This window comes from Passer montanus, unplaced genomic scaffold, assembly GCF_014805655.1.
Source record: "Passer montanus isolate IOZ18808 unplaced genomic scaffold, ASM1480565v1 scaffold3, whole genome shotgun sequence".
NCBI lineage: Eukaryota > Metazoa > Chordata > Aves > Passeriformes > Passeridae > Passer > Passer montanus.
The window spans coordinates 1,488,432-1,560,520 of record NW_024367707.1 but is presented as its reverse complement, the minus strand read 5'-3'; the positions used below and the strand labels follow the sequence as shown (position 1 = coordinate 1,560,520).

General features: G+C 39.4%; 1 protein-coding gene and 1 long non-coding RNA gene across 7 annotated transcripts; both read left to right on the top strand.

The window, feature by feature from the left end:
- Positions 1–13,387: 13,387 nt before the first annotated feature.
- GK (glycerol kinase) lies at positions 13,388–48,577 on the top strand. Of its 4 annotated transcripts, XM_039714047.1 has the most exons (21): positions 13,388–13,538; positions 21,155–21,228; positions 21,827–21,933; positions 22,477–22,554; positions 23,531–23,610; positions 24,610–24,747; positions 25,162–25,271; positions 25,968–26,034; positions 26,637–26,654; positions 28,517–28,552; positions 29,421–29,488; positions 30,836–30,878; positions 31,561–31,641; positions 33,509–33,587; positions 35,425–35,521; positions 37,040–37,124; positions 40,345–40,465; positions 40,688–40,831; positions 41,437–41,517; positions 42,943–43,029; positions 46,163–48,577. In XM_039714047.1, exons 1-21 carry the CDS (start codon positions 13,473–13,475, stop codon positions 46,168–46,170), a joined length of 1,668 nt encoding a protein of 555 aa, XP_039569981.1. In that variant the 5' UTR covers positions 13,388–13,472; the 3' UTR covers positions 46,171–48,577. The 4 variants fall into 4 exon arrangements, with proteins under 4 accessions (XP_039569981.1, XP_039569982.1, XP_039569985.1 ...); XM_039714048.1 differs by lacking the exon at positions 26,637–26,654; XM_039714051.1 differs by lacking the exon at positions 42,943–43,029.
- A 9,265-nt stretch (positions 48,578–57,842) lies between these two features.
- LOC120504737 lies at positions 57,843–70,881 on the top strand. Of its 3 annotated transcripts, none has more exons than XR_005628099.1 (3): positions 57,843–57,992; positions 65,109–65,179; positions 68,572–70,881. It is a non-coding gene; the product is annotated as an uncharacterized LOC120504737 (long non-coding RNA). The 3 variants fall into 3 exon arrangements; XR_005628100.1 differs by having other exon boundaries at positions 65,804–70,881; XR_005628101.1 differs by having other exon boundaries at positions 65,801–70,881.
- The last annotated feature ends 1,208 nt before the right edge of the window (positions 70,882–72,089 follow it).

The following is a 72,089-nucleotide window of genomic DNA, read 5'->3' as shown; positions in this document are numbered from 1 at the left end:
TAACGTCTGTAATTTCTAGGTAGAGCCATCCCATGATAATTGGGTGATTTTCATGGGGTTTTTTCCCTCAAGTACTGGCTCTTAATTTGACTGTGATTTCTACATTCCTCACTTCCTTACTCTTCCACCTTTCCAGCAGTCAGCTTTTACAGCTATTCTAAATTCCGTGTCAGTAACATTCATTTGAAAATTTTGTCAGAAAGTAGCAACAGAATAAGCAATTGATCTGCTGAGTACTTTTAAGAAAATAATGACAGACAACCCTCCTGCACTATGGTCCATGAAAACCAGAAGCCATCACTGCCCACGGGGGGTTTTTTTGAGTTAGGCAATTCTGGCTAACCATGCCATGAGTGAAGAAAAACAGGAAAAACAGAAAATGTGAGGGTCTGGATCAAGTGTGGACAAATCAATAGTTCCATCTGCTAAGAAATGATGTTCAGCACAGTTTGCTGCTGTTGAGCATTATCCAGGGGCATAAGACCTGCCAAAGGAAGAGAGAGGGAGGAATGTTGTAATGGAAAACTTTCTGAAAAGCAGATTGAAAGCAAAGGGTCACTGAGTTGATTTTTTTGAAAGAGATAGTTACAGGAAAGGGACAGAAAAACATTAAATTGAGCAATTAAACAGGCATGGAGAACCAGGGAAGCTCTTTCAGTTAGAGGCTGCAACCCAGATTTTGCCAGGGACACTGGTAGGGAAATGTTATTTAGTTACATGAATAAGAGGAAAACAATTTCAGAAAAATTGATTCGGTGTGGTTTCTGACGAAAACAAACATATTTACTTTAAGATGGAACTCAGGGAGTTAATCAAAAGTATATTTTGGTGTGGTATTTAGGGGATTTATGGAAGATATATATACATATTCAGAAAGACTGGGATATAAACAATACAAAGATTTAGAAACAAGAGCATTTGAAAATTTAAATTATGAGCCAGCAATGTGTCATTGTAGAAAGAAGGCCAATATTATCTTGTGCTGCATTAGACAGAGCATTGTCTACAGTTTGAGAGAGCTGATCCTTCCACTCTGCTCCAGCCTTGAAGATACTCAAAACCAAACGGACACCGTCCTGAGCAACCTGCTCTCACAGACTCGTGTTTGAGCAGAAATTTGGACCAGGTGATCTTCACAGGTGCCTTCTTGCCTCAGCTGGTCTGTGATCCTAAACAGAAAGGAGGCAGAAAATACAGCATTTGGTACAACAATCAACAAATATTTCTCTGCAAATGTTTGTTGCTACTGCAGCATAAAAGAGCATTGATGTGTGAATACAATACAGTGAAATACACAAATATGTGTGACAGTAAGCACAATGACACAATAGACAAAAGCTGGAATAAAAACTAGAAAAAGAGGTAGCAGAATAACCACAAAGGAAGAAAATGGAAACTAAAGATAAATAACAACACAAATATGTGTGACAGTAAGCACAATGACACAATAGACAAAAGCTGGAATAAAACTAGAAAAAGAGGTAGCAGAATAACCACAAAGGAAGAAAATGGAAAGTAAATGTAAATAGTTTTTTTCCTCAAAGCAACATTTGATATTTGAGAATTGGGGATGTATTGGCAACACTGCCAAAATCCTCTGTTTCTGAATGAGATCTATAAATATTACATGACTAATTTTCTCAACTGGTAAAATCACTTCATAGCAAGCATAGGTTTACATAACACTTCCAGGGAAACAAGACAATCTCTTGGATTTGACTACACAAAACATGAAAAAATTCAAGTGATTTCTGTAACCCCTAAGCAAAACACCAAAGACTGTGGTCACAGGCCAAATAATTACATTTCTGTAGTGAAAGGTATGAATGCTGGCATCAAGAATCCCCAAAGAGCAGAGAAATTTCTGGAAACCAGTAAGAGACAGGAAACTTATAGATCAGGACAATGTGGATTACTCCTAAATCAGTATTAAGGAATGTTTGTATCCTTCTGGACATTACAGAAATGTTGAAAAAAAATGTAAGGCTGTAATGTCAATTAAAATTGGTTATTTCTTTTTTTTTCCATTAAATTGTTTATCTTTTATATTGTCTTAGGTAGTTGGCATCTTTAATGACTTGGTAAAGCTACTGGTAAAGAGAAGAATGAGATAAATCATCAGAAATTAGAGATGTTCAGTATTTGTGCTATTTCTTCTTCTTTTTTTTTAACCTCACTTTACATCAAGCTGCACAAACATCATTATTTACAACACAGAAATTGTAACCTAAAATTATAGTGACCTATCATATATCTGTATCATCATCAAACTCAAGAGCCATTCATGCTAAGTCAGGGCAAAGTAATATAATAGAAGAGGTCTATAAAATAATTATACATACCAGATACCATGATAAGGAGCACTTACAGAGCATAATTCACATTTTGCTGTGGATTTACTATTACCAGTAAATGGGAAATATTTCACAATATCCTTGACTCACCCATGTGTGATACATGATGCAATCAATTTCCATGGAAATTTGTATCTAGCCTTTTACTACAACAGTACTTTGAACCTCATATTATGCTTTGGCAAAATTCAGGATTAGGCTGCTTGTTGTCAAAGCAGGCTGTTTAGCACCCACAGACTGGAGAGAAAGGGCATATAGTGACAACGTTCTCTGGTAGCCCTGAGGAACTCTAATAAAAGACAGCTGCTAATGCCAGTGGTCCTGGTCTCTGATGACACCCTGAAGGGTTGTGTCTTTTTTTTTACTGAAGTGTTTGAATCACTTAAGTCATTGTAAAGAGAAGACTGGACTCTGGATAGCATACCTGCACACCTCCCCAGTTACACCCCACAGCTTCTCTGCAGACACAGTTGTACCTCCAGCGTGAAGCACAAGCTCTCCTAAAGAGCAGAGGCTGCTTGGTCCCTGCCTTGCTGCCTTTCACTTGTGGTTAAGGAGAGGACAGAGAGGAGACAATTTTAGCCATTCAGTTGTTGGCTGTGCTGCCAAGCAGTGTGACCTCTGGGATGAACTGAGCAGGTCTGACCAGCTCTGCACAGCAATGGATGGGCACTTCCCATTAACTCTGCGGGTTCCCAGAGCAGCCCAGGGAAAAGGACAAACCACCGGCACCTTGACTCAAGCCCAGGCAGCTATGGAGGGCAGGGGAGGGGAGGAGAAACAAAGTTATCCCTTTTCCTGTTTTAAATGTTTAATTAAATGATTAGGACATACTTCTTACACAGTGGAATGTTTCTCAATGCAATAAACATCAACCTGACATGAGGAACAGTGGGTATCTTTGTAGAGCAGGAGGGAAGGAGCTTTGTCCTGTCCTCTAAAAAATATCTTCTTATGAAACCACTTGAGAGTTGAGAACTTGTTTTACCTGAAGACTGGAAAGAATCAACCTTTTACTTTTTTTTTCTTTTTTTAAATTCCTCAATTCTCCAGCCCTCAGGCCCAAAACCACAGAATATTATTGGACTGACCTGCTCCAGGTGACATTGTTTATGTTTAAAGGCACAAAGGTCAGAAGGAGCATTTGAGCCTGTTAAGATTTTAATTAATGAGATAAGACTTAATTTATAAGATTTGGTAAGAAATGGACATTCTACCTTCAAACTGCTTTTATTGCAGAACACAGCCCAGTTCCTCATTCTCTGCCTTCTGAGGTAAATGAACTCAGCATTGCTCATGAAAGTGCAGAATGAACTTTCTACAGCTGGTGAAATTCCCTATAATCAAGACAGCCTGGGAACTTGAACCAACAAATGAGGGGCGGAGCAACTGTGGAAAAGGTACAGCATCCATTCACCTGCTGCCCTGTGTGTAGAAGGCCACACACACCACATTCCAGGAAAAGCATCTTCTCACCTTTCTTCCACAACAGCCTCTTCCTTAGTGTGTGATTAGTATCAGATTTCCTTGGGAGGCTGATTGTTTAAAGGTTGCCTGACAAGGGCTTTTCACACAGCAAAAAGATAGTGTGCCATTCTTAAATCCTCCCTCTCCTGCCCACAAAGCTCCCAGGATAAATGTGCTTTGCTAACTGGGACCAGTTGTTTTACATACACTGTCTCAGTTGTCAAAATTAAAAAAAAGTTAAACCTTCTGCTGATGTGTATAAGGAAAACAGCATTTCAGCCACAGAAGAGCTCTGTGTTTATATCACGCTTCTAATTATTACAAAATTTTTAAAAGGAAGAGGCAAAAAGAAAATAGGAATCAGTCTTTTTGGAGAATATATGGAAAAAAAACCCTTTTATTTGGACATTGTGTCATCTGATAACTTAAGGCATAGCATAACTGAATGTCTAGGCAAAAAACAGATGGTGTTTTCAACCTTAGAAGAGGGTGATGGGGGGACATTGTAAGGACTCCCAACCTAAATTATTGTTTGAAAATAATGGCATTGAACTGTTAGAAAGCCACGTACTACTTTATGCTATTTGATGTATATTGTGATGTTATTTTAATGTAATATCTAAATTATAAAAAACTTTATATCTGTTTTTATTACATATATATATATGAGAGGACAATAATATCTATTATATCTATGTGTATATATATCTGTATCTATTTGTATTAATTATAATTATTTAGTGTACATACTATTTATTTGTAAAGTTCACATCATGCATTTATTGTGAATAAATAGAACTGTATTTCCCTATGTTTTGTATGCCTCCAAGATTTCTAATACCTTCAGCTCTCCTTTGTTTTAGCAGACTTATGTGCTCCGTCATCTGAGAAATCTGTAGAAAATACACCATGGATGTAGGTCTTTTCTGTTCACTCACTGTTTTCATGTTGCTTACAAAAGTACAGCAAACAAAACAGTAAGCAAAGATAACAGAATAAACTCATTTTTATGTAAAAATTTTAATCTTGTTTCTTTCTTAAGTAAGCAGTGCTAAAACAAAGCAAACACACATCAAGCCCATTTTAGGGCATCCACAGGAGACAGGCACATCTTGCCTTTTTAAATTCACTGCAAAAGCTTCCTTTGACTGCAGGGGGAGCAAGAATTTTCCTAAAGTATTTTTGAAGCATTTAGCTGTGGTGCATTCACTGTGCAGTGTCTTGCTCGTTAGCTAGATAATTATTTCTCCATAGAACAGAAAGAATGAACTACATACATAGCATATGAAACACTGAGCATATGAAACACTGATGTTGCCTCAGGCTGAGTCTCTGTAGAAACAAATGTATAAAAGAGGCTAAAGTTAGTACTTTAATTTCTTTGTATTATTATACCAAAAATATAATTTCATACAGAATGAACAGCCAGATATAAATTTATCTTGGAATAACAGGAAACTTATGTTATTAGAAAGGTAATTTTTCTACTTCTGCAATAAATACATGAATTTTACCAGTACTATACTGACATTCTTCACCTTATGATTCTATCTATGCCCCTATTATATTTTGTCCTAATATCCTCAATAAGGAGTATATATGGACAAATCATTCTTTTGTATTCATTAGAATCTTATTAAACTGCATAGAAGAATCAATGTAGCTTCTAGAACTTAATGTCCTCACAGGGATGACTCAGAAATAAGGCAGCAGGAACAGTTTCCACCCCAGCTCTAACTCTGCCCCTAAGAAGCTTCTGTTCCTGCAGAAGAGCACTGTAACCTGGAAAGAACCAAATGTTATGAGTAAGCTCTTCTGATAATGGACCAAGAGCATTACTGCAATTAGAAGTTGATAACAAGGAGTTGCAATACGAAGATTGACATACATTCTGTTAACAAACCACTGATAGGCAGATTGAAATGTCAAAGGCCCTGTGCCGCAGTTATCAGGAGCTCACCTCAGGAAACCCGGGCAGGAAACTATGTTTTGAGGTACACTGAAGACAAACAGGAGCCTGCTGTTGGGAAACCATTCAGACAATGTATAAATTCAAAATAATTTGACCATGTATAGAACTCCACAATAACCTATTGAAATAGCCATAAGTGATAGCAGAGGTGGAGCCATCTGCAAATACAAGCCTGTAAGAAATACCTCCTGCTGCACAAGTGTCTGTGCTTTAGAATCCAGAATGCAAACCTGACCACTCAGCTTGCCTGCGATGCTCCCACTGAAGTGTTACCTTATGGCCATCCCAGGGAAAGACACCTTATCTTCACCTCTGCTCCAGCATCCTGCCAAGCAGGTTTGGCTGTAAACCAGCTGGGTCTTACAGAGGCAGGCGTTAACTCCAGCGTTATGCTCCCACTGAAGTGTTACCTTATGGCCATCCCAGGGAAAGACACCTTATCTTCACCTCTGCTCCAGCATCCTGCCCCGCAGGTTTGGCTGTAAACCAGCTGGATCAGACAGAGGCAGCTTTAACCCCAGCGTTACCCTGGGTTTCCAGGACTGAAACAGGCCTGGTGTCTGTGCTGGATGAGGACAGCATGGTCAGAGTTCATCCTCACCTTCCAGGACTGGAGCAAGAAGAGCTGAACTGGTCACTGTTTCAGAAAAGCGTCTTCTTTTTGTGTGTCATGCTCCTCCACCAGTGCACCAGGAAAGTGCATTCTTACATCAGCTTTCCTAAGTATTGCTTAAAATATGTAGTCTCAGCAGATGCTCAGAAAGCAAACAATAAATCATCAAAATGTCAAATTCAGTCATTGAAAGTCAGTCCACATAGCCACTTTCCCTTTGGGTGACAGGGCTTTCTGCCTTAATGATATCTACTAGATATGTCACGGCTTTCTCATTCTTTCCCCAGGATACTTTTGAGTTTACCTCACAAACTCAGTTATCCTCCACTACTAAAGAGCCTTTTTCTCTTGGGCAGTTTCATTGATAGCTTCATTATCTTCCTCTATGTGTTTTGTTGGGAGTTTATTTTAGTAGATTACATCTGAGAGTTTCTTCTTTCTAAAGCAGGGTTGTTACTTTCTTTCTCCATTAGCACAGCTTTGAGGTTCTGCTTTGGCAACCACAGAAAGAAATATATGCAATATCTCCCAGATTAATTTCAAATGCAATTCAATTCTCAATAAAACACAGCAAGGCATCTGTTATGAAGCTCAGCAAGACTGGTGTTCATTTCAGTGTTCTTGGTGAGGTGTATTTTCCAGCTGTCGTGGGTTAGGAATACTATTCCTCAATTTAGTATTCCCACTGTAAAGAAAACCACAAGACACTCCCCTCCCCAACTCCACCAAGAGAGACAAAAGGCAGAGATTACAGGTTAAGATTTATTGGGAACAGTAAAAGAAGAAAGAAAATTAACTGTAAACCAGCATTAATAACAAAAGCATACAAAAACTGGCTGATTTACATACAACAAGATGCTCACTGATATTCCAAGAGATTCATCTCCTCTATACTCTCCAACTAGGTAAAGTTACAGGCAGCAGTGAGATGTCCACTAGGTTTTCTCTTCCCAGGGCCAAGCAAACACTCTCAGCAGCTGTCTGTACATTACTGTGAGTCCCCCAGAACTCCACCTGCAGGTAACTAACACCATTTTGCCTTCTGGTATAAGTGGAGCATAAAGAATCTCCAGAAGACCTCAATGTAGCTGAGTTCTCCTGTCGGTTTTATGAGAAATACACTTGCTTTGTGATGTAAAATTGAAAACATCAATGTATTAAAGTTGTTCTCAAAAGCAGACAGTACAGTCTAGTCTTCATTATAATAATGCAGCCATTATATTGCATTATATTGCATCTGCAATAATGCAGATGGCTAACATTTGATTTGATGATATGGGAGCTGAAGGTTTGTCAGCAGCTGAGGCAATCTAAGAGGTTGCAGCTGCTGAATATTTCATGCTGTCCCCAGTCTCCTCCACATCATCTCCTACTTATTCTTAACCTTTCCCATGCTCCTTGCTGTGGTAAGCTCTGCTTTTCCACCAGCTCTGGCACTCATTACAGCAAGTGAGTCAATTCAGCTTCTTGGCAGAGAACAATCCACTTTTATTTTGTCTGGGTATGTTTTCTGCCATAATAATGAGCTCAGAGGACTCAAGAAAGGATCCAGTAAAAACCAGACCCTTTGCAGAACAAGCAGAAAATGCATGGCCAGGATCAGGATGGTAGTAGTAAAAACATCATCCTTTAGAATCTGTGTGAGGCTAGATCTACTTACCCTGTGGGATCCTGCCTCTGCCAGTTATTACCAGCTTACTCAGTCCTGTCCTCTCTGAGGGTAACAGGAATGCAGTTACTGATTCCTGAGAAAGGCAGTGGCCAAGGAAAACAATGCCTTTGGACCTCAGAGAAAGCTGTGCTTTACCTCTGCTCTGCTAAGCACTTCCTACATTACCATTGGCCTGTAATTTAGCTGCTCTAGGCCCACCTCCATATCTGTGAACAAAATGCCATAGGCATTACATTTTCACAAGAAGTTTCATAGAGACCCTTTGATGTTCATAGACAAATGTACAGTTCCTGAGGGCATCCAATTAGCTAGAGTAAATTACTAGAGTGCTTTATAATAATGGGTACTGAATTCTCAATTCCTATCTGAGGGTGTTGCACAGAATTCAGTATGCCATCACCAATGAAAACAGAACACCAAAAAGATGGGATACATTTTTTTACTAAGTATGTATTTTCTTAGTAGAACATATATTTGACAGTATGCTTTAATAAAAACTGTCCTTCTGTACTCCCTATAGATATATGGCATCCTCCACTTGAAACTTTATATTCCATTCCTTTGCTTCAGTTCTTCTGCACGATGCAAGAGCTCAGGTTTGTGCAGGATTAACAGAATTTAAATCCATTGTAGCAACAGTTTCAGGGTCTTCATGTAGTTCCACTGCTGCTTTTTGGTTTCAATATCTTCACTACATATGGAAACCAGAGCCTGGAATGTACCTCACTAAATTTTCAACTTCCAACTAGGATGTAGAGGCAAAAAACTATCAAATATCAGTATTTAGAGCAATATACAATCCTATTACTGTATGCAGCAATTTCACAAAAGCCTATTTTTGGAAATATCCACTGTGCAGTGCAAAAAAAAAGTGAAAAGATGTCCTTTATGACCGGCAGTTACCTTGCCTCTGCTAACTTAAGGTTAAAGTACAGAATGAGCCTATGAGAATTGGCCCTATCATCATCTTATGGAGCACTAATTAGATTAGCTCATTTGATTTAAAAAAAAAAAAGCTAGCGAAATACTGTTGTTATGAAAACAGTAGAAAGCTAACTATTTTTTAATGTGTGCCTTCAACGCAGTGTATAGTTTCAGGAGTAAATTTTGCAGTAAGTTGCCATAATTTTTTATGGAAGCTAGAAGACCAAGTATCTCAGTTAAGGATTTTGAAGCATGGAGTACCTACTATACTACTAATGAATATTTATAGTCTCTGAATTATTTATTTTAATTCCCAAGAATATTTACTTTTATCTACACAAAACTCTTGTAGGGTGTTTTTTTCTGATTTCCCCATTTTGATTTGAATAATAGGGCTTTGAGCAACTTGGTCTAGTGAAAAGTGTACCTGGTCATTGGCAGGGGAATTATCATGAGATGATCTTCGACATCCCTTCCAACCTAAGCCATTGTGTGCTTCTATGACTCTTGTAAAGACTTACTGGCTTAATAACTGCTTTTCAAAGCACTTACTATTAGCTGTCTTCAAAACATGAATTTATTTTTATTATTTATTTATTGTCCACCAGAAAGACAGCAACTGCAACAATGATTACTCAGTGTTTGAACACTGAGAGAGTGATTCTAAATATAAAATGTCATTCAGGGAAAACGATTGTCTAATACCAGGTCAGAAGTAAAACATATCCTGTGAAACATTCATTGCATCACTGCAGTCATGGCTTCACAATAAAATGGTTCTTGCCAAAGGGTGACAGGGTACTGTCACGTGACAGGGTACTCTTTGGCATGTGCCAAAACAAACGTAGGAGACAGAACACAGAATGGGTCACTGCAATCCTGCCCTCCTCGGGAATCTACAGAAAGATCTCCAGAAAGGTTTCCAGCCCACAAAGGGTGCTGCAGATGACCTACAGAAATGTGAGGGCACTGGCAGCCAAGGTCACAATCTGTTTGTGCTGGCTCCCTGCACCAGAGCAACGGAGTTTATCCACTTGTGCGGACACAGGCACAGAGCACATACCACTCATCTTCCCAGTAGGCAAAAGGGTGCAAGTGGCAGCGTGACTTGTTACCCTGGTGCCCTGGACACTTCACAACTCCACCTGTTCCAGCCTAGCTCCAAATACGTGCCTTCTGTCCCTCCTGGGGGAGCCCAAGGATCCCACATCTGTAAGGAAGTGCAGGATTGGACAGCCGAGCCCTCTAGACTGTCACTAAGAGGCAGAAGGGAAAGACACGGACCTCTGGCATCCACTCTTTAGTTCACGCTGTATCACATGCTCGGAGTAGCCTGACACAGTCACATTTTGTCCTTAGCTTGAGGTCAGTAAAGAAGAACCAGCCAAGAAGAGCAGAATGTAATTGCCAACGTAACTCTGCTGAGATTAAAGACAAAAATCAAACTGAAACTAAAAAAAACCCAAACCAAAAGCAAACAATTGGGTTTGTATGCTACTGAAACTAGTTGTTTAGTAACTAAATTATGTTGGCTCTGAAAAATGCGCCGCAAATATTTATGTGCTTAATTAATGTTATCTAATGTGTCCACCACCTTAAAAATATATTACCAAAAAAAAGCAGTGGGGCTGTATTCAAAGATGGAAAAACCTGCCTTTTGAGCTCAGTTTACAGAACAAGAGGTCAAAAAGCTGCATGTGGAACAAAAGCAGCATTTACAGGAATCTGCATTGTGTGGGCAGTTGACAAAAATCAGCAACTTTGTAAATGTTACATTTTGAGGAACTGGATTCAATTTTCTTATAATTAAGTCTTCCAAAACCAGTGAGATCCTCCATTATTTCTACCAGACTGGAAATTCTTATAGCAAGTATATCTAAATTCCAAAATCTCTCCTTCTGTAAAGAATAATATATATACAAGAGTCTCAACTAGCACCTGAGTTTTATTTTCTTTTTTTTTCTTTTCTATTTTGCAAGTTCTTCAGCAAGAGAACAGAACAGCAAACAACTTGATCTGCATTGTGTAGACTTGCCTCAGTGAGATCTCAGCCAGAAGCAGAAGAAATTAGTCCACATGGATATCCACACTCCTTCCTTTAAGGGAAGCTAATTCCTTTGGAAGTGTCTCAGCCGAGCGTGGCCTCACACCATCTTACTGTAAAGGTACGGCCAGAGCTCCACCCTTCCTTTCCCTGCAGGCTTCCCTGGGATAGCACCCTCTATCCCTACTCTGCAAATAGTATTGCATAATAAATACTACAAGAAAAAAATGTTCTATTCAAACAGTGAATAGGAATGTGAAGGAAGCGAGAGCACACCGTTGCATGAGCTGGAAGAATAAACTATTCTCCCTGAGTCAATATTTTCTAGTTTTGGACTAAATTATTTCCCCGTTCTGCCTGTCTTGCATGTCTGTTGAGGGTTAAGGAAATATCACAGGTTATTTCTGTCACACCTCCTGTTCCTGGTCTATAAACATTCACAGGCATTGCTAAAGAACACCTGAGGAAATGGCACCTCCTAATTTCTGTAACTCAGTAATCCTTAACAGTACAGTGGTATTTCATGTTTTGCATATGTCTGTCATGATATTGTTTCCTCCCTTCTTGGATCTAGAGAGACCTCAACCTTTGCTGAGAATTGTCACATCCTCTCTTGAGTTAAAATACACTCAGAACACAATACTGCAGCTTTTAAAAGAGAGAAAAGAAATAACACAAACCCCACACTTTTCCTAGGAATTATACTAATTAATTCAGATTTAACTAAGATTGCATGGGATTAATTCCTTGAATTCCTAATCCACATGGAGAAGCCGTAACCTTGGATAAGTTTTCCTAATGAACTGCAGTTCTTGGTAGTTGCTTTAGAATAGAAGCTCCCTGTGACAAGTGAGGGCAGTAGAGGGGGGATCTCTGGCAAAGCCAGGAGGGATCTTTATGACCTTCTAGGACAAACTCTGTGGATCCTTCTCTAAGGGCTGCAGCAAGCTCTTGAGCAACATGATGTCTAAACTATAGCTAGGTTCCAAGAAAAAAAAGTACAAATCTTGGTGATAAGATTTGAGAATAATAGAAAATCTTTGATAATATTTGGCAAGTGGTCCCCATGCTACTTTACTGTCAGTCTTGAAAATGGGGGTGTGGATCTTACCACAAACTGTATTTGTCTCATTTCAGATGTTGTAGTTAAGGGCTGCAATGAAATCCCCTGCTATTACACATGAGCACTAAGTGCTGTTCACGCCCCATCCAAGGCTCCTCGATGCCAGCTGAAGCACTAACAAACAAAAAAATGAAAAGAGCTGGGTAAGATATCTCGCAAAGCTTTCCCAAGCGGCAGCAATCAGATTTTGCTCATCACGGAGCAATTGCAGCAAAACACCCCAAGTTTGGACAGCTACTAGTAACGTGAATTAATGGCAAAGGCAAATCTTTTTAATGGTGTCTGTGGGGGCTGGTTTACTGGCACCGTGTGTCACTTTTTCAGGCCCTTCAGTCAGTATTGTTGGCTTTTGCAATTCCGTCCCAACTCTTACAACACCAGCGGTTTTTCTGGAACCACAAGTTACCAACAAGCAGTAAGGAAGAAAGACCTAGATTCCATTGTTTTAAAACCAATGAGTATCTCTGCAAGACGCAGGGTAAAGCTTTAAAATAGAAAAGAAGCTGCTTTGGGAATGTATCATAAATGCGCAGAACATATCTCGGTCATCCACGATCACCCAGCCTTGCACAGTTCCTCGGCAGCACCCGCTCTGAACAAAAGATTTCCAGGGATACCCAGGCTTGGCACTCCGCAGCGGGGTCCCGCCTCACGGAGCGTGGGGTTTCTTTCCCCTCTCCCCGAAAACGAGCGAGACACGTTTCGCTCCGTGGAACGCCGCCTCAAGGCACAAGTGACCCGAAAAGGGTTCCCGCTGCTTTCCCGGAGCGACCCGAGCTGCCCTGGGCACCCCGGAGCTCTCCTGGAGCGACCTGTGCTGTCCTGCCCTCAGCACCCCGGGGCTGTCCCGGAGCGATCTGTCCTGTCCTGCCCTCGGCACCTCGGGGCTCTCCCGGAGCGACCCGAGCTGCCCCTGCCCTCAGCACCCCGGGACTCTCACGGAGCGACCTGTGCTGCCCTCAGCACCCCCGGGGCTCTCCCGGAGCGACCTGTGCTGTCCCTGCCCTCAGCACCCCGGGGCTCTCCTAGAGCGACCCGCGCTGCCCTCAGCACGCCCGGGGCTCTCCCGGAGCGACCTGTGCTGTCCCTGCCCTCAGCACCCCGGGGCTCTCCCGCCTCCCCTCCGCCGCCGCCCGCCCGCGCGCCGCTGCCTCAGGGGCTCAGGGGCGGGGCGAGGAAGGGGGCGTGCATCGCGCGCCGCTCGTCACGTGACACGCCCCCCTCCACGCGCCGCCGGCCGCGAGCTGCCCGCGCGGCGCCGGCGCGGCCGTTACGGGAGCGGAGCGGGCGCTGAGGGGGCCCCATGGCCGCGTCCCTGGGGCCGCTGGTGGGAGCCATCGATCAGGGCACCAGCTCCACCCGCTTCCTGGTGAGCACAGCGCGGCGGTCGGGGCGGCACCGGGGGGCAGGCGGCGCCCCCGCGGCCTGAGGGGAGCGGCGGCTTCCGCGCCTTCGCTGCCCTCCATCCCGGCGGGGGCCTCTGCCGTGCCCTTGGGGAAGGGCAGGGGGACGGGCCCGCAGGGCCGGGCTGCGCTGCCCGGCTGCAGCCTCCTGCCTCCCGGAGAGGCGGCGCTGCCCGGCCCGGGGGTGCCGGAGCCGCCGCCGTCCCTCCGTGGCGTTCCCGCCGCGGCGCGGGGGCAGCGCCCGTCCCGCGGGGAGCGGCGCCGGGCGAGCCCGACACCCGCGGCTCTTGCTGCTGCTGCTGCTCCGGGGCACGGCGAGATCCCGCTGCTCCGGGCAGTCTGCGCTTGCAATCTGTCAGGCTTGCAGTCTGCCGGGCGTCTCGCCCCGAATGGAATCAAATGGACATGGTCCTGAGGCACTGGGGAAATAGATCCGTGCGAGTTCGGTGGCTGTGATTAGCTGGTGTTCAAACAATACCGTGACTCCGCTCTGTTCCCCGCTAAAACCTGCCCGGGGCCTGCTGGAGTGACTGCTGCAGCTCCAGCCCTAATGTCACGGCATCTGTAGGTATTCAGGTGTCTGACCCTGCACACCTTGTGAAGCACTGATTTGTTTAAACACTAGAGGAAGATAGGTTTAAGGATAGGAGAATTAATGTATTGGTCATATATTTGACCCTTTAGCTGAAGGATCTAGTTATTTCTGTATTATGCAATAGGCTGTAACTAATGTTGTTATGTGTGAAACTTACTATAGATTCTTGTAGCTTGCAAATCTCTACAAATGTACTGTCCCCATGTCAGTTAAGTCATGGTAGTTTGACTTAATTAAAGCCCTATGATAATTTCCTCCATGGAAGTGGAATAGAGATATTTACTAGATATAAAATGTTGTCAAATGTGCAAAGTATGAATTGGGAAGATGAATGTTTTGGTTTGCCCTTGCTTTTTTTTTTTTTTCTTTTTTTAATACTTCCCCCATGAAACAGGAGGCTATAATATCTTCTTGACCTATGTTACCATTATTACTCAATATCACGACCTTCATGCGATTGTCAAATGAGAAAACACAGCTCTGGGGGTGGAGAGAAACTCCAAACTGACAAATGACACCAGTGGGCTGTCTCGGATGCCAGTCAGGAGTCCTTTTTGGGAACAAACTTGAAGAAGGTCTCTGTAATGCATTAAGATAAATTCTGCCTGCTTTTGTGTATATGCCAAGTTAACTTTTTCTTATCCTAAAAGGATGACACTAGTAGAAGTAAAACTTAAGCTCTTTTACAAGTGTTTTTCCAAGTTCCTTTTAGGAGGAATTTCTTACACTACACACATTCATCAATGGCTTTTATGCAGTTGGGGAGATTTTGCTTGCCTACAAGAGGATTCAGGTGCTTCCTAATTTTATCAAGAAGTATATTGTGTCTGCCACTTTTAAATTCTTGTATCCATCTCAGCGTCTCTCAGTTCATGTCAACATATGGCATTGTCTTAAACTTGGCAGTGTGATCATGTCATTATGATAATAAAGTTACATGGGCTTGAGTAAATAAGATGCATGATCACTGAGTTAAATCAGACCACAGGGGAGTGGGAGAGAAGTGGGCAAAATGTGCAGAGATGTGCTACAACTCACCTCAGCCATTCAGATAACAACACCTGTATCTGGAGAATTCTGAGGTGGAAAGGGATTGTGCAGTTGGAAGAGAGATTTTGCCTTGAAATATTTTAAGCCAGAATGTAATGTATTGTTGTCTGTGCCTAAATTATGTCCTTGTCTCTGTTGTTCTTTTGCTTTTAGTTGTTTTTGTTACATTTCCCAGTGATCTCTCTACATTTTTTTAACATAGTGTTTCTAACAGTTTTTGTCTTCACCAAGTCACAAGTCAAAATCAACTTGTTGCTTACTTTGCACCTGTGTATTCAGTAATTCAGTGCAACTGTCATCTAACATTTCAAGTGGAACACCTATGATTTTGAGCAGGTTAAAGAGTTCTCCTGGTTGAAAAACTGTCTGGTCCAATGGGGCCAAAGAGTAGTGTCAGCTGTTCAGAGTGTGAATTTATAATTTCAGGTGGCAGATTGAGCAGTGGTGTCCACAGCAGTCAGTAGTGGGGGCTCATACCCCACAGTATTTTCATGGACAGCCATGGGGATGGGTTGGGATGTTCTCTCAGATGGGGTGACCAGTTGACTGAAATTCCAGTTGGAGAAGGGACTGCCAGAACATTCATACAGTTAAACAAAGTTGAGCACTCAAGACAGAATGCTAAGAGGCTGCTTAGTTGAAAAGGACTCACTCCTGCTGGACATCAAGTTGGATATATGTGAGCAATGCATCCTTGTGGAGGTGCACATTAAGAAAGTTCAGAAAGTAATTGTTGCCATCTGTGTAGCACTTAAGAGGCAGCATCTGGAGCCCTGTGTCTGATGTTGGACCCTGCAGAGGATGAGACTTGGAAGGACTGGATTTCATCCAGCCAAAGGAATCCCTGTGCTGCAGCACAAGGCCGTGGAAGAAGGGTTGGGAGGTCAGGGATTCTTTCTTCACAAGAGAGGCTTAAGGGGTGTCCTCAGCTGTCTAACCACAGTTTGTGGAGAACACAGAACAGCCTTTTCTCAGCCATGCACAGAGAAAGACAGTGGGCAGAGAACTCAAGCTGCAGCAAGTGGAATGTCCAATAGATGTAAAGAAACAGTGTTTCACTATGAGGGCTCTGGATCAGGGGCTGAGAAAGGTGTGTGGAATCTCCATCTTTGCAGATATCAGTGCCTGATTCAAAAAGGCCCTGAACAGCCTGGTTTTAAATTCAGGCTTACCTGAGCAGCGAGTTAGGCTGGGTGACCTCCTGAGAGTCAGAGTAAATTATCCTGTGTGCAGACACAAGTTTTGTTTGTCCTGCTTGTGAATGAGGAGGCTGTGTGAGCACAGAGGCTAAAGAAGCACCAGAACTCAGGAGCATTTCTGTTATTGTCACTCCTTCTTTAGCCTTGCCTCTCACGCAGTGGTAGTTTTATGCTGTAGCTTTATCCTCCACACTCCCTATTTTGGATCTTTACCTTTATTAGCTACTTTTGCAAAACAACTTGTAATTGTTTTTGACATTGTAACTTTTCTGTTAAGTTGGGTTGAAGCTGGGTGACAGATTCAGAGTACCAGGGAGACCTCAGTGCTTACAAGACAATTGTTTAAAGCTCATTTTCTTAAAAATACCAAGCAGGAACATAAAGTGGGTAGCCTAAATAAGTGTACCCAGATAATTGAATTCTGGCCAAGATGTTTCACTGAATATTTTCATTGAATACTTTAATCTCTCATGTTCCATTTCATATTATTCAAGAATCATAAAAATACACTATAGCTTCTTTTGTGAAAAGTCTTAGGATCAGGAGCTAATGGCCAGCTGAACCATTGTTTGATCTCTTGAAAGGTATTTGCTGGATAGTGTTTCTGTCATTTTATCCAGGAACAGCAAAAATTGAAAGACACAGTGAAGTACCTACACAGTACTTTAAGTTATAAGTTTGTCAGATGCAGAACATATTTTTCCACCTCTGTGAAATATTTTTTTTCCTTTACTTTGTCTTCAGAAGCAACAATCTAAAAAAGCTCTATCACACTGCAAGCATTCTTTTCAATAAACAAAAATTGATTTTAGGTAAAGAAGACATTTATACCCACTGAGTTTTCTCTTCAGAGGGAAATTAATTTTAATCCCCTTCTGAAGTAACATGACCTTTTGGGGAAAACTTGATTGCGTAACTAGCACAAAAGTTTTAAAATATTGTAAATACAATTTTCCCCCTAGCTCTTATCACTTAAAATACAGTGTAGTTTTAATTTTAAGTCCCATAATTGTAAGCATCTCCTAGATGGTGAGGGAGATGTGTCCATCATGAGCCTTCCAAGAAAGGTAATTTGTTAAATTTGTTAAAAACTTGTACTTATTCATAAATTCTGACTGTGCTACTCCTAGTTAAATACTGGAGAGGGAATTATTGTTTGTCTCTTGTCCTTGCCCCAGCTGAGTTGATTTCAGTGCAATTTCAGAACTCCAGCTCTGAGCTTGTTTGCCTGCAAAGCAATGGCTGTTCCTGCTTGTCAGAAACTCATGAAGATACAGCATAGAATAACAGAAATAGCTTTTCTGCAGGCAGAGTTACGTGACAAAGCTTGAGAGATATAAAAAGTTACTTCTAAAATCTGTTTTCATTATTGTCTTTTCAGCTGTGCAACTTCTTTCATCACTTCCATGAACCTCATATTTTTGTTCATTCCTTGAAAATTGTTACAGCTGATTGATATGAATCCTTTTCCACCAAGATAACAAAACATAAATGTAATACACAATAATATGTAATAATATGTAACTGTACCCCTTTATGTGATGCTGTTCATTCCTTGAAAATTGTTACAGCTGATTGATATGAATTATTTTCCAAGATAACAAAACATAAACGTAATACACAAAAGTATGTAATAATATGTTACTGTACCCCTTTATGTGATGTGATGTATTATATTAAAGACCCCTATAAAAAGCATGAATTAAGTGATCAGCCCTGTGCCTTTCTGCTTGTTCACATACAAGACACCTGTGTGGCCTTTCTTCTCTGCAGTCCTGAGACTCAAGGCTCCAGCTCTGATTCTCTGTTGGGAGTAGAGGGAGGATGTTATTCCTTTTCTTTAATCTCTCACTAGAGAATTCAGTACACATCTGGTGGCTTTCACTTTCATCTCTGTTCAAGACAGCTGTACAAGTCCAAATAGCCTAGACAATTCTTCATTACTACTGCTGATAAAATTAGGTCAAAACTGACTTTAGCTTTCCCCCACACACAACTGAGAGATCAGTAGCATAAACTTGAATCCATTCTTAAGGGGTTGAAAGCCTCTAGTCCTAACAAATTACAGAAATACACTTCAAACCTGTTTTGACAGGGATGTATTGACCTTATCTGAATTATTCGTACTTACTCTCACTTATTTTTTTAACTCTCCACTGTCAAATAGGGACTGTATAGGGATTTTTTTTATATAACAATAGTGTTTTTTTGGAGGGAGTGGGAAAGGAAGGCTTTGAGGTCTCATATATTCTATTTATTCCCTATGTTATTTATCATTTTGTAGGTTTAAATTTAGTAACTCATTCATCTTTCCACATATCAGAATTCTGTCTATCAGTGTAGAAGTCATAAAATCATAGAATAATTTGGGTCAGAAGGGACCTTAAAGATTAACTGGTTCCACCCTCCTCACCATGGGCAGGAACTGCTTCCACTAGACCAGGGTGCACAGGGCCCTGTCCAACCTGGCGTCACACAGGGATTGCTCCCAGTGAAACTTTTTAATCCCTTGCTCTGAATAACAGGGAGTGTCTGTTGCTTTTGTTGAGAATGTCAGAAGCTTGCAGGTTTATTTATGATGGATTAGCAAAGTGTTTGCTTAGTTCTTGTCTATGGATATGAAAAAATCTATGCAGTCATAATGTTATTGCTTCCGTTGAAAATGTATTCCTGTCAGAGTTTATTGCTGTCTTCAAGCCACACACCCCACATTCACTTGATGACTTTGTCTAATTGAATCTGTGCTTCCTGCTACCAGGAGGAATCCTTTGCATTACTTTTTGTTTCAAGGAATACTGACTGATTAGTGGTGAGTGATTACCACATGATATTTAGCATTGCTAGTATGTCAGATACATATTAACAAACAGGTTAAATAAAAAGTCTTCTATCTTTCAGTCTTTTTTCTAAAAACCTAGAAAATTTGAATATGCTTTTGGCAGAACGGCAGTTTCAAGTCAAGAAATCTTACTGCATACATACAAAACAACCTGTCCATTAAGTATGTTGTGTAGCATTTTGAGATCCATATCCCATTATGCAAGTTGCTTCCAAATGTGTAGTACTGACAGACCTTTCTTTTTTAATAGGATAGATCCCTGTCAAGCCTGAGCTGGTAGATGAAACACAGATAAGTAAATAAAGTGAAAATAATTAAGTGGTGCTCTTTCTATGTAATCTTTTGAGCTGATAGCAGAAAAGAATGATCACGTACCTTTTAAAGACTTATTTTCTGGTCAGTGGAGCTTGTGGTATGTAAGAAATCAGTGTTTTCCAGAGTTTGTGCTGTTTTGTGAGGTTTTCAAGACTTACCTAGAAAAGTTCTTGAGCTACCTGACCTAATCTCATTGCTGATCCTGCTTTGAGCAGGATGTTGTACTAGAGATCTCTCAAGGTCCCTTCTGATTGATTCTGCAGTTCTAATGTATAAGTAGAATGTTTCAAAGTTTCACTCTAAAGTCTTTAAGGTTCCAAAGAAACTGGAGAATCAGAACTTCATCTCCTTTTTGTCAGAGTTGTTCTAATAGTTTCAGGCTAAAGTGTACTGTGTAGATGATACCAAGAGTTTATGGATTAAAAACTTTAAGAGAAACTCCTAAAATTTGTGGAATGAGAAGAGAACATTAACAAGTATAGAATAGATTCAGTTGTATCCCCTAGGGGGGACGGATATAACTGAATTTTGTTTCTTTAGCATGCGAGTGGTTTCTAAATCTGGCTCAGCTCTGCTTGCCATGAAAAGGTAGGATGGTGTCCTACTGACAAGTTCTGCAGTTCACCTGAACCTGCTGCTAGATTTTACTTTCTGGATCCCAGAATGTTCTTCACACAGAAGATTCTGCATGGTGCTGTGGAGAAAGAGCCCTTCCCCCAGGATCACCACCAGTGCCCAGCCAGGCACTCCGGCTCACTCACTGCTCACTTCACTTGAATGTGTCACCGGGTGTCCCTTAGCTTGGCCTGGGCAGAGATTCCTTTCGGGAACGGACCACTCCTGGTTAATGAGGGTTGTTGTGCATTCTCCATGAGCTTCTACTGCAAGGCAGAACTCTAGCTTGTGATTCCTTGAGAACAGCCATTGATAGAGTCCTCGTGATTCTCTACTCTGATGGTTTTTATTGTAGAGTATCCAAATTTAAGTTATTTTCTGCATGTTCTTCTCTTTTTTTGCTGGGTTGTGTTGCTGCAGTGGCATTCTTTTCTTGTCAGATTGTTAATGAGCTCTGTATTGTAGTTTTGAAACAAAATAGGTTTTGCTTAGGTACTTTCTTGTTATTTAGTTTGATCCCTTCTATGTTTAGTCACAGATTTTCACTCTTCCTAAAAATGAGCTAACCCAAGAAACACACAGATAACTCTGGCAATAGAGTAACACAGCAAGAGTAAAAGAAATGCTATTATCAACCACAGTGGGTATTTTACTGAGAGATATTCCAATATGTATAAGGAGTTTAACTTCTATAACCACTACAAGAAAAAATCTGGTTCTTTTCCAACCCATCAGCAAAAAAAAGCCATTAAAATTGACAGTGACAACAAAGTTTGCCAAAATAATCTTTGCCTACCTTAATTTTAAAAGTGTATATATCTGAATCCTTGTTATATAGATATTGGGGTTGATGATAAAAAATTACTATCTGTTGTCACAGCACTGCATTTGTTCAAAATAATAAATGTTAATTATTGTTGTTTAAACTTCTTTGTTTGTACAAAATTCAATTGTGTAATTTATTTGTAGGTTTTTAATGCATTAACAGCAGAGCTTTTGAGTCACCATCAAGTGGAAATAAAGCAAGAATTCCCTAGAGAAGGGTATGATTTTTTTTATTTTTTCATTTGTCTAGAGTTTGGTAGAGCTTATGAATTCTTATCTATGAGTCATCAAAACTGAAGTTGATTAATAATTCTGAGTAGCACAGTAACTGCTATAAAAGACTGGGCAGAAAAAATGGCATGAAACAGCTCCCACCGGGTGTCCGGAATGTGCCTGAGTTACGGAAATTAAAAGTACTTGGTGTTCAGCTCTGGTCACTCATTTACATATTTAACATCTAAACTGTAGCGTCTAAACGTGAAAGCTTAAAGCTAAAGTTGAAATGAGACTTAACATCTCATTTAAGGTAATAAACCTGGTAATTTTTACATTTGAATCACAGTCTTCAGCTTGGTCCATATAAATATCTTCCTTTGTTTTTTGAGGTTTCATTTGTTTGTTTGTTTGTTCCTAACTGACCTGCCATTTGCTGCCAATGCCCTCGGTATAAAACAAAACAAAACTCTTTGTTTGTAGATATGCAAAAAATGTTTTGTAGCTATATTTGTATTAAAATGCTCAGCTTGATTTTCAGACTAATATTATTTTTTCTTTTTATGTACATTTTAATTAACTGGTGTTTACTGTTTGTTAAAGATGGGTAGAACAAGATCCAAAGGAAATATTAAACTCTGTCTATGAATGTGTGGAAAGGACCTGTGAGAAAATGAGAGAACTGAACATGGACATTGCTAACATAAGAGGTACTTATGGGTAGAGGGCTTTAACAGCTATGGTTGAGCAATTCAGACACCACAGTTTTTAAGTTAATAAATAGAAAGGTGGCAGCATGTGCCAGCCTAAAACAAAATGTTAAATTGTATTTGAAAGCAGTTTTTTGGGGAGGAATGATGAGAAAATAAGTGTGTGATTAACAATGCAGAATCTACAAGGTAGACTTAAACTAATGTTGTAAAATCACAGAGACAAGTGATGAAGAAATTCTGAAATTTTTAGGACTTTAATTTAGGAAAGCTGTTTTCCCCTGTCAGTGTTGTCGCTGTCTCAGTTTGTGGCTGAAAGAGAGAGAGGTTTAGAGCATATAGGTTAATCAGCAAAAATGAGTTCTTAGAGGTAATATTTCTAGATTATACCTTGAAAAAAATTGAAAGCTTTTTATTTCCCATTTACTTTCCTCTTCTCCTTACCTGTTCCTCCCTCCTCTCCACCTCTCCGTTCCCTCCCTCACCCCCCCAAAAGGGGAAAACAAACCTTTTGAAAAGGATACTTTCTGTTTTGTCCTGAAGCCATTGGAGTCACCAATCAGAGAGAAACAACAGTGGTTTGGGACAAGACAACTGGAGAACCTCTTTATAATGCTATTGGTAATTATATATATAACTAACTTTCTAAATATGTAATATCATAATATGATCATGTTGTGGAAAAAATGCTTTTGTATTTTCCTGTGCAAATCTGGTTGTGACTTAGCCTAGTAATTTCTTGGATTTTTTGATATCTGTGTTGTAAGATGTGTGTTTGCATACATAAGTTTAAAAAAGTCCATTCCATAAAAATTGTTACTTAATAAATCACTTTATTGGTTTTCAAAAAACCCCACTATGTTCCTGAGGGGCACAAAATGGCACAAACTCTCTGACTGGCACCCAGATCACTTTCTTTGAAATTTTCAGGATGCTGGTGGTTTAACTTTAAAGGAAAATAATGTTAAGTAGGTTTAATTATTGATGACTTAATGAATACTTATTAATACTCAGAGTTTTATTTTTACCTTACCTTAGCTTTTCAGATATTGTCAGCTGAAAAATGGTAATTGTCTAGAATTGGTTTTTTAGGTCAAGTGCCAGATATAGTTTGACATAGTATGACTGTAAAACCAGGACTCTTCTATAGTCCAATAAATGTAGTTAACAGCTTTATCTTAAACCCAGCTTTGCCTTGATAACTACAACACAGTCTTTTAGTAGAAAGTTTACATAGAAATAGTAAATAATCAACCTGCTATTTGTTTTAACCTCTTAGTTTAATCACAGTCATCTGCTAAAAGTAGCATTAGTCACTTGCTTATATTCTGATAAAATAAACATCCTACTTGTGGAAAATCCTGCTTCTTTCTCAAATCATTTGTTCTTCTAAATCAAATTAATTTATCTAACCATTTTAATTTTTACAACAGTGCCCTTAAAATACAATGGCAATGCAATATTCTTTCAACTACACAAAAAGATAAAAATAGATAGGAATTCACTGGCAAGAGCTCTGGGTTCATAGAAGCAGGCTGAAAATGTCACTTTTTGTGTATCAAATCACATGATCAATTAATTTTATTCATGGTTTTAGTGTGGCTTGACCTGAGAACCCAGTCAACAGTTGAATATCTTCTTAACAGAATTCCTGGAAAAAACAAAACTTTTTCAAAGGTAGGAGACATTCCGGAACATTTAAATGGTACCTGCTGCAATATATAATGTTTTGGATATATGTGTTTAAAATTCTCCTAAACAAAGTCACTTGTAGTTTCTAGTCCCTTCTTAGCTTGTCAAATCATAAAAAATGAACACAAGACACCAATCTGAGACTAGAAAATTTTTAATTTCCTTAAAATAAATGTTTAACACTTCTTTAATTTCTCACTATGGAAGTGAGACCTAATCCTGTGCTAGCTAGCCAATATAAAATAAACATTACACACAAAAGTTAAAATCAAGTAGAAAAAAAGAAAGGGAAATAATTTACTGGTATGAAATGTGTTATCCATTCTTGTGCCTTAATATTGAAATTAATTGCATCCAATCTGAGAACAAGGAAGATCATTTGTAAAGAGCAAGTTCATTCTTTTTTGTGAGCATATATATAACATATTGGAAACTAAATGCTTGTAAAAAGGTGTCACAATTGTTTGATTAATTGATTAATGTTGTCCTTTACTAATAGAATAAATATGTATTTTGTATATTATATTATTTCCTACGGGCAGGAAATGGATTCAAAAAGTGCATAAACTTACTTTATTTCCAAGTTCTAATAGAATGCAATTTTCATCTTTCCTGTGTTGTCCTGCCCATTTTTGTTGTTGTTACTTATTGTCTAGTCATATGGAGATATCCTAGATAAGACAGGCCTTCTGCAAACAACTTTTTCCACGTAGATGATCTTTGAACTACATTTAGATCAGCTTTGATCTTTATCTATTATTGCACTGGTCATTTGATTTTGATGTTTTTAGACTTGTGTGTTGTATGCTTAGCATTTATTTAAATAATTACTTAGTGCTTATTTAAATAATTGCAGAAGTTAGTGGAATTTTTCTGAGTTTTGCTTATTTTTTTTCCCTTACTATCACCATTTTTACATATAACTACAGTATTTATGGAAAAGATACTTGCATGGTGTTTACATTATTTTTTTTAACTTTACAGTTTAAGACCGGTCTTCCACTTAGCACTTATTTTAGTGCAGTGAAACTTCGGTGGCTTTTGGATAATGTGGAAGAGATTAAGCGAGCAGTTGAGGATGGAAGAGCTATGTTTGGGACTATTGATTCATGGCTTATATGGGTATGTATTTGTGAGTTTATTATCACTCTTCTTACAATGAATTTCCATCTCATGTAAATCTCTGTGCATGTGATACTCAATGCCCATTGATGACACGATGATGTCAATAAAAGCTACTAAAGAAATTCCAATGAGGTTCCTTGCAAGACGAACTTTTACTGTTCCTGTACCATTATATTTTTTTCTTGATTCTTAGGTGGAGTTTACCATTATAGTTTGCTGTAAAACTTTGCTTACACTTTCAGAAAAATCTTGGACTTTAGAAAGGTGTATTAGGTCTGCCTGTTTAGTTGTTGCAGAAATACCAGAGCTCCTAATCCCAAGGTGAAAACTTTTTGATTTTGAAATTTTTTTGGAATTTGTTGAAGTAAACCTATATTTCTCCTTGACAAATGCTGTGATTTTTTTGTTCAGAGTTTGACAGGTGGGACGAATGGAGGCATTCACTGTACAGATGTCACCAATGCCAGTAGAACTATGTTGTTCAACATTCATTCCTTGGAATGGGATCCTGACCTCTGCAAGTAAGCTTTCTTACTGTTTTTCAGTAATACTATCATTTAAATAGTTTCTAACTCATTTAAAGGTAAGAATCTCTTATCTAAACTAAGATCAGCAGGTACTGTTCTATTTGCCGTTGATATTAATAACTAAGATTCATTGTTCTCCAGATGTCCAGTTTACAATGGTCTGGATTAAAAAAAAGTAGCAGAATCTTTCTGTAAATGGAGGCCTGGTTCATGGAAACAACTTAGCTCCGTTGCTTAGGGCATGATGCTAATAATGCCCAGGTTGTGGTTTCAATCCCTGTATGGGCCAATCACTTCAGATCCTTGTGGGTCCCTTCCAACTCAGAATATTGTGATTTAATAGTGTCTTTATTACTTAATCAAATTTGTACAGCAGCTGGAATGACAGTGTCTCTATTTGATATTTGAATTTACTAACAAATGTATTATTAAGATATTGTTGGAAGAGGCATGAATTTCTATGTAAAAGAGTTGGATAGGTCCTCAAAGATTGAAATATATGCTGTTTTCCTCCAAAATTCAGTGTCCACTGTAACAAGTGGAAAAACATATAGATTAAAACCTAGAAACAAAAGTTGCTTTTGTAGTTTTTCTTTTCTTTATGCTTAAATTTATTTTAAAAAATAAATGCAAAATCCTTTCTGATTTAGCACTGACTATATAATATACATAATTTTGTGTTGTATTCAGGTTCTTTGAAATTCCTATGGAAATACTTCCAAATGTACGAAGCTCCTCTGAGATTTACGGCCTAATGGTATGTTTTCCAATATTTATGTGAAATTTGTCTTGTAAAAATATAACTGTATCCATTTGAATTTGCCAGATTCCATAGATTAGAATTAATGGCTTTTTTTTGACCAGTATTGTTTGGTTTATGATTAGTAAGCTGTTACCTACTGTTATATAATATTATAGGAAGTTGAGTATTTGGTTACTTTAATGCAGCACCAATTCTTCTGACACAGTGGCATCTAACTAATGAACTTCAAGATTGGATAAACTGGATGTTGGGATTTTGCATTCTTTTTCCTGGTAATTTGAGTTTAATGGACACGTAAGAAAATACATGTATTTTGTAGTGAAGACAAGTTACAAGATGGATTTTGTTAATAGAACTTTAACTTCTCTGAAATATTTTTGCTAATGTTTTAATGGAAATGCCACTAGAAGTCATTGCTGATATTTATTTATGTGGAGGTTGTATAAGAGTGAGTTGTATTAAGCTGAAGGAGCGAGGTAAATGGAAAAAGATACTGCCTGACCACCAGAACAGAATTGCTCATCACTTTAAATGTGAACTTCTGTTTCTCTTCCCCTTTCCATTTTTTTTCTTTTTCTTCCTTTTGCTGGCTGTAGAAAATCTGTCCTAGCCGGGTGAGTAGAGGCTTCCATTAGGCTGACCACCTATATCTTACTCATTCTGCTCAGATGCTGTGCATTTTCATTGGTTTAAGGATTAGAAAAAGTGCACTTCTTCGGCCAATAAATTTGCTGTGTGTTTCCAAATCTGAGATAATACAATTAGAGTTCATGCCAAAATTATTTCTGAAAAGTGATCTCAATGTATGTGTTTGTCCTAATTTCCGCACTGTTGAATATTTATTTTTATAGTGAGTTAAAAAATACAGCTACTGGCTAATAAGTGTTAGCTATAGCATTTTATAAATGAGAAAAACTGTTTATTCTGTCTAAAAATATTAATTCTATGGTAGCTAAACATCAGATTTATGTAGAGCTTTTAAGTGCATTTATAAACACAGTTATCTTAAATACAGTTAATTAAAATGTGAATTAATTCAGATTGGAAATACACTTGCATGGCTTTACTGAAAATTCATTTTCACAATTGCACAAAAACAATTTAAAGAAGCAAGCAGAAATTGTCAGGAAATAGTTAAATAATTAAATAAAATTTTCAGGATACACTCACTAAGTTTGCACATGACACTGAGATGGGCAGAAATGTTGATCTGCTGGGAGGGCAGGAAGGGTCTGCCAAGGGATCTGGACAGGCTGGACTGATGGGCTGAGACCAGTTCCGTGAGGTTCCACCAGGCCAAGTGCCAGGTCCTGCCCTCGGGTCACAACAACCCCAGGCAGAGCTACAGGCCGGGGGAAGAGTGACTGGAAAGGTGCCTGGAGGAAAAGTACCTGGGGATGTTGATCAACAGCAGCTGGACATGAGCCAGGTGTGCCCAGGGGCCCGGGAAGGCCAAAGGCACCTGGCCTGGATCAGCAATGGTGTGGCAGCAGGACCAGGGCAGGGATTGTCCCCTGTACTCTGCACTGGTGAGGTCACACCTCAAATCCTGTGTCCAGTTTTGGGCCTCTCACTACAAGAAAGGCACTGAGGGGTTGGAGCAAGTCCAGAGAAGAGGAATAGAGCTGGGGAAGGGTCTGGAGCACAGGAATGGTGAGGAGCAGCTGAGGGAGCTGGGGGTGTTTGGCCTGGAGAAAGGAAGGGTTGGAAGGGGAGCTTACCACTCTATAACCGCCTGAAAGGAGGTTGTAGCCAGGTGGGGGTTGGTCTCTTCTCCCAGGTGATAAAGTGATAAAAAGTGATAATACAAGAGCCTTCACAGCCTATCAAATATTGGAACAGGCTGCCAAGAGAGGTGGTGGAGTCACCATCCCTGGAGGTCTTAAAAGACATATAGATGTGGCACTTACAGACATGGATTAATGATGGACTTGGCAGTGCTGGGTTAACAGTTGGACATGATAATCTAAGAGGGATTTTCCAATTTAAATGATTTTATGATTCTGTAACAGGAATGTAACTGAAAAATTCTGGTAATGTTTAGAAGAAAGCCTACTTGAGACTTAAAATACTGTATTTTAAAACCAGGCATCTGCCTTTGCTTAGGATGTCACCACAGCCACGTATTTTCCTGATCACTTTACCATTTTGCACTTCTGCATTTTACACTTGGCATTTACTGCACAGATTACACTGAACTGGATTTTCTGTATAGTATTATTTCAAGAAAATTTATGCTAGGAACTTTTGAGGTCACATAAACATATTTGTAAAACTTCCTGCTCTCCATTTCTTAGTGGTTTAGACATGAGCTGCATTAAGCTGAAACAAAGTGTACGCCTGAACTGAGCCATATTGCTTTCATGACCCTTCTTTGTTTTCCTTTGAGCATTAGAAGTTTAGCTTATTTTTCATTGCCTTCAATTCTAGTCATGGAAAGCTAACTCTGTGTTTTTCTTTCTTTTTTTGTAAACAGGAATCTGGAGCTTTGACAGGTGTACCAATTTCTGGGGTAAGTCCTACTTCAACTTAGATTTTGGCATGACAATCTGGAAGATGAACATAGCTTCACAAGAAAAAGCTTTAAGGATGAGTGAATCCTGCTATGAATTAAGTTTTTGGGTTTTTACTTCAGATTAAACAGGAGGTAAACTAGTAGATGAATCACTATTTGGCTTGATCCGTTATTATTAAGGTCTGGCTGTGGAAGTAAAAATGAGAGCTTTAATGCATGTGTGTAGTGCTGTTGGAAACTTGGTATCTCTAAGTAAATGAGTAACGTTACAAAATGAAGATGAATCACTATTTGGCTTGATCCGTTATTATTAAGGTCTGGCTGTGGAAGTAAAAATGAGAGTTTTAATGCATATGTGTAGTGCTGTTGGAAACTTGTATCTCTAAGTAAATGAGTAACATTACAAAATGGAAGCAAGCCCTGCTTCATATATATAAAAGAAGTATATACATAATCTAAATGTATATATGAAATGCTGGACAAATTCTCAGCTTTTTCCAATAACATGTATAAAGATAGTAAATTTTAGTTTTTATTTCTTTAAATTGCTCACCATAAGTAGCACAACACATTTCATTTGCAGTTCTTACAGAGAGAAGTGTAATGAAAAGCATAGCTTTTCTCTGTTGGTTTTTTCCTTGCTTTCAATTATCCATGTGCTACTAATAAATTAGAGTTATAGTCATGTGAGGACACTTGCTAAAGGGAAAAATCTCTTCGAGAAGTGTAATGAAAAGCATAGCTTTTCTCTGTTGGTTTTTTCCTTGCTTTCAATTATCCATGTGCTACTAATAAATTAGAGTTATAGTCAAATATGTAATTCATGTAAGGACACTTGCTAAAGGAAAAAATCTCTTACTTTCAGTGCTTGGGTGACCAGCATGCTGCTCTTGTTGGGCAAATGTGTTTTCAAGATGGACAAGCAAAAAACACGTAAGTTATTAGGAAAGTAATAAGATAAACTCCCTGCTCTGTTTTGAATTTAGTATTATGTTTTCTTTCAAGCAACTGCCAAACTCTTCTGCAATTAATGTGTAATTACAGATCTACCTTCTGAGTGTGTTGACTCACAAAGTAAACCATATCTTGACTTTTATATAAAGTGATAAAGATATTAAAGTTACATGACTTGTGAGGTATATTTTGCAACACAGTCACTGTGAGGAAAATCTCTATGTGACAGTGGGGTTTTCATTTTAACATTCTTCAAAACACAGATTAAAACAGTTGCAATGTTGTTTAAATGGTGGCCTAAAGTTAAGCAAATACACTACGGTGAGTTAGATTGCATAGACTTGAATGGCACAGCTTTGCTAGATGGGAAAGGTCCATTTCAATGGCAGCACTTAGTTTTGCTTTTGTGTCTAGCTCAGAGTGGAGAATTTTACGTTTGCTTTTTCCTGTTTCTCAGCCTCTTAGTGTCCTTTGTTTAAAATAGCTGATCAGGCAACTGGTATAATCAAAAAATCATTGGAGGAGAAGCTGTCTGCTGAAATGACTTACTGTTCCATTTACAACCAAGTGCTTAACTAAGCTTGTAGGGATATACACACAAGTATGGGAGTTTCACAGGTATGATTACATATTAGTCTATCTTGTTTTAATTCATTTCTGTTATTGCTTTACTATTTCTTTTTCTAAATATAACTGAAGGCTATCTCAGGACTGGTTTAAGGTATTAGTTTTGAGGGGTTTAAAAAGGTAAGGAATATTTTTCTTGATAATAACTTCTTAGAGTAAGTTGGAGTGGTTTATAGTATTTTGTACTCCTTATATTAAACTGTATTCTTGTATGAGTGTGTATGCACACACATATATAGTTGGTCTTCAAATGGGAAATATAACATTTTTAGAAATTTTTGAATGGGATATGTCTAAAGAAAACCCTCTTTGTGACAGGAACAAAGTTTCTTAAAATTTCCCATTTCATATTGTGAAATATTTATTTTATAAAGTTGATCTCATAATCAGCTTAAATTGAAGTAGGTAAACACTGCCACCAAAGAGGAATTTACACTTAGTTTTCAGCCATACCTCTACTTGATCAAGTGTTAGACAAAAAATAGAGAGAGCGAGAGAGAAAGACATGTGACTAGAATTTTCAGCTTCATGCTGCATTCAAATCAACTTTGTGAGGATAGTTATATCATCAGTTAATGGTAGCAAAACCTTCAGGGGTCAAAAAGTGGTGTCCTGACTCTTCGCAGGGGACTCATGGATTGCAGTTGCAGGTTATTCTTTAAACATTCTGGTTTTAACTTTGCTTTGCTTTCATGCTAGGTACGGAACAGGTTGTTTCTTGCTGTGCAATACAGGTCAGAAGGTCAGTTGCATTTTTGAGTTGTTTGCTTTTTTGTTTTTCACAATCTATTTAAGTTCTGAAACACAACTGTATGTTAGCCATTCTTAGACTTATTAACAACAATTGTATTGCCAGACAAAGGGAAAAGCACGTAGTGAAATCTGACAGAATAAAAGCAGTAATTTTTTTCAAGGTGTTTCTGTAAGACTCTGTTTTCTACCTCCTTAAGTTTCCAAACAGAACTTTTCTTAACAAGTTTCTCGCTTTTCCCTTGTATATGTTTCTTGTTGTCACCCAGATAGGATTAAGGGTTATGTTATTTAACCACGTGCCTTTTCCTTGTCTTGGCTATTTCATTTCTTCTCTTCATTTTCTGTCATCATTTCTTTGTAGTTGGAGTTGAATAAATAGCACAAAACTGTGACTTCCTTCTCATTTACATCTCCCCCTAAAGACCCCCAGTTCTTTTCTATAAGGAAGATGGAAAGATCTGCAGCAGCTTGTGGAAACAAGAATTAGCACCAGCAATTTGAGTGTTCTACCTTAGGTTTTTGTTTAGAGTTACTGACAATTTACTTTGTTTAAAGTGTGCATATTTCATTGGAAGGTTTGGTCCCTTGTTTATTATAATTTGAATGTTTTTATTTAAATATTTTCTGCCTCTGTTCATGCTTTGCCTTTTCTTTCACCTTTCCCCATTTAGTCTGTGTTTTCTGAGCATGGTCTTATAACCACAATAGCTTACAAAATGGGCAAAGACAAACCTGCTTTTTATGCACTAGAGGTAAGTTCAGTACTTTCTTCCTTTTTGTAATGATACATGTTCTTATTTACTTCTGTTATCTGGTATTTTTATGGTGTGTTCAGCTGTGCAGAAATGAAACTAGCTCTGTGTTGTGCTTGTTTGCCTGAAGGCTTCTGTATGGTTTTGGCTATTCCTGCCTCCAATCTATATCATGAAATCTAATACAAAATATTTCTTCATTGCATCATTTATACTTTCAGAGCTAGATGTCTAAAACATTTTTTCTGTTACTCAGTCTCTCAAATCTTTAATAAATGCTATAGATAAAAAACCATAAATTTTGTAACATTAAGTAAAGTTTAAAAAATGGGGGAGAAAGTACTAATGTTTCAGTTATTACCGCATAATAAAGTCATAGCTAATTTTTTTTTTTTTTGTTCTAATGGATTTTACTTCTAACTTCTGAAAATGTGAATCAAATTTCTGGGGAAAAAAATCCTCTAATAATTTAGCTTTTTTATCTCTTTCATTTAAGTGCATACTTACAGAATTTAGTTTCTCAGTTCTCCAAACAAGTCTAAGGGCATCCAAATTATATAGAAAATTGTATTCATGCTTAAACTTTGGAGTTCATTGTTCTAAGGCTCTGCTTCTGAAACACAGATCAACTGAGCACCTATTTGGCACCAAAGCTTTGTTTAGAACAACAAAGTTATTATTCTTCCATCTGTGTGCTTAATGTGCTAAGTATTGTAATATAATAATTATGCTCAAAACACATACACTGAATGCTGATGTTGAGCTTTTGTAGACAGACTGTGTTTTCCATGTGAAAGACAGCACAGGATTTTCTTCACTGCAAGAATAGTTTGTGGCTTATGGTACTTTATTAGGATGTGGTAGGCTGCATTTATTTCCTTTTCCTTCCCTGAGGAATGTGTATCTTGCATTTGCCATGACCTGGCAAACTCTGTGATTTTTATTTTGTGTGGGTGTGTGAGAGGTTTGTTTTATTTTTAACCCATGTTCAAAAGCAAGAACTGAAACTGTCTTGAGTGTGATTTGAATTCCTCCATGCCGAAACACCTGCAATTTGCTTCTTCTTCACCTCCAAGTCTTTAATGATATTGTCTGAAAACATGGCTTCAACAGAAGCTATAAAGTGTGATTTATCCTATATCCATTCTAGAATCACCTGCAGTCTGCTGGTTGAGGCACTGCAGAGAGACAGAAAATGTGGATTCAGCCTTTTCCTTTAATCAAGCTGGTATCTTGTAATAGCCAGCTGCTTATAAAACACCCCTGCCCCTTCTAGCAGTGGCTTAGAATGAAAATATAATGCTGCTACTGTTTTACTTGAAACTTAGTCTACTGGACTTGGCTTTGGGGTTAGATGGGAGCCATGCCATCCATCTGTGATGTGATGAAGCTGTTCAGGGCCATTTTGCTGAGGTGACAGAAATTTTGCTGGCAAATGCACAAGTGCCTAATTTTTCTGTCTTTCTGGATTTTTGTATTTAAACTGGACATGATTAGTATTGTTTTTTAAAATCAAAACATAAAAATATTAATGTGTCAGGAAAAGAAGTCTGAGGCTACTGAACCTCATAACTATATATTCAGGAGACATAAATTAGAAAGACAGGAAGACTAGTTAGGAGATGCCACTGTAACTTCCTCTTATGGAAAAAAGCATTCAATATACACCTTTTCTACCTGGAGTCTGTGTAACAGGCTGCCCTTTTTACATGGCAGTCCCTAGATGCCAAGAAACTCTGGTTTGGTTGTGAGCTGTGACTGTAAGCCTGCAGGTGGGGGCCACAGTGGCCTCTTCTCCCCAGGCTTTTAAAAGCAGCACAGAGCTACCAGTTGCTGTGTCCTAAAGGAGTGACTTTGTTTCCTTCAGGGATCTGTTGCAATAGCTGGGGCTGTTGTTCGCTGGCTGAGGGACAATCTGGGTATTGTTAACAGTTCACAGGAAGTTGGTGAGTATGGAGCTGGTTTTTAAGTTTTCCTATGTCATGATGTCTCTATCGGTGAATGAAAGCTCAAAATATTTAAGTAAAAAGCTGAAGATGCATATATTTTGCTGTGTTTAAACACAACAAAAATTTACTTTGCAACCATGATCTCACTGTTGTTGATACATGTGTTTCATTGAGCCTGTGAACACAAAGTCTTGTAAGGGCTTTGTCAGCTTTGTTTTGTTGCAAGCTGTACTTTTTAGTAGTTTCCCTGGTAAGCAGATATTCAGGAAGATACTCTAATTACGGAGTATCTCCTGGTTTTATACAGTGTTGAAGTTTCCAGAGCCAAGAGTATTTAAGTCTGTATTACAGATAGCTGCATATATTTGATCCTAAACCTACATATTCTTGTCATAAACATGAGAACCTGAGGCCCTGCAAGTGTATGTAATATTTATGTAGTAGGCTTCATATCCATTGAGTTAGGGATCTCAGTTTGCAAAGTTGCCTCTTGAACAGATGTGGAGGAGGGAAATATGTTTCAGCTGAGAATGCAGTAATCCTTTAGCATTTATGTGGCTGATGTTTTCTAATTCAGATGAACTGAAACAAACTGGATTATAATATAAAAACAGGAACATATCAAAATTTGGAAAATAAAAATGTCAGAGGCATGCAAAGGCAAAAATTTGAAAGTGACTGATTTAATGAGATTTAGGATTGTAAATAAATGAATTACATATTTTTGGTAAATTGATATCTTATTCAAATTTAGAAATTAAAATTTAATATAAAACTTCAAAGATTCAGCAAAAACTTAGAGTATCAGTCTGTTTTTCTAAGAGAAAGCTTAGAAGATCATACAGAAGAATATAAACTGCTATCACATAAATGAGCCATTTGTCGAGACTACAGTACCTCTTCACAAATTTGGCAAGACCTTTGGGAGATCTGAGTTTCAGGACCTCTAACTTTGTCAGTGTTGTGAAAGTCATGTAGGGATACATGATCTCTTCCTGTTTCACAGAACTTGTCTTTCCTTCTGCCTTTGCTCCTTTTTTAAGTGAAGTCTGTATGAAAGAATCAATTTAGAAGGATTTCTTGAAGATGTTTTACTACTTCTTTCCTATACTGCTATGCTTCTCTGATCAATGCAAACAAGAAATTTGCAAAAAGCGGAAGGAAAATGCTCCTTTCTTGTTATAGGAAAGAGCCATTCATTAGCAATTATCTCTTTTGTCATTTTAAATGTCTTAATATATTTTTTTAAGTTGCAAGTATTTTGGTATTGAGGAGTTCATATATCCACAGTCATTATTCTTATATCAAGAAACTTCAGATTTCCTTCTAGCTGATTAAATAGATAAGCTGACAATCTGGAGCTCTAAATCCATTTGAAATTAATGGGAATTTAGTTCTTAACTCCCTTTGGTCTTGATCCAGTTTCACTTGGCTTGCCTTGACTTAAATGCAAGAAAAGTGTGACCTTTTGGACTGCTTTGAAGGTTGCATTCTTTATCCATGTGATAGATAACAGTTGAAAACCTCACAAAATCTAGGTCAGAATATTGAGTACACAGTTTTGGGTTTAAGTTTTGATTTTTCATTTTGCTTTTCCCACAACTCCTTATGCTCCATCTTCTGTTCATATTGTTGCAAAAGGAAAACTGATTAACAAGGAGCAGAGTGCCAGCATTAGTTGTATTTCCTAGTTGTATACATGGCTGGATTAAACTTGTAGCTACCCAAGATATCCTAAATATTTTTCTTAATTAAGTAATAACACTTTTAAGTGCTGTATTTAAGTGTTGATATAGTTGTGAAAAGCTAAATAAGTGTTTTGTGTGTGCATTAGAAAAACTGGCTGCAGATGCGGGGACTTCCTATGGCTGCTACTTTGTGCCAGCATTTTCAGGACTGTATGCACCATACTGGGAACCCAGTGCAAGGGGGTAAGGATCTGACTGAACACTGCACTTGCAGGGGGGTTTAATAATTTTACAAATATTCCTTCCAGGTATGTGAAATTTTCCTTTTTGTTGCCTTGATGTGTCCGGATACATCATTCTCTGTGGTATATTTGTGAGCTACTGTTTTAATCTGCTCAAAACAGCAACTGCTACTGGGAGGGAAGGAAGGATTAGCTAGCCCAGCTATTGATCCTCGTCTCCTCGCCTTGTCCCCATCCTCAAAAAAAAAAAACCAAACTAAAAAAAAAAACCCAGTGTGGGGCAGCAGGGCAAGGAAAACAATTTCTAGTTTTGAAAGGTAGTTTTACCACTACAGGAAAAGAGGTCTTCACTCCTGTAAACAGTCAGGCAACAGAAGTAGTAAAGGAAGAATTTTGTGCTGATTATTGTTTTTGAGTTCAGTTTCAGGCCATGTAATTCCTTCTCACTTTTTCTCCTTCCCCTTGTATACTGCTTTCTTTCCAGTCTATTGAATATTCTTTTCTACTCCTTTTTATACAGCCCCTTTCCTGGTAGTTCAGCCTCAACCACCTGGTAACAGTTCAAACAATAGCTTTTCATTTGTCTTTTCTGCTGTTGTGAGCTTGCCTAATGTTGTTGGAATCACAACATGCCATAGCAGTCATGGAAGCATAACAAATATAATTAAAAAATAACTTGCCTAGAGTGTGAAGAGAAGTCTTAAAGGCTAACTTGTTCCCAAGGTTTCAAGTAGTTGCATCTTTAGAATTCAGATGCTTCTTGTATGTATTTAAGGAAAAAGAAAAAATCTCTGAATTAGATGTTTTTACAGTTTTTCATATCAGAATACTTACCTTTTAATGGTTAAAAACTGATCATTGGAATGGTAACAGTGAAAACTGTCCTTTAATATCTTTGAACTTGCATGTATCCAGCAGCATTTCTTTGTAGTACTGTGCTGTTCCTCAGCTGTTGAAATAGAATAAAAGGTGGTTATTTGCTCTGCCAGCCAGAGCACATTGGCACAATTCAGCTTACTCATGGTTAGATGTAGCATAATTCCCATACCCAAAAATCTCTTTGAAGGTTCTGAAGCAACTAATTATCAGACTAGATCTGAAAACCATTTCAAACATTTAGAGAACAGCAATGACCCATATAGGCTTTTCCTTAAGAACTGTAAACATTAGAGAACTCATTAAGATTTTAGTGATAACTGTAATAGGTTTTAAAGAGAAATCAACCTCAATCAAGCCTTTTTTTTTTTTTTCCTTAAAGACAGACTAGAATTTGTGGGGATGTTTGTGTGTGTGTAGAGATGATTTATGGCAACTGTATTGATTGGAAAGGACCTTGAAAGAACCTTGTCAGGAAAATGAGAGAGTTTAGATTTAAAAAAAAAAACAAGCTTTTTAATATTAAAAAAGTAGTCTTCATACAATAGAACTGAATGAGATTTGAAGAGGATCTATGTGTGAAGTATAGGTTTATGTCTGATAAAGAAGAGTGTCCTAATTGGATTGTTTCTCTCTTCAACAGTATCATCTGTGGCCTTACTCAGTTTACAAATAAAAACCACATCGCCTTCGCTGCACTAGAAGCAGTCTGCTTTCAAACACGAGAGGTAAAGGCAAATTGGGTCCTAAATTCATTGTAAATTAATTTGATAACAGGAGCTGTAGCTCTTCAGGAAAAGATATTTAAAAGATTTAATGAAGATTAGTCATATGCTTTATATTGTACTTGGATGCTATTCTTGTCTTTACTTGTTGCTAATGTTGAGAAATTGTTCCTGTAGACTTAGCTAAAATTGAGTGGTACATTTTTTGGAGTGATAATGCTGCTTTTTACCGGCATGTAAAATAAAGTGAACATATTTTGTGAATATTTTGAGGGGTAGAACATAGAATGTTTAGAATGGCAGGGCCAGTGACATAACTACAAAGTTTCATTGGTGTAGGAAACTACACTTTATGGTGTGCTGTGACAGAGATGGCTTATGTCACTTTCGGTACACAAGAACAAAAGGAGTTAAGGCAAGACAGCAGCAAACATACCAAGGGAAAACTGGCTTCACTTCCTGCCTGTTCCATCCTTCACTGTCTCAGCTGGCATTCAGTAACAGCCAACCAAAATTCTCACAGAGGAAATTAATCCCCCAGCCAAATCAAAGCAGTTGATATCAGTATGAGCATTGAATCTTTATATCACAATCTACTCCTCCCAGTGTTTGCAGTCCCTGGGTTCTGTGCAAATACAGGAGGAAATGAAATCCCTAGACCTTGCAAGATAACAGTCAAGCCTTAATTTGATTACATGAATTAAACTGCTGTTATTTAAACATACTGATTTTTAAAATAGCATCCTGCTCAAACCTTGTAAGATGAGGGAAGCAGTGTGCTGTTTCTGTAGTCATATAAAGTACTTATTGAAAAAGGCTGACAGAAATTTCACCCAGGCTTCTGCTTTTGAAGCTGTGCTGACAGCTCTGAGTCCTCAGAAGGTTGTGAAGGAAATTGGAAGTAGCATTCTAATTTTCTAATTCTTGTACTAGAAGTCAGAGTAAAGTTACAGGCAGCTGAACTGATTTGTTGTCTGCTCCTCTTTCCTTGTCCATCCTCCCATCCATTCCCTCTCATGTGACAGCTCAGTGAACTTTCCAGCAGAAAATTATCCCTTTTTTTGCTGGGCTATTTTTCTGCTGGATTAACGACCTCAGCTGCCTCACAGAGGCATTCAGCAAATGTCAGAATGCAAGGCAGGGCATGTGGCTGGAAGTAGGAGAGAAGGGAATAAAGCTGTCAGACTGAGTGAGGGTGAAGTTCACTGTTTGAACAGACCTAAGGCTTTCCCATACGTTAGTCACTCTGATTTTATCACAATGACAGGAGTGCCTGATCAGGCACTGGACACTCGTAAATGAACAGATTAAATCCTAGCAACACAGGTAAAATATATGTTTTTCTAAAGATACATCATTAATTCTGCCTTGTCAGAAACAAAGTTCTTTCAATTCTATGGAAATGGAAGTCTTCAGGAAAATCCCTTCGTTGTAGGTCACTTTCACTGGAGTTCTTGCTTGTGACATTCACTCCTTCTGAGTACCTTGGTATCCAAAAAGCTTCTTCCTTATGAAGATAGATGAGACTTGTTACACTTTTTCTTCCAGAAGGAATTTTGGAAAAAATAAGCAAATTTTCAGTTCTAAGAACTGTACATGAGGCAAAATCCGCATACTTGGGTCCTTGCTCTTCATCCCACCTCTGTACAATAGAGATAGCAACAGCATGACCATGATTTGTTTTGTTCCTTCATCTGTTCCTGGCTTCTAGCATTCATTTTATTATTTTAATCTCTGCTGAGTGCATGCTGATCCAATATGCTCTTACACAGTGGTAAACAAACCCAGAGCCTCCAATGGTGCTGAAGTTCTGAATGGTAAAAAAGGCAGATGATATCACCTTAGACAAATGTGAAATGATGTATGTGGAGGAAATAAGTAGTATAGTACTGCCAGCAAAATTTGTGCAAGAATACTGGTTTCCAATTTATTTCTAGTGCATTGAGCAGTGCAGGCTCATAAGCAAATGCTGCCACCATGAAAACTGGCCTTACTCTTCCTACCTTGTAATTTTTAACCTTTATTTATCCTGGGCAGTTCCTTTAGTTCCTTTAAAGATTTTTCTGGTAAGGGACCTTGCTGGCTTACTTTCTGGAAACTGGGAGAATCTCCTGGATAGTTCATCTCCATGTAGTTTTCACTGTCTTGCAAGCCTACAATTTTTTGTTCTTTAAGTAGCATGTTGACTATTCCTGCTAAATATTGTATTACTGGGTACTTTGTGAGCTACAGAACAGGGCAGAGTGCCCTGTAGGTTTAGTCTTTTTTTGTGGTCTGTGTTGCTTTGTCATTTAAAGCTGAGAAAAACACACCTCTTTTTTATTTAAATACACTGAAAAATTACAGAGAGAAAATCATACTGTACTTGTTAATGTGCTGGGCACTGTTAATTTACTTGTAATGCACCGTACTTATGCACTAGTCTTATAAACTGTAAATGAGACATTTAACTGACTGCTTCTACAAAAACCACTATTCTGTATTTATTGGTGCTTATGGGGTAATGCCATGGTGTTACCAGTAACTCAGGTTTGAGGCAAGCCCTCTAAAAAGCATATTGAGGTATCAGTGAATTAAATACTACATCTTAGTTAATTATCCCTTGCAAACACTTCAGCACTTTTCAGCTAGAGACTGTACCCAAATGAAGGAAATATAATTCTATTAAAAATCACACTAACAGTTTATTTTTGCTCTCTATTTTGTTTAATATAAAATTCTCAGTTTTCAACAACTAATTGAAAATATTTGAAAAGGCTGCTCTTTCAAAACATTTCAACATACCTCAGTTCTTATTGAAGGTCTTCCAGATTGCCAAATGTTTTAATTCTTCAATTATTTAATCAATTGAATTAGAGAAAGTATCTAGACAAAGGATGATCAACTGAATAATTTATTATTGCTGCTTCCTTTGTTAGCTTTGATAAATGTTCTCATCAGCTTTTCTTAAAATTCCTCTCCATGTAAGCAGCACATAGGATTCATCAGAGCACCTGAGGAGAAAGGTATCCTGCACTAGGATGTCTGTAATGAAGAGAATGCACATGCTGTGTGTTAAACAAAATGGTGCTGTCATTTTGTCTGTTTTGGCTTGTAATGTATAAGAGAGAGGATTTATCTGCATAACCCTCTTCAGCAAATGCTGTAGTATCAGTGCTTTACACTTAGAAGGTATCAGAGAATTTCTGTGCAATTAAATTGTAACGTATTACTCTTATTTAAGATTCTAGATGCTATGAACAAGGACTGTGGGATTCCACTAAGTCAGTTACAAGTAGATGGAGGAATGACCAATAACAAAATCCTCATGCAACTCCAATCAGACATTCTCTGTATTCCAGTAGGTAAGATGAATTTACAACTCTTGCTTGCTTTTTAATGCTGAAAACATTAGTTTTTAATGGCTGTTGAGAGCAAATTGGGTAGCTTGTTGTTGTATCTTGATAGATACAACAATCTATCAAGACACAGCAATCTTGTTGTATCTTGATACAATCTTTAGTCCTGATGTCATCAAGGTGACTTCCATTAAAAATCATTATGGTCTTCTCTGTGCTTTGCTTCAGTAAAGCCATCAATGACTGAAACAACAGCCTTAGGAGCTGCTATGGCAGCAGGAGCTGCAGAAGGTGTTGAAGTTTGGAGTCTGAATCCTGGAGATTTGACAGCAGTGACATGTGAACGATTTGAACCACAGATAAACCCAGAGGGTAAAACCTTTTTGTGTTACCTGAGTTGCAAACTTATTTTTTTCACAGATGTTGACAGGAATGGTTTTGGGTACTCGAGTTTCTTTTGTCTTTAAAAAGCCTACATTAATTACTGGTTTTTAGCTAGCTATCTTTCTCATCAGTTCTAAAGTGCTTTTAGAGATGGAAAGTGTGCACTTGACATAATTAATCCCTGTGGCAAGATAAATGCTTTTTTGTCTTTTCAATTCTTTCTTAATTTTTGGTACATAATTTTGGCTTACCATTTTGATTATAATTACTTCTAAAATCCCTACTTCAAGACAGCATTTGAAGGGTTTCTACATAAATATCAATTGCTTAATTTTTGTCCTACTTGTAAATCTTCTTATTGGTGAACATGAAGAAAATGTCTTTTATTTCTTCTTACTATGCATAACTGTGGGGTTTGGTGTGGAGTTTTTTTGTATTCAGAAAAGGATTTTATATTACTTTCTGTGTGCAAACAAATGATACTGTGCAAAAGAGTGAAAAACTCATATTGCCATGTCTGGTTCTTAAATATTTGTGGTTGCATTCCTATGCATTGAGAGGCTTTTCTGTTTTCTGATTTTTTCTGATTTCAGAAAGTGAATATCGCTATGCCAGGTGGAAGAAAGCTGTGATGAAGTCTATGGGATGGGAGACATCTGGCAGTCCTTCAAATGGTAAACCAAAAATTAATGCAGGTCAAGTATTATTAATGAGCCAGTTAACCTAGGGAGCTCATCTTGCTTTTGTTGACCTTTTCTGTTCATACCATCTCTGGACTATTATAGTGATTTAAAGGTCATTACTTAAATCCACTGTGGAAACAAAGCAGGAAAATAGATAAGCCAGGTCTTCCTCCTGAATAGCTGCAGGTTTTGCACCATGGCACTGGTTTGCAAAAGAAAAAATCTCACTTGCAAGACAAGATACAGCACAATGCTTAGATCACAGGGACTTTGTAAACTTTCTTATACCATAACCTCACGCTGCAAAGGAGAAAAGTTCCATCCTGTGGTTTTGCTTGCTGTATCTGCCTTCATTATTTGCTGTGTAGGAAGGAGGGATTGATATCCATGTTGAAATCTATTTGACCCATAGCGGGTAAGAGCAAGGAGTTATCATAAAGTAAAGAATTACACAGACCTATTGTTTACATACAGAAAATATGAAAAAAAAACTTTTGAGGGACTGAACAAGAATTTTCTTCTGAAGTAGAGGGCTTTCTCATCTGTCACGATTGAATTAAATTAAATCTGCAGTCTTCCTGTGATCTATAATTTGAATGTTTATTTTAGTACTATTTTGGGATAAGTTTTTAGTCCTGAGTAATAATATAACACATCATGTATGGGTTTTATCCTCATTTAATTTCCCTTTTATTGGAAAAACTATTAAAATGAAAAGTATTAAGTAAAGAATCCTAAAAATTTAAACTCCCTCCACAACCCAAAATCCACAGTTGGAGCCCTCAAGCTGCATGTGGCCACTTTCTTCTTGAAAGCTAAAATTTTCCTTTTGCCATCCTATATGTTGGCTTAAATATTTTATTTAACACTGTGGTTTACAAACAATTCTGCCAAGGCTACTGGGAAGGGAAATAGGTGAATTAACAGGAGCAATATGATTCCCTTCAGTATTGACCTTTATGATTTGGTACCCTTACATCTAACCTGATGCTTATCTTACTAGAATAAAAAATTCTGCCTTGCAGTAAATAAATCTAGATGTTTTTTCTTCAGTTTATGTGAGGAGATATGTTTATCAAAACTTACTTTAGTGATTTTCTGGTCTAACACCTGGGGGGAAAATGTTATTTTCCTTAGTTCTTTGATACTTTAGGGGTAGGTTGGGATTGGAGAATACTGGAAATGGGCTCAACCTGGATAGTACTGACAGTGGAATTTGGACTTGAACTCTTACAGAGAGAACCTCTTTGAATTATTATGGAGTTTATGCATAATATTTTTTTTGTTTTTCTGCAAATGTCACTACATTTGTTACTTTTTGCTTTTCATATATATTTAACACATATACTGCAATTTATATATATATTTCTCTTTTGATTTGCTTGACTGGAAACACCATCCCCTGGATGCCATCAGGTGACAGTAGTATCTTCTCTAGTCTGCCTTTCAGTGTTTTTATTATGAGTAGCATGCTAATGTTAATCGGAGCAAAGTACATCTCAGGTTAGTTATTATTTGAATTAGATCACTTTAAAAACTATCTGCACTATTTTAAGTTTTGGGGTTTTTTGTATTCCATCTGTCTGTTTCTAGCAAAAATGACTGATGCTTTTTGTTGTTCATGCACACAAACATTTGAGGGTGTGAATCAGGCATAATGTGCTTAAGGGAACCAAGGGAATGCCATCTCAAATCCATCCTCATGTGCCATTTAATTTGTAGTTGTTGGATGCACATGAAACTTTGGACTCTCCTTTGTCTGTGCAGATTGCACACAGTTTACAAGAGGGATACAGGTTGGAGCAGCCTAGCAGAGTTATGCATTGCCTGCTTTACAGTGTGCATGGCAGATAGAATAAGGTTCCATCCTTTATCCTGTATTTCTTCTTGCACTGTTTTTAATGATTTTGAGGACCTTGTTTAAATTAAGTGAAAACTATTTCTTCTGTCCCTGAAAGGCTTCATGCACCCATTTGATTTTTCTGGACCCCTTGAACCTATTGTATTGTTAGAAATCTTCTAAAATCTACTAAATCTATAAAACATTCTTCTTGTACTTTGCTCTTGATGGATAAGTGAATTAATTTAGTCTAAAAAGAAGAGGCCCTAAAAGGCTTAACTGCAAAACTGGGAAGGGACTGTGTGCATATGCAATGAAGATGCATCTTCAACCTGTTAATATACAATTTATTTTAAAAGAAAACTGTTAATGTAGATGACAGTTACTTATGCCAGAAGTAAGACATGTCGTTAAGCTATTCTTACAGTAAGAACAGGAAATTTGATGATATCATTTATTCCTTGTCACAGAATTTCATTGCAGAGAAACTATTTTACAGTATAGGCATTGTTGCTGCTTAGTAAGCTATTTGGGGGTTGTTTAGTTTTCTTTTTTTGTTTTGGTTTTGGAGAGATAGGCAAGGAGGTGTTAATTAAATAGACAGTTGAGGACTCTAGCATGCTCCTGTGATGATGTGTTTGTATTTTATTTCTACTCATTCAGTCTGAATTAACTATTCAACTGTAATTTTCCTTGCATGGAAGAGATGGTTGCAGCTTATAGGAGAGCTAAAATCAAGCTAAAAAAGTGCTAGGCAAAAAATCAAAATGAACAAATGGATTTTCAGTTATTTACTAACTCTGGAATGTATCTGTGAGTAAGATCTATATTATGAAGAACAAAATAAAACCAGCTGTGAATAAGTGGGTAAATTTTTAACAAGCTGAACAAAGTAACATGAATATAAATTCCAAGTCAGGTGCTTCACCACGTAGAGGGTACTTAAAATAATATGGAAAATCAATGATAAATGAGCAAATAAGCAACTTAAATTGTGGGATTGCTTTTTAAAAACAACTAATCAGTAACCTGCATATTAAACTTGCACTGCTGGAACTCATAACAAAAAATTTATTTTTCTTTCTTCTTTAATTTTGTCCGTGCCTTTCTGACCCACAATTGAGAAACATATTAATCTCAACTCACTGTGACCTTTATGACCTTGTTTTCAGATAACAGTAACTATTGATATGGTTACCGTTACTATGTGTATATAGTTGTTATACATACCAGTAAAATTACTTTATATGTTAATATATTGCTTCACTATTTACATTATAAGCTTGGGAAGAGGAGAAGTTTCCTGTTCTTTGTTTTAAAAATGATGAGGTCTAGAAGGAGCAGCAACAGTGATGTTACGTACAGGTTGTAGTTTTGCCCAGCTGTGCGTTAGTGTAGAACATGAGACACAGAATTTGCATTATCAATTGGAGCACACTGCTTCCCCCTTAGACAGTTGCTCTGGTAAATATCCTTTGTTTTTAAAAGTTAGAACTTGCTGACCAGGCTTTCCTCCTAATTCAGTGCAGAAACTCCTTTTAATTAATTTGTTACATTTTATATTTTAGTGAAAAACTGTAACTCCAGTGCAGTCATCAAAGTAGTAGGATTGAGGATTGAATTTGGGGGGGATTGAATTCATCCTTCATGTGCTGAAACAGCAGCAAATCTCACATAGCAACAGTGCTGATGTTGAACATGTCTCTCTAGGGCAGGGCCATGATTTTACAGCTACTGAAATGTGAAGGAAAAATCTGCTGTGCCAGAATAGAGAACACTAGCACAGTAAAACCCCATTTACAGACCTGCTAAGCTGCTCTATTATGTGGCATCTGATGACTAAACAATACTCTATTAATTATATAATTTCACCAAAATCAGGCCAGTTACTTGTATCTTATGATCTTCATTCTTCTCTCCTGGAGAGAAATGGGTGGTATTTTTCACCATTGAAGCAAGGTGCATATAACAACTGGAGTTCTTATGCTAAGATTTTTTTCAGTTTTTCACACTCATTTTGGAAGTGGACATCAGAGAGATTTCAATATATTCCATAGCTGTAGTTTTTTTGTTTCTTTTGGGTTTTGGGAAGTTTTTTTGCAGGGGGTGGGTAGGAGTTAACTGAAGATGATCCTATTTTTTATTAGACTCAAATTTAAATAAATGCTTTTGTGGGTTTAAATTGGCATCTCTCAAGTCAGGTGTAGTTGGGATTGGCTATATATGGGGTCTTATGTGCATCTGGGGTGTAAAGTTATTTGACTTTATTCTCACTGAATGAGACATCAGTGCTGATCAGCAAAACTATATTGTCCCTGCTTAAATACCCTGTGGGGGTTTTTTTGGTTGGTTTTTTTGGTTTGGTTTTTTTTGGTAATATTCTGGATTTCCTTTTTAATTTCTTTTGTTGTGGTTGTTACTGCCAAATTGCGTACTAATTTATATATAGGGATCACTGCAGTTCTGCAAGATAGTTGCAGTAATATTTTCCAAATTTCTGAAAGTTGAACTCATATTTAGAAGAAAATAAGCTTAAGTTACCTTCTTTCATTCCTTCTACTTGTTAAAAATTTACCCATCTTAGTAGTGTGGTCTCTGCTCCCCCTACTGTGCACATCCCACACACTTAAGAGCAGGCTTATCTGGTGTCACATGACATATCTAATTTTTAATTGCAGTAGTTGAAAACAAAAGTTGGTTTTACTGAATTCCTATTATAGCTCAGCTGTGTTATAGAGTGTTACTAATGTTTTAGAATAAGTTCTGTATTCCTAACGCACACATTTTTTATTTAAGGTAAATGAGGCTACTTAGTGGACTCACTGGATGCAGCTGATTTTTTTGTTTCGGTTTTTTTATGTTGTCTGAAGAGATTCCACCACCAACGTGATTATGCTACTTTTGTGGTTCAATCTATTCACGAATCCATCTGTCACCAGTCCCTGCATAACTTCCCAGTGGTGCACTGAAAATTCAGTCTTCAGCCCTTCATTACTCTGTTCCCTTACCCAAATCAACTCCAAATGCACTGGAAGCCTTTGTGTGGACAATCTCACATCATCCTCTAAAATTTCACAAGCCCTAGCTTTGTCTGAGAAAGTGGTATGAAAAAAACCTCCAGTCTCTGAGGTAATGATGGCAGATGTTTAGCTGTCCTTTTCAGTTTGGTACTTCATGCAACACACTTCAGAAAGTTAATGACGCACTATGGAACTTTATAAACATCTTACAATTCTTCCAGCTGCTGTGAATTACTTTTCATATGCCCGTGGTTGCCAAAGATGTTTTATTGTAGTTGCCACAGGTGTGAAACACCTTCCATGGTACAAACTTTTTAAACACTAGCCCAAGATGTATTGCCACAGCACACATTGCCTCTGGTTTGGCAATGAGGAGTTTGCTGCTGTGGTCCCCAGAGTATTGCTGAAACATTCAGTTGCAAGGTTAAAAAGTTGGGTTTGGCTCTGGCACATGTAGTCGCTTGGCCCATCATAGGTATTTATGACACCAAATCCTGTAGTTGTACCTTTAAATAGATGAGAGAAAGTGGAGTTTTGGTTAAGGCCATGTTTCATCCTGTGGTTTTGTGCTGTCTTGGAAAGACAAGTTTGATGCAGCATGCTATTGACAGGACAGCTGCTTGATATCAGCAACTGATAACTTTTCAAACTACTCTGTACAGCGCACTTTTCTTGACCAATACTGCATATATCCTGTCATCCTGCTTAAGTGACTATTTGTTAAACTGTAGAAAGTTGAAGCTAACTTAGTTTTCATTAAAGAGGGTCCACTCCAAATTAAATATCAGTGCTTTAGTTCTTGATTTAATTTAGTATATCTCAGGGACCAAAATCTCCCTTTCAGTTTCCATGTCCGTAGTTTTAACTGCAAGATGTTGCAAAATATGCTGGGACAATCCAAAACCCTGGCTCGGTAAAGTAAGTACTGGCACCTGAAATGGGCCACTGGCATTTACAGACAATGGTGACAGCTGAATCCCATCCACTTTGAAATCTTTTGTTTTCCACATGAAAGGAGTGAGGTAATAATCTTATCTTCAGCTTTCCTGTTTGTACCAACAACATCCCAAATGCCAGCCTTATTGGTTAGGTCAAAGAGGAGGTGTTCTTTTGTAGTGATGTTAGACCAGTATGGAATGGCAGCAAGGTTAAATGTGGGAACACAGAGAATTTCAAAGATGTGTTTAAATGCACTAGGAGTTAAAGGGAGAAGTTTTTTTGTGTGCATTTGTTCTTAAAGATTTTTGTCTTTAACGAAGTTTTTCTTTGATTAGAGGCTTAGTTTTTAAAAGGATGTTATATGTCTGAAGCAATGAATTGCACAGAAGTTCAGGTCTGTACAATATATTTAATATCAAATGCATATTAATTGCCTTTTTATTGTAAAGTGCAATGACTTTTGAAAATGTGACTTTTAACTTAGAAGATAGAGAAGGAACATTTTTTGTCCTGTGGTTGCATGTATAACTTCAGCAGAGAGAAGGGATTTTGTATACAAGTGAAAATATAACAGCATCATTCAAATCCTGTCTCTCCTGTAAATACTCACATGTGAAGTGTGACAGCCAAAATTTCTGGTGTTTCCAGTTTGTATTGGAGAGGTGAAGAGTGAAATAATATGATCCCATAGAAAAAAATCTCATACTCCTTACCTTTACTCTGAGCTGTTTCTGATCCCACTGTACCCCGAGGAAGAGTGGAGCAGCCTGTGGAGCACAGGGAGCAGGGGCAGCACACACCTCAAACTCTGGATTTCTGAATATGACCTCTGAGTCTTGCCAAAACCACTGAAGTGCTGGACCTGTGAACGAATAATGCTGAAGTGTTGCCTTTGCCCATGATAAATGTGGCAGGGGGAGAGCTTGTACCTAACAAGTAGGAGAGGGAACTTTTGCTGCTTTTCTGACTTATCTTTTACAGGGAAACACAATTCCTATTAATTTTTCACTGAGTAAGAATCATTATTTTATTTTCAATTGCTGTTGCAAATGTTTTTTAAGAGTTTCACATCACTGTTAACTTTCTACCAACATAGTTGAAATATATTGTAAACTGCTTGTTGGCGGGGAGGGGACAAACTGTTAAAGTTAGCTTTTTCTGAAGCTGTGATTTTTTTTTATGAATTACCAGTTTATAAATTCTTAATTGAGAAATGTATTAACTTGGTATTAAAGTACCATAAATGAATTGATGGAAGGTGTCAGTTTATTCTTGCACATCATCTTTCAGACACATTGTCACTAATATTTTTACATGAGGCACAAGTACACACTGATGTATATAAAGCAGAAAAGCAGCCACTCTGAGACATGCTTTAAGTTGCTCTGATGTACAGGTGAAATACATGCAATTCTGCATTCTGCTTCAGTGATTCAAGGATTCAAGGACTGGGTTAGAAATCACATTTCCTCACGTCCCTCCATGTTCAGGAAAAAGCAGGAAAACACAAGTGAAATAACAGGAAGGAACATAGTCATAGTACAGGTTTGATGCAGAGGTGGGGTGGGGCCAATATGCCAAACAGGTTTTGGTCTTATACCATAGTGTGGCAATTGCTACAGGTTCAAAAGCCTTTGTGAGCTGTGGAGAGAAGTGTTCATGAAATAGCAAACATTGCTGGGGGTGGTAGCTGGGAGCAGAAGGTGCTTCTGTTATTTTGCAAAAGAAACATGGGGTATATCTGATGGGTACATTTAAGGAGTGCACCTGCTGGATTCTTATTCTGTCTCTTTGTGGCTTCCAGCTGCCTTCTACACATCCAGTGCTCCAGGATTATCCAAGGATATGGCCTTCACCCATAGCCTTTACAAATCCATAGTCTCCTCTATGGAAATCAGTTGTGTGTGTCAGAAACAAAACACACACCGACACACACCCTGGAAACAAAAATACATTTAAATAGCACATCAGCACACAAACACTTATCACTCAATATCAGACTTCTCCCTCTGCCTGAGACTCCAGTGTCTTCCTTTCACACAGCAGAATTGTAACCTTGCCCTTAGCTGCCCTGCACAAGAGTGTACTCATATTTCATGACTCATCAAGCTGCAATATTAGAAGATTGGAATTTTATTAATTTAATTAATTTCAGAAGCTTATAAATATTTTTTTTCCAGCAAAAGCTAATACAATGTCTGTTACTGGAACTCTGTGCAATATAAGCAAGCTTCTTAATATCCATGTCAGCATCCAAGCTCTAATCTTTCCATCTAAAGAGCCCTAGATCTGTATCAGCTATTGGAATGCTGTCCCATTATCAGCTGTAGCTGGGCCCAGTATGACTGCTGCATGTACATGTATGCTTTTCTAATTACTATATATATGTAAATTACTGGAATTTATGGAAGAAGTATTCATCAATCATGGAGATAAAGATGGGCAAATGAGTGGCAGCTCTTTAAAGCTGGGAAGTGGCACAGGAGCACTGCTGGAATGATTTGTCCTGAGGGATCTCTACAGGCTGGAGAAGTGGTCTGACAGGGACCTGATGGAGCTCTGCGTGGGGAAGTGCCAGCTCCCACTCCAGAAGGGGCAAACCCTGCACTGGGACAGGCCAGGGATCAACCTGCTGGGAAGCAGCTCTGCAGGACAGGCCCTGGGGGCTCCTGGTGGACTCCAAGTTGAGCCCTTGTTTCCAGCAACTGGACAAAGAAGGCAAGAGCACCTCGGGCTGGGTCAGGCAGAGCGTCAGCAGCAGGCAGGGGAGGGATCCCTCACTCAGTCCTGCTCAGACACACCTGTGGCCCACAGAAGCCATGGATGCCCTACCCCTGGAAATGTTCAATGCCAGGTTGGATGGGGCTTTGAGTAACCTGGTCTAGTGGAAAATGTCCCAGGCCATGTCAGAGCAGATGGAACTACATTATCTTTAAGGTCCCTTCCAGCCCAAAGCATTCCATGATTCTGAATTCCATGGTACCTGGAGTGCTGCATCCTGCTCTGGGATTTCCAGGATGAGAGAGACACAGACATAACAGAGGGAGACCTGTGGCAGGCCACAAAGATGGATGAGGTGTCAGAGCATTTGTCATGGGTGAGAAGTGGAGACACCTGGGCATATTCAACTTGGAGAGAGCTCGGATATAAATTCCTGACACAAGCACTGAAAGCCAGACCCTTCTCAGTGGCGCCAGGTGACAGAACAAGAGACAAAGGACACAAGTGAGCACAGGAAATCTCATTCAAACAAAAGAAAACAATGTTTTACTCCAAGGGTGAGTCACACAAGGGAGCAGGCTGCTCAGAAAAGTAGGATCTCATCCAAGATATTCAAAACCTGATGGGACACAGCCCTGATCTCCCTGACACTGCTCTGAGCAGAGGGTTGGCCCAGACACAGGTGCCCTCCTGCCTTGGTCCATCTGTGGGGCTGGTTACATCAGCCACAACTCAACCCCAGCACAGGCTGAAGCCTTGAGCCAGCTCAGAACAAAAGCTAGGGGAAAGTCCATGCTGGTTTATTTGGACAAAACCAGTTCAGTTTGTATGAACCAGCTGTCACCCACTGTTGTATTTCAACATTCTTCAGCTGGCACTCTTACTGTGTTCCCTGTGTGTGTTTATTTGCTTTGGAACAGTCAGCCCGACTGTGTGGGCTGGTTATCCTGATTGGTTTACTCCTGAGAGACATCCTCTTAAGCAGTGGCAGTGGGAGTTTAAGTAAAATTACTCTTTTTCAGATTTCTGATTGCTTTAATATAACACCCTGTTTTTCATAGGGAAATACACCACCAGGTGGTTCAGAGGAGCCCTGAAGGCAAGCATGGGATAATGTGTTTCCAAAGACATCACAGTTAAATTGCAGTTAGCAAAACCTAAAAGTATGGGTTCCTTAAGTTTTTGTAATGGGAAGACATCAGTATGGGAGTAATTAATTCTTTTTCTGTAGTGTTTTTTTCTTCAGATCTATGGGCTGCTGGTCTAGGAGTTCCTTCTCTGACTATCCTTCAAAGTACATCCACTTCATCTGGAGCTATCTCCCACACTGTTCCTTTTCAGTTCTTCAGGAGCATGCTGAGAACTGAGGCTCCAGCAGCTCTAGCTTCCTGATCTCCTGACACACTCCCTACAACTTGTGCAACTAGAAAACAGACAGGATGGCCCTGTTGTCACTATCCAGAACAAGCATTTTCCCTTCCACCACTACAGCCAGTTGCAGTTGTATTGTTTGTTTTGGCAAGAGGATGAGTTAGTGTGCTCAACAGTTCCTTTGCTACTTCATAAACAGCTTCAGGAGTGGAGGGTATATCACTTCAGCTACTTATTTTTGCTAAGCTTTCAGTCCTATCCCTCCTTCTTGCATAGGTTGTCTTGCAGGTGGAGCCACTGCTAAAAAAATTTGCCACAGAGCTTATTGTTTGATACAGATTCATGAACTCTTTGCCTTTAGCTTTTATGAGCACAGAAATCCCTTTGTTATTACTACTCACTCTGCAACACCAGGAGGCAGTTGAGAGGATACATAACACAAATATTAATATCCTTCCTTACATGATGTTTCAGTATTAAAATCACTTTCTTCCATATGAAGGAAGGTTACTTGAAAAACTACGTCAACTGCTTCAAACTATCAGCTTATAACTAGACTCTAAGTCCAAGTCTTCTATGGACAGCATTTTTGGGAAATGAAAGTACCATTGCAGCTTGTCAACCTTGATTTCTCAAGGGCAATTGATTCTTCAGTTGTCCAGTTCTGAAGAACTGATTCTTCAGCAGAAGAAAGTGCTTTAACAAAATAAAATGCTTTTAGAGATCTCACAGTAGAAGTACTGGAGGCATCAGATATTTTCCATTTTTGGGGGTTTTTCTAAGGAAAAAGAAGAAAAGGGGGGAATCTGGAACGTGCAAGAAACATGTCACTGTGAAGCAAAATACAACATGATAACTACAATATTGTTCTCAGCTATACTTCAAGACACGTATTTTTAAGTCTATCCACCAGGAAATGGGTATGTATCACCAACACAAACTATTTTTATGTGGACTCTAGTCCTCTAAAAGGTGTAGACACTTAAAGTGCAACATGGTGCCTCTATCCTGTGACTAATACATAAACCTTAAATAAAAAAGTTGCACCTTGTCTTGCTTTGGATTTCAGCTCACTGATGAATTTCCAGCTCAAGTCAGGGGCTGCCATTCCCAGTGACACATTTTGGACCATGCCATCATTACTTTGACTCTTACCAGACTTTTTGTTTGACTTCTGGTATCAACAAAGAAGTGCACACAAGGCAGGGTTTGTCAAACTTCAAAATGTTAAGCAACGTTCAGCAATGCTAAGCACAATTCATGTTAATATAATTAATGATTAAATTAAATGAAACATAACTGTGCTGAAAGATTTTATTTACTAATCTTGAAATAGGTTATTTGCTTATTCATGAGGATGTGAAATACTGAGTCACAACTGATGTGCAGATGAGCTATACCTACACTGGAATATGCAGGTAGGGTTTTATTATTCAGTGTGTGAGGTAAGCACTTAGGAAAGGTAGAAAAAACATACCTGAATTTTAGCAGTTCAGAACACAGTGTAACACAATAGTAGATCAATATAACAAGCAACAGGATGGTTAAAGGTCATTATAGTACTTTGACACTGGTTTACAGAATATCCTTGATAAATCTGAAATTGTTGGAAGCGTTCATTACAGCTTTGTTAAAGAAAGCCAATCAGTTATTCCCACTTGCTTTTCAAAATCTGTTGAAACTATCACAGCAGCATTTGGCACAGTATTGTCAAAATGAAAATGTTGAAATCATGATTTAAATATTTATGCAGAAACATGAGTCACAGCTGTACTACCTTACAATAGAAACAAAGATAACATCAGCATGCGGGCAGCTCACTTACACACTATAGATCAGCACTGCCAAACTAGTTTGCACTAAACATGTGGTACTAAACACTTATGAGGAAAGACATTGAAGTCTTTCATAATAAAAATTACAAAAAATAAGTGGTGTGGTAATTCTTGTTTACAGCTATTCCTTTAAGATTGTTCATATTATGAATTTCCACGTAAAAATCAGGAAGTTCCAGCACCAAGGTTACACACAGATCTAGTAGTCCATATCCATTGAAGTATAATTAGAAATTTCTTTCTCTCAATGGATATTTCATTTTGGACACTGCCTAGACTGATGTTCCATAATGAGCAAAATGGATGTGAGACCCATGGATCTCTTGCTTCTCTTTTATTTTGAAGTTAGAGGTTTTGTAGAGCATAAGACATGGGGCTGAAATGACACTGAGCCACGACCTTTGCAGACACGCCTCCAAGGTACCTCTCTCTCGTTCTCTTCTGGCACTGTAAACAACACAGACATGTTCAGAAGTCTGCTAGAAGTTGTTGGTTTGTTATTTTGGGTTTGCTTATCTACTCCATCACTCTGTCTGGACTTGGTGTCAGTAAAAACATTTCTGTTTGAGAGCAGGATCAAGGAGCTGGGGTTTCTCCATCTGTCCCCTCACCCTGCTGCTGTATTGACAGAATGTGTGACATTCTTAGGGCATATGGAATCACACACAGATGCCAGGTAACATCCTACTTCCAAAGCACATTTTCAGACCATGTACTCCTTTTTCCACCTCTATCACCTATCCCTTCTCTTGCTGGACATCCGTGTAGCTCCAGCTAGCAAAAGGGATGAGCTAAACAGGAGTTCTGCCAAAGTCTGATAAACATTGAGTGTTTGTTGGGGTTCAGGGTATCTTAAGGATTTTTTTTGACAGGTCTGGCTTACATCATGTCACGAACAGAGTAGTGCTTCTGGAAAACAGCATTTGGGAGTGGAAAAAAATAAGTGTTTGATGCACTGCATTTGTATAAATTCAAACACTCCCTCTCTTTCCCAGGCTCATGCTGGAGCCAGGCCCCCACAGTGCCCCTGGCCAGCAGAGCTGTGCTGCCCATGGCCAGGAGGATGCTCTGCTGTCCTGGTGCCTGCACAGCCCACACAGGATGGCACTGCTGTGCTCTCCCTGCCTTTGTGGGCATTGGGGTGGGCACTGATCTAAACCTCTGTATCAGCACCACAGAACTGCTCTACTGCTGCCTTGGTTCTCTGCATTCAGAAAGGCTTTTGCAGAGCTGCCCTTGGCATCTTGGGCCTGAACTAAACCAGGCTGTTATCAGAGCAATTTCAGCAGCTGGTTTTTCAGGGCAAGTCACATAATGCTTCTAATTTAAACAAATAAGAACAAATAGAGTCTATTCAATCTAATCTAATCTTTCTTCAGTGAAGACAAACTTACAAATCGTGCAAGAAAATAATTAATTTTCTGACAGAGAGTTTACAAAAGCTCCCAGCAACAGAATCCCTTCAATTTGGGTGTGTGCACAGGTAAGATCAATCAATTCCTCAGTCCCCTTTATCCTTACATTCAGCTTAAGTAGCATCCCACATGGTGGAAATTTTCCAAAGAGCAAAAAATAGATTTGTCACCACTGTCATTTTCTTACCAGAGCAGATGTTAAGGAAATATGGTCCTGACTTAAATGTGAAAATACTGTTTTATCAGTCAGGTAACTACATTCCTGGCCCCATGTGTCGGGCTTATCATTTAGCAATGCATATTTCTTACACAGAAGTCATTAGCATAGATATTTATTATGTTATTATGTTCATTTTCAACAAGCCTATATTCATTTTGCTTCTTTGACATTTTCATCATTTACTAGTGCCACCTGGGTTAACATTCAATTAATGACACAAGTGACTTGAAATAGTAAATAGTTGTGCAATTTATAAACTGCAATATAAACAAAACAAAACAAAACATGTCCACATGATTGTGGTAAGTTCTGCTTTGAATCTGAAGCTTTTGATTGATTAAAAGTTTAAAGCACAGGTTGTATTTTCTGAACAGAGGAGCTTTCTTAATCACATTTTGCTTTTGCTGAAAAGTACCATCTGTTTATAATTTAAGAAAAGACACTTGTTGACTGTTAATTTCTCAAGAAAACTCAATTCACTTATAATTAAGGGCACTCACTTGGCAGTTTGGTGAACAGAAGTCCTTTGTTCATTCACAAAGCCAGCCATGTACAGGCAGCACACTAAGTCTTGCTCTCTTACCCTCGTGTATCACCCAAGAAGATTCTTGCTGCCAATTAAATCTGGGCTGTCTTTCTGGGCAGAGGATGTGTGGTGAGATTACAGTTTGTCCCTGTGTAGATCCTTTTGGATGAATATGGAGGAGTGTTTAACACCATTGTCAGTGGGTGGGCAAACACCATTGGCTTTGTGCCAGCACCCTGTGGCTGCATCTGTCAGGAAACAGCCTGGCACCATCCTGGATCCTCTCCTCTCCTCTCCTCTCCTCTCCTCTCCTCTCCCTGTTCTGCTATGGACAAACCCTGTTTAAATCACTCAAAATGAGACCAACAGCAGCAGGACCAGCAGCTGGCCCTAAACTCGTGCCCAGTGTGCACCACAAGCTGGTACTTGGGGAGGACTTCAGGATCTTTGAGGAATGATTTTGGACCTTCAAAGGCAGCAAAGCTCTGGGCTTGCAATAGGACTGAATAATTCACCTGGGGTCACACCAGGATTCAGGGCTGTCACTCTCAAACAGAAGGACCTAAACAGATAGGTGTAGTCTGATCAACGACCAAGTCCTTAGCCAGGACGGCAGCCACAGGCAGCTCCCACTCAGCCATTCACATCATGTCAGCTCTGCCCAGGTGGCATTTAGAAACCTGCCAGGGTCTTTGACAAAAATAAAGCAAATTTAAAAATCCAGAGTACTGCAATTTCTCAGGTTTATCAAATTTATCAAATAAATTGTGTGAAGGAAATGGACTGAAAGCACTACAAAAGTTTTAATTAAAATTATTTCAGTGCATAAAAGGAAACCACCAACTTTTATAATTAAATCTTGGCAAAAGGATTTTGATGAAAATGCCAGTGCACAAATTGTATTAATTGTGTAAAGCTACTCAATATGGCTTTCTCTGCTGCTTTGCTGATAGAGTAGGAAGGAGGATGAAAACACCATGCCAAAACCTCTCTGCACAGGAGTGGATATTAGTCACTTCAAATTCTTTCCTGTTTAATAGAAGGCATTAGCTTAACTTTCAGAGGGAGGAAAGTAATATTCTCAGTGGTGAAAAACAGCTGGGTATCATTAATGGCTTGAAAGTGGAGGTGGTGCTTTCAGCACTTCCATTTCACTTCCTCCTCTTTTCTGCCTCCTTTTCAGAGCTATAGCTTTATTTTCCCTGTTCTCACTTAACTGACTCCCAATTACAGCTTTCTGGCAAAATGAAGCTGGGTTTTTGGAGGTTTCCTTCTATATCTTGTCAAGCAAGGCACTGGTGCTTTTCTTCTGGGTTATGTTTCTTTTGTAGTGTGAACCACCTCGCAAAAAATGCGAGAGAAGCTCTTCTACATCACGTGTGCTCAAACCCCCTCACCCCTGACTCCTCCACAAGTGGAGCTGTAACTTTGATATCAAAAGGACAGGCTTTTATTATGTTCCCTCCTTTTCCATCAATGACTCTTGCCTCCACGATGGTGGCTGCAGCCCCCTGTGCATTCTGCTCTGGAGAGCCCCTGCTCTCCCCTTGCCCTGCCCCAAAGCCACGCCCCTGACTCCTCCACAAGTGGAGCTGTAACTTTGATATCAAAAGGACAGGCTTTTTATTATGTTCCCTCCTTTTCCATCAATGACTCTTGCCTCCACGATGGTGGCTGCAGCCCCTGTGCATTCTGCTCTGGAAAGCCCCTGCCCCAAAAGCCACTGCTGGAGCACAAGGCAGGCGGTGTGCTGCACATCCAAGGGGACATTTTCTTCCTCTTAATCTGTTCATCTTCCTTTCTGTGATCCATTGGCAGGAGGAAGGACAAATAGAAACTTTTTTTTTTTTTTAATGTGGCCTAGTCTTTCTCTCTACTATTTTTTTTGTGCTTGTCTTTGCAGATAAAGAAATTTTGATGGTTTCTGAGAAACAAGGGAAAGGCTCTGCCTTTTGCAGCAGCTGCTGATTGTTGCTCTCCCCAGAAAGGAGTTGTTGTCAAGAAAAGAGGAATTTCTTTGGGGCGGCCCAATAGCTGAAGACCAGATTTTGCAGGGTTAGCTCCAGTCAGAGACAAAATGCCATCGTTAAGGATATGTCTGGAAAAGGTCACAAAACAGAAGAATTGTCAGCCTGTGTCTCTTTGTTCTCTCCTATGGCCAGGATCCAGTGTTATCTGGATATTACTGTACCCAGTGTTATATTAAAGATGAACTTCCCTGTTCTCCCATACTCCTCCACCTGATAGATGCTTTTCTCCTGACTACTGCTCATTCCTTTGGCAATAGGAGACCCTGCTGCCCTTTGTTTATGCATTAGAAAAAGCCCTGGTGGCACTCCTGGATGATCAATAAATGAGTCACAGCCTGTGGCATTTAATTATTTACAGCTGTGCCCCAAACAGGTTTCAGTGATACAGCTGTGGTTGAAAATTCTCAATTAATGGATTGCTCATCCCACAGGGATGGGGGTGGATGTTCTTCACTGCCACCAGCTCCTCTGTTACTGCCAGCCTTTAATTGGTGAGGAAAGTCATGAGGTCTCACCAGTGCCCCAGGGATGGAGCATTTACCAAATGAGGTAGGTGCAGATCCAAGGAACACAGGCAGGATAAAGGGTTTATTCCCTTCCTCCAGGGGACTACAACTGGCTTCTCAGCCACTGAGGTTTTGCTTTTCTACTTTCTCCTTCCCTAGGGATCACTTTTCCACTTAAGAGGATTACCCTTGTTAACTTTAATTATTTTAATACTGGTTTCTCAGTGCTTAGAGTTCTGATTAAAGGTATCAGTTGCAGGTATAGTTATGTGTATATGTATGTATTTTATAATTTCTCCTTTTCACCTCTTTTCAAGGAGAAGATAAATATATTTTTCAAGTCATGTAGTATTTGTGTTGTTGGACTTGGCAGCATGTTTTTGTCCTCTAATTGGACTTTGGAAGACAGCTCTCAGACAGAAAGTCTGTTGGGTATCAAGGGATTATCTTCTCTTTACATGACTTTTCTTTTTCTCTGTGATGTAGTGTGAGTAGGTCCGGATTATTCTACTTGAAGTTTATTATTTTTCCATTGCCTCCCTTTGTGAAGTGTTGAAAGAAAATCTTACAGTTATAGTGCTTCATACAGTTGTAATATGTCAAATAGGTGTTTTTTTTATTTTCTACTCCCTTATAAAATTAAATGGTACTTTGTGCTTTTTGGGATTTGATCTGTAACAATGAATCATTGAAAATTTGTAGTTTGATTTTTTTTTTGTGGTGGGGGCACAGGAAAGTGAATACAGCAGTTCTTTATTAGAAAGCAAGAAGTTCACAAATTATTCTAAAATCAAAATGTGAGTAGGTGGATGAATACACAAACACCTGGCAATTATTGTGCTTTCCAGACTGCATGGTGGGACTTGTATTATTTAATATTCTGTCACAGATCTATTACCTACTAATTGTGATGAGCTATCAGCTCCAGATTAAGTGTTGAGCCAGTGTGCTTTTCCTTGCATGATCATTTTGATTTCAAAATAACCTCCATTCTCTTCCTGCTCATGGGGCTAATGAGCAAAGCTTGTCTGAAATACCCCAAATGCAGTTAAAACCCCAGAATTTAATTGATGCTTAGAAAAAACTTTTGCGGGGAACACTTCTACTCCAAGCCCTGAATAGTCATTTAAAATCACCCGAGTGATGCTCACTTAACTCCTTAGGGATAAGTATTTTATAGTGGGCTGTTGATTGAGTCCCTAAATGTCTTTGGGGTTTGCTCAGGTCTTCTTTGCTCATGAATAACAAAATTTACATCTGAATAACTTCTCTGCTCATTTTCAACCACTGAAGCTTCATTACAGAAAGTGGAAATAAGTGAGGAAGTTTTGGGGATGTGGGCACGTGCCTAGCTTTTGACTGGGCCATGAGTAGATCTAATGAAATGCTTGCCCCAGTAGTTACCAAGACTATGAACTGAGATCAAGACAGGATGCTTTCTCCTTATTTTCCTCAGTAGTAAGAGCACTTTGGCAGTGCCCAGAAACATTTTTTTCTCCTTCCCATAACTAAATTACAGAAAGTGGAAATAAGTGAGGAAGTTTTGGGGATGTGGGCACGTGCCTAGGTTTTGACTGGGCCATGAATAGATCTAATGAAATGTTTGCCCCAGTAAGAGCACTTTGGCAGTGCCCAAAAACATTTTTTTCTCCTTCCCATAACTAAGTGTGCTGGTTTGAAAATAAACCATTGGGAGAAATGGGCCCGACACAAACACCTTGACAGAGATTTCAGGTCAGCGTTACAATATAATAGAGTTACAATAAATGCAATGATGCAGAAAAACTGGCTTAAACCCACGGAGTCAGAGTACAGACTGGCACCCTGTTGAGCAGGGTGAGCTCTGTGGTGGTCACAGTGCAATTAAGGAGTCGTGGTGAAAGCTGTGGTCCTGTGGAAGGACTGGTCCTCCTGTTTGAGTTTGGGTCCTCCTCTGGACCTGTCCAGTGCTGGCTGTTCCAAGTGCCCAAAGCACGTGGATTATACTGGACCTTCCTTCAGGCAGAAAGGTTCAGTATCTCCCCCAGGGCAGGGAATGTCACAGTGGAATCCTATGACTCAGGATATTTTGGGGACTCCTTGGTGGCCTCGGTGGTTACAGCTGCCACTGGGGCCATTGGCAGAGAGAAGCCCCTTAGGCTGGGTGTAGCTGTCAGTGCTGAATCCATTTGTGAAGACAAAGAAACGCTGCCCTCCAGCAGGGTTTGCCCCTTTCCCTTATCTCAGTGTGCATCCCACATTTCCCTTATCTGACACCCTGCCTGCAGCGGACTCCCTGGTGGCCTCGGTGGTTACAGCTGCCACTGGGGCCATTGGCAGAGAGAAGCCCCTTAGGCTGGGTGTAGCTGTCAGTGCTGAATCCATTTGTGAAGACAAAGAAACGCTGCCCTCCAGCAGGGTTTGCCCCTTTCCCTTATCTCAGTGTGCATCCCACATTTCCCTTACCTCACACTCTGCTTGCAGCTCTGGGCAGCTGCTGGAAACACCACTGGGAGTCATCTGGGATAATGCAGTGGGGGCAGGAGCCACAGTTTGGTTACACCCCGAAACGAAAGATGAAGTGCAGAGAGTGGAAGTAGAAGTGATAAATTAATCCACTGGAGGCTTTAGGAGCTCTGCTCCCAGAAAATCCTGTGCATGGCCACCGGCACAAGAGTTGTTGTGTGGCTTCTGTGCAGCGCTGGGGTCGCTGACCCTGGTGGCACTTCCCACTGCCTGGCATCACCAGACATCCCACATCTTCAGCAGGCTGGGAGTGTCCCTGGTGAGGGTGGGTGTGCACCCGTTCCACCTTTGCTTCAGGTGTCTTGGCAAAGCAGAGTTGAGGGCTGCTGGTGGGAGGATGATGATGGTCTGGTGCCTAAATGAAGAAGGAGCTGTCAATCCCTCACCTTTCTGCCTGACATGGACCTCCCACAGCAGTGGTGCACAGAGGATTTACCCTGCTCCTGCCCAAGCACGAGCCTCAAACAGTGCTACAGATTCTGCATTTACTGGACAGTAGTTCTGTTCTTATATTAATAAGCTTAGGGAAATTTTTTCTTCTTGTGCTCTTGGTAAATGCAACTCAGGAAGAGTTTTACTTTGATTTTAAGAGGAAGAAAGTTATTAGCTTTTCAGCCTGGAGAAGAAAAAGATCAGGGAGATTTCAGTGTGACATTCCAGTATCTTAAATAGGCTTATCAAAAGGAGAGGGAGGAACTTTTTATATGGGGGCAGAGCAACAGGACAAAGGGCAGTGGTTTTAAAGTGAAAAAAGGCAGATTTAGAGCAGAGGTTAGGAAGAAATTCTTCACTGTGAGGATGGTGAGGCACGGGCACAGGTTGCCCAGAGAAGCTGTGGGTGCCACATCCCTGGAAGTGCCCAAGGCCAGGCTTGGGGGCCCTGAGCAGCCTGGGACAGTGAGTGGCATCCCTGCCCAGGAGAGGAGAGCTGGAAGTGGGTGACCTTTAAGGCCCTTTCCAACCTAAACCATTCTATGATTCCATGACTTTAAATTCTACAAGATACATCAAAGATTTCCTGGCAATTTGTAAACTCCTTTTCTCCAGCACTGAAACATAGATGCATCTTTTCTATGGAATGAAGCTGGAGTTTAAAGCAAGGGCATCTGTTTGTTGGTATCTGCTGTTGCATCTCTATTTGAAATTTGATTTTGCAACTAAAAAAAACTATTGATGCCATTTGATAGAACCTCATAAAAAACCTATAAAGGAATAGTTTATTTTATTTATGATTTAATCATTATTTAAGATAAATATCTGTAAATCAAAAGATGTCTAGTCATTACTTTTGTTGTACTTCATCTTGTGTTTTTACCATCTTTTAGCTGGAGGACAGCAAAGGATTTCAGTTTTTCCTCACAGTTCATTTTTTTTCTTTAAGGACAGGCAAATTAAAAAAAAAAAAAATACCCAGGACAAAGTGCTGGATATAATAGCTCTGATCCAGGGAAATGTCTTCATTCAGAAAAGGAATTTAACTGTATTTTAACATTATCATCAGCTTTAGTGAGAAAGAAGTAGGTGTGTGTTTCCAGAATAAAAAATCAGCTTTGAACAATTTGCATGCTTAGTCCTTCTCCCCAGGAGGGACAGGAGGTCTGAGCTCCTTGATGAATGAGAACAATGAATATGCAGATCCAGCACCAGCCTCTCAAGTCCTTCCAGGAGACCTGGTAAAAATAGATCAAATAGAAGTAGGGGAAATCTCAGTGTGTATCTCACATCACTGGCTCTCTGAAATATAAAGGGCCTGAAGCAAAGTGAATCCAGTAAATGTAAGGACAGGATGGCAAAACTGGGGTAAGAATTTTTCAGGGAAAAAAAAAAGAAAAAGAAGTTTGAAAAATGTAAATGTAATAAATGTTACATTGCCTCAATTTGTGAAAAGAGTTTAATCAATAATGGGAAAGGTACCCAAAATTTCTGTATCTCGGTATTGATTTTTATGCTATATTTATCCTTTGAAAGGCACAAGCAGGTCATTACTGAATCAAAGAGAAGAGCCCTGAAAAGCTGAGGACTTTTATCACCCTCAAAAGCTACATATTTGTCACTCAAGATCACAGTGAACATTTATTTTTGGAAAACCATTAGTTCCTCGTAGTATGCGAGGGAGAACAGTCCTGGCTGTCAGACAACAAGCCTGATGTTTCTGTTGCTGTCTGTGAGGGTTCATACATCATCCTTTCTGTTTGAAAAGAAGATTATTTTTCCAGCCTAACAAATAATTTATTAATTTACTTTGGCTTTTCAGTTAATCATTGCCCAGCATTGCATCATTAGCAGGTTTGTGACCCTCTTTATTACAATTTTATGTAAAACCCATGGCATTTACATGTTGGACTTTGTATAAATAAACTCTGGACTAACCAGAGGTTCTGTAAAAGAAAACAAATACTGTCCCAATGGTTAAAAATTTCCCCCTCCCCTGAGGAAATTGGACAACCTCTGCATTTGTGTGAGGGTTTTCAGGGCTTGGGCTGTTCACTCCTGGGTTTCCCACATGGATCCTCCTGCCAAAGGACAATGTGCAGCCCTGTTGTAGCAGCAGTAGCCAAAATGCCCGTTGTGCAATGTTTATTTTACAACTTCTCTTTATTAGCTTGCCAGCCTGCCTTCTGTTTAATTACAGTCTAAACTTAAGTGCTTGGAAAAAACCAAACAACTCTGTCTCTTTTTCAGTACCTCACTTCAGTGCCTTCTCTGCTTTATGAGTACTTTTTCTTAGCCCTTTTATTTTCTTCTATTGCTTCATGAGGAAGACAATATTTTCTTCGAATATCAAACATACAGTAGGACATAAAGAACAAGGAAATCTCCAAGTTAAGCCTTCTGTCTCCTTATGCTTTACAACTTTTCAGTTTTTCCTCTAATAGCCTCCCAAGATCATGACAAACTGCTCCAGATAACCCTTTCCCTCAACAGAGATCAAATGATTGTGTTGTGGTAAAAACCAGGAATTGTTTAGGGAATGATAAATTAACACCATGACAGTTCATAATAAATTTCCTGGAAAAGCTGACTCTGTGAATGAGATTAAGGGGAATGTGCTGTGAAGGGTTGAGCAGCACCAGAGTGGGTCAGACCCCCGACTCTGCTTGGCTCCACCTGGTTCCTGTGAGTAGAGCAAGACTAAACTGGTTAAAGTAATCCTTTGTTATTTTGGGGCTTTGTGAAGATCAGAAAAATAAATAAATAAATAAAACCCCCATGCCCCAAAACCCCTGCCCTCATTGGTCCTTCTTTTTTTGCAGGTAAAAGGTGATAGGGATGTTAAAAATAGCATGGTGTCTATAATTTATTCAGTTGTTTTTATTTCAGGTTTTGGTGCCCCAGTTAAAAGAGATGGTATTCAGGCTTTCTTCCAAAAAAATACTTTTAAATTTTCCCTGCAGATAGGGATTATTTGACAAGAGCTTGGTGATGAGTGTCTGCTTTAAGAATTCTGTGAGCTGCAGTAAAAGAGAGTTACAGTGAACCTGAAACTCAACCCTAGCATCTTTTATATTCTTCCAGTGTCTAATGTCTGTAATTTACCTAGCATCTGCTCTGAAGATATTTTCTCTTTGTGAAAAAACAGCTTCTTTTGCTCTTTTAATCAGACAACTGCTTCCTCTTATATTATTGACAGGTTTTGCCAGACAAAGTGGGGAAAATTTAGGTTGTACAGTTTAATTTCTTCCAGTTTTGAAAGATGTGATTATTCTGTTGATTTCTTCTGAAGATTATAGGTCTTCAGGTAGAGAGCTTTAAACAGTAATTATTCCTGTCAGGATGAAAGGGGGAATAAATGGACTTGTAGGTATTTGCTATTTCCATTGATGACATTCACCCTTGCTCTAAATGTCTTGTCATTGTGTTTACAAGATGAAGTAACCTCTGTGTTTTGGCACCAACTTTTGCTGCCTTTCTTAATGTACACAGTGCAAGCTGTCAAAGCAAGTAACAAATAGAATGAAAAGGAAGCACTGAAATCTGTAGATGTGGACAAAACCTATTTTTGTCATTGAAAAGAGAACTGAGCAGATGAAACAAAAAGACTTTTTCCATTAATACTCTTCCCTTAATTTTCCATTATTGAAAATGTGCTTTAGTGCTGAAAATCAGAACTTGCATTAATATTAAAGCTGATTTATTCCATATTTTCCTGCTAAATAAAATTGGCTTCTATAAATAAAGAGACCTGTGTGTTCCAGGCTAATACCCTTTTACTCTGTGTTGTAATCTCTGTAAGTGCTGCAGTTCAGATATTCCAGGAATGCACACAGAACATTGACTGCTGGCCACTCTGCACCTTGCATTCTCATAAATATTCCTGTAAAGAACCTTAGGAGTTGTCACACATCCAAATCAGCACTAGGCAGCTCTCAGTAAATGTTTTGCTTGTGTTCTAAGTTGTTTCAGGCAGAATTACATGAGTATCCTGAATTCAGATACCTTCAGATAACATGAGACAAAATACTGTTAAAACCTGTGAGACTGCTGTTTTATTTACCCCAAGGCTCTAATTTGGGGCAGTAATAGAGAGGGCATGCCTGTGACAAACGGGATTCTTGCAGAAGTTTTGGAGGGAGGCAGATTTTTTGTTTTCCTTTGTAGCTTGGTTTTGAAATCTTCTCCTTGTACCTTACCCTAAAAATTTTAATGAAATCAGTTTTGTGCAGGAGGCTCTGCTTCAGTGTGAAAAATGTCATTACGGGCTTGACAGTGAAGACAAGATTTCTTGTGAGTATAAACTCATGCGCTAATAAAATAATAGTTAAATTGGGGCTGCTCTACACAGGCTCAGTCCTAGCAATTTCACAGCTGGTTTTGGCTGAGTTGATGCATATCCAGTGTGGGGGATAATTCAATTTGAATGGACTGAAGGCAAACATCTTTTACCTTGCTTTTCTGTATTTATTAAGACTTTGCATTTACCTATTTTAATTTCACGATAAATGGTAATGACCAGCTAGGCATATTTTATCTGTCCACAGAGGGGGGTCGTGTTTTCTTTTACCTCAGTACATTAATAATGGTAATTTTTTCGTTTCTAGTTTTGATGTAGGAAAGGCTGATTTCCTTTATTTTCAAGGCTTGTATTATGTGTACTGAACCTTTTCTTTAACCAGTTAACATATGTAAATCATAAGGAACTGGCCTTGGATGACCCTTGTAAGTCCCTTCCAAATCAGGATATTCTATGATTCTGTAATTCTATAAAGTAGTTAATTCACAATATATTGGCAGTCGTTAGTGGATTTTTCTAATAGCACCTAAAAACACCTGCATCAACTTCTAAAAGAAGTTGATGCAGGTGTTTTTAATCATGAACTATGACTTGTTCCCAATGATTTCCTCCAGCAGCTGCCCAAGAGCTTGCACTGAGATGAAGACTGTACAGAATTAATTTTGGTGCATAGGACTGATCAGGAAAGCAGTGATGGTGTTTTCTGACAGGGTGCCCTATGCCATGGCTGGAGTCACACCAGGATTGTGGCAGGTTTGGGCTCAGCTCCTGGTGAGTGACACTGGGCCAGAGCAGGGTTTGTTCCTGTGGTTCACCCCTTCCAGGGGAGCAGCAGCAGCACTGCTGCTGGCAGAGGACATCGTGGGAATGTGTTGGCTTTGATGCTGTCCTCTTGGAGGGCAACTGCTGAACTGCTCAAAAATAGCTTCCTTCCTTTGTTCTGTCAGGAAAGTACTTCATTATCCCAGCTCAGGATTAATGGAAATGTGTGATGAGTCTGCTCGGGAGAGAGGGAAAGAAAAGCTTTCCAGGCGTTCCTTTGGCTTATGGCTTATCTCAGCTTTAACAAGTGACACAGCAGCAGGGCTGACCTCCAGAGAAGGGTGCTCAGCATTTTTGTACTGGTAATTTTACTGCCTCTAGCAAAGGACTGATGATATCAGCAGGTTTGCTCTGCACAGGGGCCATGCATGTGGATCTTCATGAAATTCAGTAAAACTGACCACTAAGCCCCCAGAAAGACAAGACATCACCTTGACAGCCTCATACCTACAGACATGATGCCTATCTCTGAATCTAAATTTATTCCATGACATTATCGAGGTGCACTTTGTCATATCCCAGAAATTTACCCTTGTAATGTGTGGCTTTGCCAGGATTTAGAATGGAAAGCTTTGGCTGAGTGGCAGCTTTGGTGTTACAAGCAAATATCGGTAACTGCCTTAGCAGTGGCTGGGCCTGGCTCACAGATTAATGCCCACTGCAGTCTCAGATGCTGAGAACACAAACAATATACACACTATAAGCACCAGAAGTCAGTTCCCAGAAGGCAAAAAGTTGGTTTCTCTGCAGTATAGAACTGAACAAGAAGTTAAGAGCAGTTGCTGTATCCTCCTTTCCCTGACTTTCAGGCTGTTACACAAACACTGCAATGATCAGGTTTCACTAGACACTCACACCACCCTTCACCAATTTTTTTCAGGCCATTCTGGTTTATTTGGATCAAGTGTTTGGGCACAAGTAGAAATGCTGATTGGTTTTAGACACCTTCAGGACCCAGGGGATGCAGCAGAGCAATTGTCTAAGTTCATCTCTAGGGCTTCAATTCCTTTAAATTACTTTGCCCAGGTAAATCTCTGGACAGCTGCAAGACCTTTCCAATTCAAGAAATCTTTTACTGATAGTTCTTAGGTCCTGCAGCTCACTGTGGACACTGATGTGTCAGTGGAAGTGGTTCAAAACTACTAGAAGAGATTTAGGCATGGTATTAGGAGGCTTTTTCTTTCACTGAAAGGGTGGTCAAAACCTGCCCCAGCCCTCCTGGAGAGGTGGTGGATGGCCCAGGCTGTCAGTGTTTCACAGGCTTTGGACAATGCCCAGAACAATGTGCTTTAACCTGCTCAGCTCTGAGGTGGTCAATTCAGTGTTTGCAAGCGATCAGCCCCTCTGGGACCAGCTCCAATCCACTGAAGTGGATTATTTCATATTTGTGTACACACACATCTACACTCCCAAACATCCTGCTAGCAGGGCAGGTAAAGATCAGGTGAAACTGTCAATATCTTTTTATCAGATGAAAAGAAAACCAAAACAGATATGAGTACCCATCTTGTGGTTCATGTCATGGATACTCCCTTTGTAAGGAACTTTTCTTTGTTAAATTCAGTGATTTAACATTCCACTGCTCTGTTAAATTCAGAGCAGTGGAACAGCACCACAGCAATTGCAAAACTCTGTATATTGGAAAGTGAGAAACAAAAGAACAAATTACCTTGGAGAGGCCCGTGCATGACACCGATGTAAACTGAGACTCATTCATATTGGTTTTGCTTTCAAAATCTGTCAGGGATGATAAAAGTGGTGGATGCAGAGCAGATTTTAACTGCTCCCATGGCCATAGAGCTGGAGATCTTACCTCTTACTCTTCCCATTTCTCCTCCTGGGAGGAACAGGGCACTGTTTCAGCACTCAAGTAATATTGTTGCTCTTTGTAGGGAATGTCTGAAATTTTAGAAAAGGGCTTTGGGATTAACCTGTTAGAAATTCTGAACTATTGCATTGTGGGAATAAATGTGACCTGAAGATGAAATTTGTCTTGAAGGAGTTTTAGATTTTATCAGCACCTTCTCCTGTCAAAGCTGATGAGCAAAACCAAATCATATAGATTTACTGCTACTAGTGCACCTTTCAGAATTAGTGCAGCACATCTGGCAGCCTTACCTAAAAAAAAAAAATAAAAAAATCAAGAAATAAGGAAAAATAAAAAAAGTGAAAAGTTTTTTTCAGTGAAGGTGTGACATTTAGGGCCTTAATCTAGATTCCATCTCTTCCTACAGCACAAGAAGGGGCTTAATCTGCTACAGACTTTTAATTCCTGATATTTGAAATGGTGGCAAACTGAACATACTATGTGGTAGGATGTTTATGTTGGCACATTCCTGAGAATCATCCCTGAGCTAACGAACTGCATTGTGCTGTGCATGCCCTTGAGTAGGAAAGAAAAGAGGAAAACAGACAGAAAACTAGGCTGTTTAATCACCATTTCTTTATTACAAAATAATGAAAGTATAACTTATATTTTATCTGTTTTTCACGGCTTTTGGGACTAGGGCAATAAGGGCTCTGTGACAATAATGGCAAACTTGGTGATCAAGTGTCCCCCCAGCATGTTGCAGATGACACCAGGCTGAGTGATGCAGGTGACAAACCTGAAGGACAGGAGGGACCTGGACAAGCTTGAGCAGTGGGACCACAGGAATCTCATGCAGTTTAACAAGACCAAGGGCTGGTGCTGCACCTGGCCTGGACAATCCCAGGCAGCAGTACAGGCTGGGGGAAGAGCTCACTGAGAGCAGCGCTGCAGAAAAGGACTTGGGAGAGCTGCTGGACCAGAGGCTGGCCTTGAGCTGGCCATGGGCACTTGTAGCCCAGAAAACAAATGGTGTCCTGGGCTGTATCAAAGAGAGGCCAGCTGGTCCAGGGAATTGATTGTCTCCCTCTACTCTGCTTTCATAAGACCCACCTGGAAAGATAACCTCTACCAGCAGAAGTTAATCCCAATGTCTTGAACACAATATTTAATGTTAATAACTACACCAAAGTACCAACACATCTTTCTTTTGATGTTCCTCACTATCACCTTACTCTTCTCACACCTCAATACTGAATATTATCAATAAAAATAGCAACTGGCTGTAGTTCTTCACAAATTCTGTCACTAAACTCTTAAATCTGCACAGTTTCAAAAGGAGTAGTTCAGATTGGCTGCCCCAAAATCAGAGACAGAGAAGCAAATGCTCTGAGAAGTGACCAGGACCATGAGAAGAGCCCATGGCAGAGTGTGCTGGGATTTCTGAATCCTAATGGCACAGCACAAGTGTTGACCTCTTCCACAGGTGTTGACTACTCTTCCCATAAGCAAATGACAGGTGAATCACACACATCTAGGTGACACACGTGCGTGTGTGTGTCTGTCACAGGGCAGTGACCCACAGGAGCCTGGAGAGGCCTTTGCCTGCAACTGGCAAAGGCAGGTGGAAAAATGTGATAGCTGAAAAAGTACATGAGCTTACAACAATCTGAACTTCTGCAGAAGCTACAAAAACCCAGACAAGACAGAATTAGTATCTGGGAATCAGTAAGTTATTCCTCTGGATATGGAAAAGGTTCCCTCATTTGTCAGGGCAGAGAATTTCTTTCAAAACGGTTTCCTTTCTAGAACAAATGTGATGCCAGTAGAATTTGTGAGCTGGAAAAAGAGCAAAGTGTTTATCTTTCACTTCCAGTTTTAAGGAACAGCTTTGAAAACTACTGGGAAACATTTACACACTCTGCATTCATTGCTGCAATCAACTCCCTTTCATTTTTAAAGCCAGGCACCACCACGTGGGAATTCCACACACTTGGTAGTTTTTATAGCTCATGAAAACATCTGCATTTCCCTCCTTGGTGCACAGATTATTCAGTCCCATGCAGAATACTGAAATAATGTAGCCATATTTAGTGTAACTCCCTGCTATTGCTGCGCTGCCATGGGATGACCCTCACAGCGGATCCTGCACATTTGGGAGCACACAATCACAGCCAGCGAGGATGCCCGGCATCAAAAAAGATAAAAGATGTCTGGTTTATGAACAATCAGTTTTGAGACAAAGGGAGGCTGGGGGAAATGCAAAATCAGTTACCTGGAACAGCAACCAAGCCATGAGGCTTCAGGATCTGTGGTGATGAAAGTCACCCAAGGCTCTCCACCACCACAGATCTCACCATGAAGCAAAGCAAGGCACATACAGAAACTTAATTAGAGGGAGGGATTCACCAGCTCCCATAAAGCACAAGTTCTTCTCTACAAAGTCTTCTCAGACTCTGCTTACTCCCATCACCCACCTGGAAAGTGTGCTTGTGTCACTCTCCCCATTCCTGGGGGCTCAGGGGGCTCCTCCACGTGGAACTGACAGTGGGCAGTCACACCAGGCACTCCCCAGCACACAGGGTACTGCCAAAAGCAACTTCCATCTTGCAAAATCATTGGATTTAACTGAATGGCTCAAAAGTAGGGAGTAATAATTTCCTGAACCAGTCTTGCACAAGCCATCACTGTTGGGCTGCAACAGTCTGGAATCAGAATACCACATTCAAATCCATGAAAACTTGCCCCACCCAGCAGCTTTTTTCCTGAAGTATTCCATATTTTCCCTAAACTTTTTTTCCTAAAATTCTTCTAAAATAAATAAGAAGTCTTTAGTCAAAAGCAAAGCAGCACCTGCATTGCACATCTTTAATTCCCAGGCTTTGTGGCTTAGTTTCTAAAGCAGTAATGGAACCATGTTGACTTAATTTTTAAGCTAACCTGGCAAGAGACATTTTGTTAACTTCAAGAAGGAACAATGAATCTGTATTTTCAAAATGGAGCTTGCAAAAGCAGCAAATATGTGCAAGGTTATAAGTCTTGCCTATCTGGAAAATTACCTGCAGAGTTTTTTGGTTTTTTTTTTTTTTTTTGTTTTTGTTTAACTCATAACTCTATACATTACTGTTTTCTAGAGAAACAGAATATTTTCTGAAGTAGAGTGGTGCCCCTGAAAAAGGCTTTTGCAGGTCTGGCCTGGCTCTGCTGTCACACTAGAACATGCCATAATCACAGACCCTCCAGATAAAATTAATAAAGCCCCTTCTTTAACAACTTCACAAGGTTTCCATAAAAATTCAGGTGGCCCACTGAGTAACTCAAAGTTACACTTTGAGTCCAGTTGTTCAGACAAAACCAGGTATCAACCACCTCCTTCAAAAAAGTGCACATACAACCAGAGATGGTGCAATAAAGAACACATAACACCTACCCATCACAGCATGGACTATCCTCACTAGAGGCAGCAGCACATTCCAGGAATATTTACCAGACCAGAGGACAAACTATCTCTCAAAGAGCCACAGGTTTAAGACATGGTTCACTGCTGCCAAAACAAAGTTATTCTGAAGAATTAATCAACCAGTTTTCTGTAATTCAAGCAGATCTGCCTCCTCATGACTTCAGGAAAACATCAAAAAATGGTGACCACTTGTTAGACTTTGTCTTTTGGCTCTGCATGGTCTCCATTAGTACAATATACTTTACAGGCATCTCAACTTTGATAAGTTGGTGGGTTTGTTTGTTTGCTTTTTTTTTTAAATCTGTTTCAATTGCAATTATTTCTAAAGTGAAAAAAAAAAATAAGTTGGTGGGTTTGTTTGTTTGCTTTTTTTTTCAATCTGTTTCAATTGCAATGATTTCTAAAGTGAAAAAAAAATAAAATCAAATGCTTAATTAAAATACAAATGGCTCCTGAAACTGCGATAAAGTCAGCTTAGCAAAAGGAATGCAGAATGAAATTCTTACCTGTGTTTCCTGACTGGAGTGCAGCAGGTTTGAGCAGGAAGGCGCTGAAGGAACTTCAGTGTGTGTGACCAGAACCTGGCAGGGCTCCGGAGCTCCTCAGCTGTGGAGAGCTGATGCCATGGAGGCCATGGAAACACAGCCCTAGCAAGTGCCTGCACTCACATTTGTGCACTTCCACCTCTCCCCCCTCTCCCAGAGCAGTGCCTGTCCAAGAGGTTACAGCAGCAGAGGGACTGCTGCGCTGCAGCCCATCACCCAGGCTACAGCAGGCAAGGCTGCTCTGGTAACAACCTTCTGTCACAGGTAAG

What these genes read in the sequence shown, in the direction of transcription:
- GK (XM_039714047.1), top strand. Translation starts at nt 13,473, where the DNA reads ATGGCCGCGTCCCTGGGGCCGCTGGTGGGAGCCATCGATCAGGGCACC. An exon ending in CCAGCTCCACCCGCTTCCTG is followed by an intron (nt 13,539 to 21,154) that starts GTGAGCACAGCG and finishes ATTTATTTGTAG; the next exon opens with GTTTTTAATGCATTAACAGC. An exon ending in ACCTCTTTATAATGCTATTG is followed by an intron (nt 22,555 to 23,530) that starts GTAATTATATAT and finishes TCATGGTTTTAG; the next exon opens with TGTGGCTTGACCTGAGAACC.